Below are 72,089 nucleotides of genomic sequence, written 5' to 3' on the forward strand. Positions count from 1 at the left end.
GACACCATTGAAAAGCCAGTTTGGAATCAGAAAATTCTGTTTGCTTGACTTCCTCCACAGAAGCCTGGGTTGCTTCTATAGATGGCAACATCTAGAAAATGAGGCAGTTGTGGGTGCAGTACAGAGAGCCATGGGTCTGGATTCAGAAAGACCTAAGTTTAAATCCATTCACTCATTACCTCTGAGGTGACTTATAAGTCTGAGGTCCTTCAATACTCATTTGATCTTAACCCTCAGGTTCCTTAGAAGCAGTAGGCAACAGCTTCGGGGGTAACAAAGGGAACTTTCATCTTACTGTCACTCAATGCAAAGATATTTGTTACTTATCAGTGGAAAATTTCAAATATACATATATCTTTATAAGAATAAATAGTCAGTGCATTAAGCTAAATTTTGCAATGCTTTTTCTAAAGGTTCAGTTTATTTTTCCCACTTAAGTGGGATAGTTCCTCTTTCTCTGAAGAAGTTTCTTTTTTTCTAGCAGCTGCACACGTACAGTAATAGTGGCATTCATGACCACAAATGTCCGGCTGCAGAACAGGATTTCTAAGGCAATCTCATTTTGACAGGCAGGATGGCAGACATTAGTCCTACTCCAATAGAACACCAGGTTTAATAGTTGTCACACCCTAAAAATATCCTGTCATGCTTGCCCCTAAAATGCCCATACTTCCAATATTAGCAATGATATCAGAGCAACTTGCTTCAGGATGTCCCTGGCCCAATCACAAATCAAGTGACCTGGCTCATCCGATTTTTGTTATTTCCCAAAACTTGTAAATTTCTTGCTTTGAAAAAAAGATTTTATAGTAAAAAAGAAAAATTTGGCAACTGCTACACCATGTATTTGAAATATGAAAGTCATTACTAGTCAGATGATAGTAATTCAATGGAATTTATTTTTAAATTATGTTACAGAAAAAATGATTACTCATCTCCTTCGGCAGATTATTAATGGCATCTAAAACTTGGTGTAGAGTTACCCAGTATGGAGCAACTACAGTCAATTAAAGTGTAACAATCATTTATTTAGTGTTTACCACACGCCAGGCTTTTTTTCTAATTCTTAAAACTTACTCTAAAGAATTTTAAATGCTGCTTTCTGTAATATTCCAGGATGTTTAGATTTTGATTTCTCAGTTATTGCTTGAGCCACAGGGCTGCTATAAATAGTAAGACTGAACTCTTTCTCTTTAGAAGGCTCTTTTAGAGGAAAAATATTTCCCACTGCATATTCAATCCTTTTGGAACAACTTTGCTAAATCATAGCAGTTCGATTCATAACATATTAAATTCCAAATGACATCGGTTTGGCCCATTTCAAAGTAAATTTATCCAAGCACACTGACAAAATCAGACTACAATTGGTGGTGGTGGTCGGTGTCCTCCAACCTCTTATTGAATAATTAAAAAGACACTTCAGACAAAGGCAAAAGATATTTCATTATTATAATTTTAAGCCCGTTACCACATCAATTTTAATAACTCAACAGAGAAATGACCTCTCTAACAGCATTTTGCAATATTTTAGAAAAAATTTCACATAAGAGCATGAATTTAAAGGCATATTGTCCTAATTAAAAGAGAACGCACGTTTTTAATTATGTCTAATATTCTTCAGTACATAGTATTGAAAAACTAGAAATCTAAGAAACATCATGTTGGTTTGTTTCTGTTGTTTGTAAACATAACATCAAATTTCTTAAGTCCTCACAAATTTCAACTATTCAATTTGATAAAATTTTAACTTATTCTTTTTACAAATTATCATTGATATTATCTTTGGTATGTTATTTAATCCAAATCCTGATAACAATAGTCAACATTTATACATTGCTTACTATGTTAAGCACTTTAGAATTAGACTATTAATATTTTTAAGAAAGTTTTTAATTTTCAAAACATGCATAGATAGTTTTCAGCATTCACCCTTGCAAAATCTTGTGTTCCAAATTTTTCTGCCTCCCTCTCCTTATCCCTTCCTTTGGACAACAAGCAATCCAATATATGTTAAACATGTGCAATTCTTGTATACACATTTCTACAGTTATCATGCTACAAAAAAAGAATCAGATAAAAAAATGAGAAGGAAAACAAAACTCAAGCAAACAAGAAAAAGAGTGAAAGTACTATGTTGTGATCCATATTCAGTTCAACATCCATCAGAATTGATCATCGTACATTCTTGCTGTTGCCATGTACAACATTCTCTTGCTTCTACTTATTTCACTTAGTACCCATTCATGTAAGTCTCTCCAGGCCTCTCTCAATCATCCTGGTGATCTTTTTTTATAAAACAATAATATTCCATAACATTCTTATATCTTAAATTATTCAGCCATTTTCCAATGGATGGGTAAACTCAGGTTCCAGTTTCTTGTCAAACAAAAAAGGGTTGCTACAAATATTTTTACATACATAGGCCCTTTTCCCTCTTTTATGATCTCTTTGGGATACAGGCCCAGTAGAGATACTGAGGGATCAAAGGGTATGTACAGTTGGATAGCCCTTTGGGCATAGTTCCATATTTCTCTCCAGAATGGTTGGATCAGTTCACAACAATGTATTAATGTCCCAATTTTCCCAAATCCTAACATTCATCATTACCCTTTCCTGTCATTTTAACCCTAACCCATCAATAGTTCTTTGGGATTATTTTACTTCATTGTTTTGCTGAGAATAATTAAGTCATTCATAATTCATGGAACAGTATTGTTATTATGATGTACATTTTCCTGATTTGATTCACTTTACTATGCATCAGCTTGTAGAAGTCTTTCCAGGTTTTTCTGAAACCATGCGGCTTTTCATTTTTAATAGCAAATCAAATTTCATTGCAACCATATAGCACTATTTGTTTAGCCATTACCAATTGATGGGTATCTACTCATTTTTATTGGAAATTCTCTAATAAATCACACCCAAGAGAAGGTATTCCAAACCTCTTTCCTTCCCAGTCTTTCCACATATATCATTTACCACCCTGAGATGAGCTTATGAACTCCCAACCTTCATTTAAGGAGAAAGTTCCTCTCAGATATCTTTTAATTCCTGACCTGGTTCAATTACTTTGGGACTTTCTCAGATTCACTTCTCCATCCTGCCTTCACATTGTATACCTGCCCCACTGCCTCAATTTCTGTTTTTTTTTTTTCTCTTTCACCATTAGATTGCCAGTTCTTTGGGGCTAGAGACTGTTTATATTTATTCATATTTGTATGCCTAGCTTAGGCATAGTGCTTGACTCACACTAGCTATTTAAGGAATATTTATTGTTAATCACACCCAATACTCTCATTTGGATACCTGTGCTCTTATTATACTTTAAATTTTAAGATTCTTCAAGCTTAGCCCTTTCTGCTCCCAAATGCCTTTTACAACAACTTCACTAGTGGCTAATTCAAGATGTCTTACAATCAACATGTGTTAAACAGAACTCATTTTCTTTCTCTTTCTTTTCCCTATTCCTCTCAAAAGTCACACTTTCTTGCCAGTCTCTTAGGCTCACAAGCAAGGTGTTCTCCTTGAATCCTTTTTTTACCTCAACTTATTTATTTTCACCTCTGCAACATTTCTGAAATACATGCCCTTCTCTTCACTTGATGTTTCAACCTCTTGATGCAGACCACCATCACTCCATCCTTGGGCTATGCAATGGTCTGGTAATAGATTAGCCTGATTCATGGCTGTCCCACTCCAATACAGCAAAAAGTGTCCCAACTATGACACTTCCCTATTTAATAAATTCCAGTGATTCTTTACTACCTCCAGGATCAAATAAAAGATCCTCTTGCATTCACAGCTCTTCAAGAACTAGACAACACTTCTTACATCTTACTTCTTTTGGATCTGATGACATTTTTCCAGGAAGAAGATCCTCCTTCTCTTGGTTTCACTAAATTTCTCTTTCTGTCCTCCATAGGCAATATATCCCTCCTCCCTGTACCTTCGGGGTGATATTATAAGGAAATTAGAAGAACAAGAGATAGTTTACCTCTCAGATCTGTAGAGAAAGGAGGAATTTATAATCAAAAAAGAAATAGAGAACATTATGAAATGCAAAATGAATAGTTTTGATTACATTAAATTAAAAAGGGTTTGCACAAACAAAAGCAATGTGAGCCAAGATTAGAAAGTAAGCAGATGACAGGAAAAGATAATGATAAATGTGGAGGGGATATGAGAAAACTGGAACACCAATGAATTGTTGGTGTTAAGGAGAAAGTTCTTCTCAGACATCTTTTAATTCCTGACCTGGTTCAATTACTTTGGGATTTTCTCAGATTCACTTCTCCATTCTGCCTCACATTGGATACCTGCCTGTGAATTATTCTAACCATTCTGGAGAGCAATTTGGAACATGGCCAAAGGGCTATCAAACTGGGCCTATCCTTTGATCCAGCATTGTTGCTATTGGATCTGAGGCCTTTATCAGAAACACTGGATGTAAAAAGTTTTCCCTAGTTTTCTGCTTTCCCTCTTATTTTGGCTGCATTGGTTTTGTTTTTACAAAAACTTTTTAATTTAATGTAATCAAAATTATCCACTTTTCATTTCCTAATATTCTCTAGTTCTTCTTTAGCCATAAATTCCTTCCTTCTCCACAGATCTGACAGGCAAATTGTCCCTTGTTTTTCTACTTTGCTTATAGACTCACCCTTTATGATCCATCATGAATATTTCTTTCTTTCTTTCTTTCATCATGAATCTTTCTTTCTTTCTTATATATATATATATATATATATATATATATATATATATAAATAACTTTTTATTGACAGAACCCAGGCCAGGGGAATTTTTTACAACATTATCCCTTGCATTCACTTCTATTCTGATTTTTCCCCTCCCTCCCTCTACCCCCTCCCCCAGATGGCAAGCAGTCCTATACATATTAAATATGTCATAGTATATCCTGAATACAGAAGGTAGAAATAACTCAGGAAGAAAAACAAAAATGCGAACAGTTTACATTCATTTCCCAGTATTCTTTCTTTGGGTGTAGCTGCTTCTGTCCACCATTTATCAAATGAAACTGAGTTAGGTCTCTTTGTCGAAGATATCCACTTCCATCAGAATACACCCTCATACAGTATCATTGTTGAAGTGTATAATGATCTCCTGGTTCTGCTCATTTCACTCAGCACCAGTCCATGTAGGTCTCTCCAAGCCTCTCTGTATTCATCCTGTTGGTCATTTCTTACAGAACAATAATATTTCATAGCATTCATATACCACAATTTACCCCAACCATTCTCCAATTGATGGACATCCACTCAGTTTCCAGTTTCTAGGCACTACAAAGAGGGCTGCCACAAACATTTTGGCATATACAGGTCCCTTTTCCTTCTTTAGTATCTCTTTGGGGTATAAGCCCAATAGAAACACTGCTGGATCTAAGGGTATGCACATTTTGATAACTTTTTGGGCATAATTCCAGATTGCTCTCAAGAATGGTTGGATTCATTCACAAATCCACCAACAATGCATCAGTGTCCCTGTTTTCCCGCATCCCTTCCAACATTCATCATTATTTTTTCCTGTCATCTTAGCCAATCTGACAGGGGTGTAGTGGTATCTCAGAGTTGTCTTAATTTGCATTTCTCTGATCAATAGTGATTTGGAACACTCTTTCATATGAGTGGAAATAGTTTCAATTTCATTATCTGAACATTGTCTGTTCATATCCATTGACTATTTATCAATTGGAAAATAGCTTGATTTCTTATAACTTACAGTCAATTCTCTGTATCTTTTGGAAATGAGGCCTTTATCAAAACCTTTAACTGTGAAAATGTTTTCTCAGTTTGTTGCTTCCCTTCTAATCTTGTTTGCATTAGTTTTGTTTGTACAAAAACTTTTTAATTTGATGTAATCAAAATTTTCTATTTTGCGATCAATAATGGTCTCTAGTTCCTCTTTGGTCACAAATTTCTTCCTCCTCCACAAGTCTGAGAGGTAAACTATCCTATGCTCCTCTAATTTATCTATAACTTCATTCTTTATGCCTAAATCATGGCCCTATTTTGATCTTATCTTAGTATACGGTGTTAAGTGTGGGTCCATGCCTAATTTCTGCCATACTAATTTCCAGTTATCCCAGCAGTTTTTGTCAAATAATGAATTCTTATCCCAAAAGTTAGAATCTTTGGGTTTGTCAAACACTAGATTGCTATAGTTGACTAGTTGATCAAGACAAAATAATCTATTTCTTAGCCAATACCAAATGGTTTTGGTGACTGCTGCTTTATAATATAGTTTTAGATCAGGTACAGCTAGGCCACCTTCATTTGATTTTTTTTTTCATTAATTCCCTTGAGATTCTCAATCTTTTGTTCTTCCATATGAATTTTGTTATTTTTTCTAAATCATTAAAATACTTTCTTGGAAGTCTGATTGGTATAGCAGTAAATAAATAGATTAGTTTAGGGAGTATTGTCATCTTTATTATATTCACTCGGCCTATCCAAGAGCACTTAATATTTTTCCAATTATTTAAGTCTGACTTTATTTGTGTGGAAAGTTTTTTGTAATTTTGCTCATATAATTCCTGACTTTCCTTTGGTAGATAGATTCCCAAATATTTTATGCTGTCGACAGTTATTTTGAATGGAATTTCTCTTTGTATCTTCTGCTGTTGGATTTTGTTGATTATCATGAATATTTTAACCTTATCTTGGTATAAGGTATTAGCCAATGCTTAGTATCTATCACACTATTTTCCAGTTTTTTCAGCACTTTTTGTGAAATAGGGAATTCCAATCCCAGAAGCTGGGTCTTTGGGTTTATCAAACACTAGATTATTATAGTCATTGATTATTGTGTTTTGTGAACCTAACCTGTTTCACTGATCCCCATTTCTTAGCCAAATGGTTTTGGTGATTGAGACTATCTTTTATATTATCTATCTATCTAAATCAAAGAAGGTACTAACACTGCAGGGAAACCAAGAAAGTCTTGTACAAGAAGGGATTTTAGTTCAGACTTGCAGAAAGTCTTTGCCCATGAAACCAGGAGGCAGAGAAAAGGAGGAACAGTATTTTAGGCATGGGAATGGAATGCGGAGGCAACAGGGAAAATGCAGAGTCAGGAGATAGAGTCATGTTAGAGAAAGGATTGGGGAAGAATGTGTGAGAATATTGGAAAGGAATTAAGTTCCTGTAGGGAAAACAAATCCTCTTTGTCCCTCCAGATTGAATCCTGAATTATGACAAAGAAAAATAACTGAGGCAGGGAATGTTACCTCATGGACTCACTGGAGATAGCCTTCTAACTGGGAGTGAGTTCTCTGGGCCTCTTAGTGAAGTGAGAGATCTCTCATTATCTGATCTCAGAGAAAGCCACTATTCTGCACAGTGACTCAGAGTACTAGTTGCTTTCGTCTTTCCATTTATATTTAAGTATTCATTGAATATGTTTAACACACTCTGTCTATGGTTTCTGCGGTTCATCTGCAACAGTTCATACAAGAAGAAGGGGTACAAATTAGAGAAAAAAAGACAGAAGTTGAATGCAGGGGGCCAGTGTTTAATAAACTCAAGAACAAAAAGGGCAGGGGAAAAATTTCAACTTAAACAAGAACTGGGGAGAAAATTGGGAAGAAGTTTAGAAGAAATCAAGTTTAGGCTCCCATTCTCCACCTCTTGTTCCATTGAACTCAGAAGAGTGACTGGACCTCACCATTAAAGTCACCATTTAAAACCCAGAAGAAAGAAGATAAAGAAGGAAAGAGTGGCAGGAGGCAGTACTCTCACAAGTCTTACAAATAGAGAACATAATCCAGCCTGAATCCTGAGAGGGAATTCCAAAAAACCACAGTAGGGCATTGTTGCAAAGCAGACTAGTATAGAAGGAAAGAAAGAGAGAGAGGAAGAGGCAGAGGGAGAGAAGAGAGAGAAAGAGACAGAAAAAGATAGAAACAGAAAAATAGAGTGAGAAAGAGAGAGACAGACAAAGACAGAGAGCTAGAGAACAATAGAGAGAGAGACAGAGACAGAGAGACAAAGGGCTGTGGGCCCTGGGGAGGGAATCAAATCAGAATGGGCATTGCTTGAGCATTCCAACTTAGGAAGAGACTGTTTATCAGACCCCAAAGGGGTCCAAGAGTCAGTTGCAAAGGGCTTATGTGGAATTCGGTAACATGTGACAAATGGCAGCCCTATCACTTACTGCCAATCAGAGTGAAACATGCAACGCAGACAGAAGGGATATATGGCTAGGGGCGGCAGTTGCTAAGTGAGGGCTGAGTGCTGGGCCCCAGGCCAGGTGTTAAGCATAGAACAAATTCAGAAGAAAACAGCAGCTGTGTGACTTTCATGCCAGGAAAAGAGAGGGGTCCCCAGTCCACCTTCTAGCCCATACCGAGGCTGGCAAATGAACAGCCAGGGAAGGAGTCACAGTTGAAAGAGGACTCTGGAATTCCATTTCTTTTTCTTTTTTTTTCTAGCAGGAACAATTTAACTTTTTGACTTTGATTACCAAACCTTTTGGCTTAAAAAGAAATAGAAACTACATACACTTAAATTTTGCTTATCTAGAATCTAGAAAAAACTTACAAACTTGTCAGAGGAATCAACATCCAGCCAGCCCCAATTGTAAAAGTAAAACATATTTTACACACAAGAAGAAATTTTAAATATTCAACCTTCAGCAACATCATTGATCAGAATATCACTGTACCCTCATTTGGGGGACTTTTCCCAAGGTTTCCCTACATTTGCCAAATCATTAAGATTTTTCTTAATTAGAAAAAGAGATGTTTGTTTCATAAACACTTAAACCAGATATTATGAATTATTGGAAAAGCATTTTTTGAGCTCCTACTTCTACCAGGTGTCGTGTCATGCTTTCTATTGGGCATAATAACTATAGAAGGACTGGACATGGTTAAGGATACATATGGGAGAAGACAATACAACAGATTGTTCAGTAGCTGGGCAAACAGAAAGACTTACAAGTCCTGGGTCCTAAAAGACCTAAGCATGCCTAAAAGGGGCAGACTACATGGTCCAAGAAGGGTTCTTCTTTTTTTTTTTTTGTATTAATCTTTTTATATAGCTTTTTATTTAGAAGTTATTTGCATGGGTAATTTTATAGAATTGACAATTGCCAAACCTTTTGTTCCAATTTTTCCCCTCCTTCCCCCCATCTCCCCCAGATGGCAGGTTGACCAATACATGTTAAATATGTTAAAGTATAAATTAAATACAAAATAAGTATACATGTTTATATAGTTATTTTGCTGTACAAAAAGAATCGGACTTTGAAATAGTTTACAATTAGCCTATAAAGGAAATCAAAAATGCAGGTGGACAAAAATAGAGGGATTTGGAATTCTATGTAATGGTTCTAAGTCATCTCCCAGAGTTCTTTTACTGGGTATCTAGCTGGTTCAATTCATTCCTGCTCCATTGGAATCAATTTAGTTCATCACATTGCTGAAGATGGTCAGGTCCATCAGAATTGATCATCATGTAGTATTGTTGAAGTATATAATGATCTCCTGGTCCTGCTCATTTCACTCAGCATCAGTTCCTATAAGTCTCTCCAAGCCTTTCTGAAATCATCCTGCTGGTTTCTTACCGAACAATAATGTTCCATAATATTCATATACCACAATTTATTCAGCCATTCTCCAATTGATGGGCATCCACTCAGTTTCCAGTTTCTAGTTACTACAAAGAGGGCTGCCACAAACATTCCAAGAAGGGTTCTCTACGTTGTCACTAAGTCTGAGGACAGTGTTGGGTTCCTGATGTTTTGTCTCTTAGAATCAACACAGTTGTCTAGCTGACTTATGATGACTGAGTCCAAGAGTAATCTCATGAAACCACAGGTGGGGCAGGGGCACAGAGGTTTTACCATAGGATTTGCAAAGATCAGACAGGAAGCTAGGTCAGGAACACTGAAAGCTGCCCACCCCGAGCTGTTCCTGAGATGCGGGAGCATAGCAACCCTGAATACCGCCAAGAAAGCAACCATAGTATATTCCATCCAGAAGAGACTGGTCCTGACTTCAACTTCAAAGTTAGGATAGGGTCTATACAGATAGCAAACTAAAGAATCCCCCTGCTAAAGTTACTGCGGTGACAGGGCTGCTCAAGACAAGAGAAGTCTAAAGGAAAAGTGGAAACTGGAAAAGAACAAGCCAGAGTAAGAGAATTATGAATGTTTTTAGAAATGATGTGAGAACATTAGAGGAAGTAATAGGAAATGAAATGAGAAATGTGAGAGAAAGAATTCAAAAGGAAAATGCTGTGAGAGAGCATTTGGTTTAGAATCAGAGTGAGAACACACAAAGTTTCTTTAAGTCAAAGCTTTATTTTGTCAAAGCAGGCAGGCCAAATAGCATGGGTAACTAATTGGCTTTCAGGGTTAAGGGCAAGAGCATCTATAGAACACAAATCTGGCTCTGAACCATAGTTAGGAATGCTAAAATTACTATCGAAATGCAAAGTTGTTAGAAACAGTATCTTTTTAGATAGTAGCTGAGCCACAGAATCTCCTGAAAACAAATTGTGAAAACAGCAACATGGTTGCCTGGGTTTGAAGGACAGTTACTTGGGAAGTATTCCTTTTGTATCCTTAACAAGTTTAAACATACTTACACCAGGGATTTTAGAAAATGCTTATGTTATGTTTAACATGTATGGGACTGCCTGCCATCTAGCGGAGGGGGTGGAGGGAAGGAGGAGAAAAGTTGTAACAGAAGTGTTTGCAAGGGTCAATGTTGAAAAATTGCCCATGCATATGTTGTGTCAATAAAAAGCTATAATAAAAAAAGAAAAAGAAAATGCTTATGTTAGGATTTTCATAATCTAGCCTAGGAGTCAGAGTGAGGATGTCCCCTGCAGAATTATGGGTTGCCTAAGCAACAAACATATGGCAAAATATAATTGGCAAAGCCAAGCCATATGGCTTTGAAATGTTGACCAATATTACCATGAAATCAAAAGAGAAGAAAAATGTAAAGTTTCTCATATCAAAAAACTACAAATCTGGAAATCCAATGAAAGAGAGAGAATTTAAGAATCACTGGCCTATCTCAATAGATGACAGAAGATGGAATATGCTATCCACATCCCGAGAGAGATGAAGGATTCAGTGCACAATGAGACAGACTTTTTTTTCTCACATGGACAATGTGGGAAGATTGTCCCCCAATAGAAATGTCTGTGAAATCCCTCCACTATTTGTAATTGTCTCATCACCTATACCAATTTTAAAATCTTTCTAATTATTAGTGGTTCCAGATATGGATCATTTTGTTATATGGTTGTTGTTGATAACTTGAATTTCTGTCTATTCATAGTTTTTGACCAGAAATCTATCCGGTCTATTTAAATATATATATAGTTGGGGGTTACCTAACCCTAAATATATATATTTAAATATATAATACATATGCATATATCCATTTGTTAAATATCTTTTTAAAATATCTCCAAAGGATTCAAACATCCTTTAAATAAAGGAAATGAGAAATTTATTAGAGAAAGTTGGTGCAAATCATTTCTCCAGCTACTTGGTTCTCTTTTGCATTTTAGATACATTTGTTTCTTCATGTGATTTTAAAATCTACCAATTTGATCTTAGTGACACTTTGTTGACTACTGAACACAGGGTTGCTAGACTCATTTTCTTTTGTATATTAAACATATAATGTATACATTCTCTATTTCAGGACAAGATTTTTGGTGACTACCACTTTCAGCTGGTAGTCTCAGATTTGGCCCTGCTAAGGCCTCCTTCCTGGAACATTGGATGAGGCTTTGGAGAGAGACCCATGAAAGTACTTTTGATAAGAACATAGATTTAGAGTTGGAGGGGAGGGGCATAGAAGCTACTGAGTTCAAGATCCCCATTTTCAAGATGAGTAAACGGAGGCACACTGACATTGTTCCTCACCTAGAGTTACACAGCTGGAGAACATCTCAGATAGGATTTGAAACCAAATTTTCCCAATTCCAAACCTTGTTCCCTATTCATCACAACATAGTGATTTTACCCCAAATCTACTGAAAATCTGAATAAAACTATCTATAGCTTTTAGTTCACTGTTATTGTTATGAGATTTATAGTCCAAGAGGACAAAATGATAATAATTGCAGATTACATTTACAAGTGATTTAGTGCTTTTTTTTAAATTTAATTTTATTTAATAATAACTTTGTATTGACAGAATCCATGCCAGGATAATTTTTACACCACATTATCCCTTGCAATCAACAAGTGATTTAATGCTTGCAAAACACTTGATAGCTATTATCTCATTTAATCCTTTCATAACTCTGGGAAGCAGGTGCTATTACTATTATCTCTGTTCTACAAATGGGGAAACTCAGGCAAGAATAGATGAAGTGACTCATCTAGCATCACACAGCTAGTCAGTATCTGAGAAAGAATTTTTGCCCTGAAGTTTTGTAGACTCAGGGATGGCTCTCTTTCATGTGGTCACACCACAGCCTAAAATAATCATTACAAATAAATGTCCAATAGATACCAAAATATTGTTGCAAGACTTTTTGTGCAGCTAATATCATGAGTCAAAGCGAGTACCAATGAACTGGGGAGTGCTTGCAGAAGTTATGGTAAAATAATGTCACGACATATGAGAAAGGAATAATGAGAAACCTTGGGATGTCAGAGAAATGTTTAATCCAGTTTTAGGGTTTTCTGCATAGTATGAAATTTGTGATGTCTGTGCTGCAGGAAGATACCTTACTTCAATAATTGGATTCACAAATTTTATGTCCCACAAGATTTTTTCAATATGCACACAAATAGGACCTCCAGGTGAAAGCCTTCCCATAAATTTAGCTTTTATGGCTTTATTCCAAGGTGAATATTGGGAGGTCCACTGATCTCCCTCTGCCAGGGAAAGGTAGGTCCTCATTGAGCACATTAGTAAATCTTCTCTTCACTATGAATCTTTGATATAAAGGAAAGAGATGATCTTTACCTGAAGGCCATTGGATCCATATATAGGGTTTATTCCCAAGATGAATTTTCTGATAACTAATAGAGCTCTGTGCTCCATTTCTATAACATTCCTCATTCATTACAAGGATATTCTCTGACAGGGAATAAAGGATGACTTTAGCCTGAATGATTTTCTATATTGATTATATTAAGGAAATTTGTCCTCTAGTATGGGTTCTCTGATGTTTAGTAAGGGAAGAGCGTACATAAAAAGCTTTACCACAAACTACACATTCATAAGGTCTCTCTCCAGTGTGGATTCTCTGATGAAGAGTAAGATGGAAGCAACATATGAATCCCTTTCCACACTGATTACATTCATAAGGTTTCTCTCCAATGTGGATTTTCTGATGGTTACTAAGACTGTACTTCTGTGTAAAAGCCTTCCCACACTGTTTACATTCATAAGGTTTCTCTGCATTGTGGATTTTCTGGTGTTCAATAAATTTGTTACACTGTTGGAAATTTTTTCCACACTGATTACATTTATACGATTTTTCTCCAGTATGAATTTTCTGGTGTGCAGAAAATTTGTTGTATTGTCGGAAATATTTTCCACATGAACCACATTCAAAAGGTTTCTCTCCAGTGTGGATTCTCTGATGCTCAACAAGACTGGAGTTGTGTCTGAAATTCTTTCCACACTGACCACATTTATGTGGTTTCTTTCCATTGTGGATTCTTTCATGAAAAGCAAGATTAGATTTCTGTGAGAAAGTTTTTCCACATTTTTGACATTGATAAGGTTTCTCTCCGGTGTGGATTCTCTGATGTTTAGCAAGACCCGAGCTTCTTCTAAAAGTCTTTTCACATTGATGACATTGATAAGGTTTCTCTCCAGTATGGATTCTCTGATGGTCAGCAAATTTGTTGTATTGTCGGAAATTCTTTCCACACTGAACACATTCATATGGTTTCTCTCCAGTGTGACTTCTCTGATGTACAGCAAGACTGGAGCTACATCTGAAAGTGTTTCCACATTGATTACACTCATAAGGTTTCTCTCCAGTGTGGATTCTCTGATGTGTAGCTAAACCTGAGCTACTTTTATACCCCTTTCCACATTGATTACACTGATAATGCTTCTCTCCAGTGTGGACTCTTTGGTGTAGACCAAGTTTGGATTTGCATCTGAAAGCCTTTCCACAATGGTTACATTCACAAGGTTTCTCTCCAGTGTGAATTCTCTGATGTAGACTAAGACGGCATTCCTGAGTGAAAGTCTTTCTACAGTGATTACATTCATAAGGTTTCTCCTTGGTGTGGATTCGTTTATGTTCCACAAGACTGGAATGCTGTGTGAAAATCTTTCCACATTCATTACATTCAAAAGGTTTCTTCCCAGTATGAATTCTTTGATGTAGAGCAAGATGGCATCTGTGTCTAAAAATCTTTCCACGCTGATTACATTGATAAAGTTTCACTCCAGTGTGGATTCTCTGGTGTTCAGCAAGATTGGAGCTTTGTGTAACAGCCTTGTCACATTGATCACAGTTATAATGTTTGTTTTCATTATGGATTGTCTGATGTTTAGAAAGATTTGAACTCTGTGAGAAAGTCTTTCCACATTGATGACGCTGATAATGCTTCTCTATAGCGTGGATTCTCTGATGTAGAGCAAGTTTGGATTTGCATCTGAAAGTCTTTCCACATTCATGATGTTCACAAGGTTTTTCTCCAGTGTGGATTCTCTGATGTATAGTAAAATGGCATTCTTGTCTAAAAACCTTTTCATACGGATCACATTCATTTTTCTTCTTGGTGTGAATTCTCTGATGTTCAGCAAGACTGGTCTTCTGTATGAAAGTATTTCCACATTTGTGACATTCATGTGCTTTCTTTTCAATGTGAATTTTTTGATGATTAATAAGGGATAATTGTTGACTCAAGTCTTTTCCACAGTGATAATAATCATAAGGTTTTTCTCCTATGTGAATTCTGTGAAGCACAACACGTATTTGTCTCCTAGTGAAGTCATGGGGGCCATCACTTATGAAGCTTTGCTTGTGAGTTCCTTCCAAAGAAATGCTTAGTTTTGCAGGAGCCTCCTTCATTTCAGGTCTAATTTCTCCTTCTGCAAGAAATAATCAATAAGATACATATACACAGACATGAATATGTAATTATATCCTCTTACCTCCATTGGCAGAAAGTAAAACTAAGCCACATTCAATTTCCCTAGACTAAAAGAAAAGTATTCAAAGTTAAGTGGATAGAATCATTCATTTGAAAATGCCATCCACTCATATTAGCAGAATGACTTCATTTATAAAGAATTTCACATAAAATCCCTCTGGATCCTCATAACACATTTATGACATACGCAGGCTCAGAATTTTCATTCCATTCCAAGTCAGAACATTGACATAACAAACTCCCTGATCTTAGACTAAAATTCCTACCCTGTGACTAGGCATGCTCTGTCCATGGTATTAGATAGTTTTCTCCATTGATCTTCCTTTTATTTTTTCTTCTTTTTTATTATTATATGTTGACTCATTTTTTCCCTCTCCTTGGATCTTTCTATGCCCTAAAACATAAAAAAATTGAAATCTGGGGATTAATACCCCTAAAATGGGATCTAAGTGTTCAAATGAAAAGTCAACAATTCTGGCAAACTTCAATGTTGCTTTTTAAAAAGAAATTGCTATCACTACTGTCAATCTTAAGCAACCACCACTCTGATTAGTCAGCAGTTATTGACACTGGACAAGATCCTTCACCATCAACAAAATTATGGTTCCCTGAAGATTCAGATGATTATTAGCTTTTCATAACAATAAAGTATTTAAAAATTATGGACATAACACTTTTACTCACTCAGTAAAGTATGATATGTTATAAAACATAACTTTTATGTCCAATGGAAAACTAGAAAAAAAATTCATGTGGCTTTATTATTTCCTTTCCTGGGGGATGATTTGGAACTGAACCCACAATATCTCTGAGGTGTGCCTGTATTTTTATCATTTTTACTTTAATATTGACCATGTATTCCCCAATTCTGCCTTAAACAGTATTACACTCATTCTTTGTATTTACTTATGTCCCATTAAACTATCTTTCTTTCTTTCTTTCTTTCTTTCTTTCTTTCTTTCTTTTTTTTTTTTGCTAAGGCAATTGGCGTTAAGTGACTTGCCCAAAGTCACATAGCTAGGAAGTATTAAGTTTCTGAGGTCAGATTTGAACTCAGAACTTCCTGACTTCAGGGCTGGTGCTCTATCCACTGCGCCACCTTGCTGTCCCAAACTAAGTATCTTTCCATTCAAAAATATTCTTTTCTTTACATCAGCTAAGAGTGAGGTTCCTGATCTGTTGCCTCTTCTCAAACCACCTCCATGTTTGTAGGCCAGATTGGAAGCTCCCTAATAGAAGGGACTAACTTTTTCCTTCCTTTGTATCCCCATGGCTTAGCACAGTGCCTAGAAAACTGGATCTGTCTAATCCCATGCTTATTGACTGGCTGATAGGGCTCAAGGCTGACATTAGGCCCCAGACTCTGCCTCAATTGATGTAATCTTTCCTCTGTTCTAGTTGTTAGATACATCTGGTTTCAACCATGTTTCTGTCTTTTTCTTGCTCCACATCCTTTATACTAAGTAACCTTTATCTATTTTTAATCTTGATGGGACTTTACTAGACGCACAGTGAGAATCACAGAGATTTCTTCCTAGCTTCCTGAAGCAACAAAAACTATGGGATGCTTGGGAGTTTCTCTTCCATTTCCTCAGCACAGTGCTTATCACTTCAATAACTCTTCAAGAATGGGCTAAAGTTTGAGACTTAGAAATTGAGGAGAGATCCATTTTGATGATTTATGTAAAGCATAGCCCTAGACTAACTCCAAGTAAGGCAATAGCCCTTGTTACTGTATATTGCTGAAAGATTTAGAAAATCATGAAGCCAGCCTTCCTGGGTCCACTATAAATTTAGGCTACATAATCTCAGTGTGGCCCTTACTGTGGCAAAACTATGCTATGACATTTCTCTAATTGACTCCCCCAGGAAAGCTATGTGGCTCGGTGGATAGAATGCTTGGCCTAGGGTTAGGAAGATGCAAGTTTAAATCTGATGTCAGACACTTTCTAGCTTTGTGATTCTGGACATGTCACTTAAGCCTGTTGGCCTCAGTTTCCTCATCTGTAAAATGAGCTAGAAAAAGAAATGGCACACTGTTGGAATCTTTACAAACTGCTAACTCATTAGAATTGCTAGATTATTGATCTGACCTTACAAGAAGATGTTTTGGGCCAGAACCTGAAACAGGTACTAAGTAGAACTAATTGATACAATGCTTGTGTTCACACCTTTACTCATTGGAGTTCACAAGTATGGGAGATTCACAAAGTAAACTTTGTAACTTTGTGAATTCACACCTCTCTTGAAGCTCTTAGGGCCAGAGAGCACTATGGGAGAAAACCCATAATCCCTCTCTCTCGTATCCCACAATTCCTCTCCCTCGTATAAAAGAAACAGACAGAGGCTCTCGGACACATTTCAGCGGAATTATGCCAGAAGCCCTCTCTCCGAGGCAGTTAGCCTATCTGGTCCTTTCCATTCACCACTTTCTGGATCTCTCCACATCACCTACGATTATCTAAAGATAGTGGAGCTGCTCGCACTGGACACTGCTCTTCTGATGGGTTATAAAACCTGTCTGCTGGAGCCAGTGCATCTTTATCAAAGATTAAAAAATTAATGGTATAGAGAACTAAATTTAGAAGTTCTCTAGTATTACCCATGGCTCTAAGGAGTTAGCAGTTTGTAAAGATTCCAACAGCACACTACTGTAGTATCTTTGTGAAGAAAACCCCAAATGTGGTCATGAAGAGTCAGATAAGACTGAAATGACTGTACAACCACATCACTGACTGTCCCATTCACCACAGCAGCTTTTCCACATGTTATCATACTTCCCCAAGCCTCCCTTATTGCTTATCCTCACTCTCTAGCTGCAGTCACCTTCCCGGAAGAGAAATTTGCCTTATAGTTCATTGAAAAAAGAAGTCATACTAATGCATTGTTGGTGGAGTTGTGAACGAATCCAACCATTCTGGAGAGCAATCTGGAATTATGCCCAAAAAATTATCAAATTGTGCATACCCTTTGATCCAGCAGTGTTTCTATTGGGCTTATATCCCAAAGAAATACTAAAGAAGGGAAAGGGACCTGTATGTGCCAAAATGTTTGTAGCAGCCCTGTTTGTAGTGGCTAGAAACTGGAAAATGAATGGATGCCCATCAATTGGAGAATGGCTGGGTAAATTGTGGTATATGAATGTTATGGAATATTATTGTTCTGTAAGAAATGACCAGCAGGATGAATACAGAGAGGACTGGCGAGACTTACATGAACTGATGCTAAGTGAAATGAGCAGAACCAGGAGATCATTATACACTTCGACAACGATATTGTATGAGGACATATTTTGATGGAAGTGGATTTCTTTGACAAAGAGACCTGAGTTTCAATTGATAAATGACGGACAAAAGCAGCTACACCCAAAGAAAGAACACTGGGAAACGAATGTAAACTATCTGCATTTTTGTTTTTCTTCCCGGGTTATTTATACCTTCTGAATCCAATTCTCCCTAAGCAACAAGAGAACTGTTCGGTTCTGCAAACATATATTGTATCTAGGATATACTGCAACATATCCAACATATAAAGGACTGCTTGCCATCTAGGGGAGGGGGTGGAGGGAGGGAGGGGGGAAAAAAATCGGAACAGAAACGAGTGTCAATATAAAGTAATTATTAAATAAAAAAAAAAAAGAAAAAAGAAGTCATTTATTAGGAGATAGCTAATCCTCCTTCCTTCCCCAAATAGATACCTTCTTTTCTTTTTTGACCTCATTATTAAATGAAACAGTCCTTCTATTTACTAAAGCATTTCCATTTGTAAATTACCCCATTGCAGTACGCCATCTTTGAACACAGTATGCTGCCTCTTTAGCGTCCCCACTTTTCTACTCCTTTTCAGTTTCTTTCACACTAATGACTCCTTTCTTATTGCCATCCTCAAAACACTATAACTTGATCCCTTCAACCCCAAGAGATATTTTCCAATATCTCTCTTCCGTTTCATGGCTAAACAGCTGAAGATGTCCATTTACAAGCAATGACTCCAACCCCTTTCCTTTTCATTCTTTGAAATTCTCTGTACTCTGCCTTCCAGATTCATTGTTAAATGAAACTCATCTTTCCATAATTAACAAAATCCTCAAAATTGGTAAATCTAATGGCCATTTCTTCATCTTCAACTTTCTTGAGTTCTTTGAAGTCTTTGACATAATCACTCCATTTTCTCTGTCTGGGTTTTAGTGCCATCCTTTACTGGGTTTCCTTTTGTCATTATCCAAAACTAAACTCATTCTCTTCCCCCCTCTTTCCCCGGCCCTCCCATTTTTCTTCTTTAGTAATGCCCTCCAAGACATTCTCTCAATAGTGCAAGCTCACAAATGAAGTATCAGCACTCCTCACTGAGTCTTACACATTCATACACCTGACCATCATATTCAATCTGCTGTAAAATACTATGATTCCACCTTTGCAACATTTCTCCCATATGTCCCCTTTTCTCTCAAAAATTGTTCTTGATTTAGAACCCAAACATCTTATTCCTGAAGTATTACAAGAATCTGCTGGTTGATTTAGCTGCCTCGAGTCTCTCCACAGTTCATTCATTCCTTCACTCAATTGGCAAATTAGTCTTCCTAAAGTTCTTAACTGACCATGTCACTACCTACTAAACCATATGTGGCCCTCTAGCAAAAGAACCAAATATAAAATCCTCTCCAGGCCATTAAAGTACTTTATCATCTACCCCTCTCCTGATTTCCCAGTCTTCTTTCACCTTATTTCCTCTCCAAATATACTCTAACCCAGAGGTTTGGGTCTTTCTATTCTGTAAACAGGACACTCCATCTCCTAACTTCCTTACCATGTCCATACCTAGAATGCTCACCATTGTTTCCCTGAAGCCCCAACTAGAGTCCACCTTCCACAATAGGCCTTTTCTACTCTTTCTAAACTTTAGTGATTTCCCTCCATCAATTAGCTCCAATATGTCTCTTGAGAGTGGCTTTCTATATAGTGATTTACATTGGCCACTCACCACTATGTGAACTCCAGGAGAATAGGGAATGTTCCTTGAATCTCTTTATATCCCTGATGCTTAGCAGAGGATCCACAAAGTTGGCACTTAATAAATAATTATTCACTGACTTGAAGAAAGTCTAAGAAAGAGCTCAGATTGGAAAACTTAAGCCCAATTTGCACTTTCAGGAGAGTTCTATACTCCTAAATTCTGTCAGATGACTTTTTATAGGATCATAGATTTATTACCAGAAGGGAGCTAAGAAACCAGGGAGTCCAACTCCCTCATTTTACAGTTAGGGAAACTGAGGCTCAATAGGTTAATGACTTGCCCAGGAAACATGCAAAAAAGTGTTTGAAAAAGAACTCCAAATCAGGTCTTTCTGCCCCCAACACATAGCAGCCTCTTATACTCACAGCTCTGATATACTTGCTTTCACCTCCCTCACCTGAACAACTCCTTCTCAGGACTTCTTCCTCCAGCATCAGCAGTGCTTCCCTTTGTTCAAGATGAGAGAACACATCTTTTCTGGGAGTTGGCAGCCCTGCGAATGGAGAACCAAGGGTGAGGCTGGAAACACACTTGTAATTTAGTTCTCTGTAGCAAGGAAAGTATGCATACAAAGCTGCTCCATTTTGAGAAGCTCTCCATTATGTTCATATATATCTGGCTGTATCTTCCTATTTGTGTTTGTAATAGAAGAATCCAAACTAGGATGTGCAGCATTATCCTGTTCTGAGAAACTGCCATACTTCCTTGCCCCATTCTTTTGTGCTCCATTCTGGCAGAAATGCCTCACCTCAAATTGGGAAAAGGTCATTGTTCCAGGTCAGCCATGAGCCCTAACAAAGGGGACCCTGATGAATCAGTTTTTGCCCTGCCCCCTACCTCTGCCTCCTCATTAAAACCTATAAAAACTTTTTTTTTTCATTCAGGGAGTCTCAGCCACTGTGGGTGAGATTCTCCTGCTGCTAAATTCAAGGAACCTTAGTTAGTCCTAATTCTGATTCTTGGCCAGTCTGTTGTTCCTGCCATTGATGGGAGCATGCAAGTGAGAGCAGGGGGTGGTTCCCAGATCTCCTAAGGAGGACTCCATAGCATTTACTTTAGGGAGCTTTGGGGAGAACTGGGGAAGGTCAGGGAGCTGATTCGGAACCAGAAAACTCAGTCTTGGTGCCCCTTCTTCATGGAAGGAGGGACTCACTGTGGAGTTTCCATTACCCAGAATTAGAGACAGCTGGGAGTGCAGTGCCAAGGGCCCTGTGTCTGGGTCAGCAAGGCCAGGATTTCAATCTGGGCTCAGACACCAGCTGTGTGCTCCTGGCCAAGCCACTTAAACTGTCTGCTTCAGTTTTCTCAACTGTAAAATGAGGATAATGAGGTCACTTAATGGCCTAATGTGGTGAAGAAAGCACTTACTGGGGAATAGCCTGTGAATATTAATGCTTCTCATTCTTCTCATCCTTCCTGCTGTACCATCTGTGCTGGAGTTTGAGGGCAATGTAAAGGAAGACTGGGGACTAATGGGTTCTACTGGGCACAAAGAAGAGCTGGGATGTTTCTCAAAAAGAAATTTACTCCCAATACCGAGCCCAAACTAAAGAGGAAAGAGTTGCAAAGAGAAGTTGCAAGTTGAGCAATTTCCAAACTTTTCCAGATCAAAGTCATGTCCAAGTAAAGACTGGCTTAAAAAACTTGTGATATTAGTTCCACATCTGAGATGCTTCAGCCCTGATCTAATCTTTGACCTCAGGCTGCCTAGAATTGGGGAGAGATGGCTTCAGAAGCAACTGAGAGACCTCTGGCTTCTCTTCAACAATATACTGAAATTTTATAGGAAAACTGGATAGCAGGAGGATTCTGTCTCTGGGACCCAGGAAACCAGCCCTTTTCCCTTTTCAGAAATTGAGAAATGCTCCAAACCCAGCACAGCAGGGAACAAAGATATTCCTTTTGATCGCAGAAAAGTGCCCTTATCCACGAAGAGAAGGTTCTGGGCATTCTCTAGCATGACCTCCTTGTACAGCTCCTTCTGAGAAGGGTTCAAGAGGCCCCACTCCTCCGGGGTGAAGTCCACGTCCACATCCTGGAATGTCACCAGCTCCTAAACCACCAAAATACATTGGGCTTAGAGCTCAAAGACATTTCAGAATTCATCTAGGTCAACCTCATGGGCGGAAACTGAAACACAGAAAGAGAATTTACCCAGTGGCTGTACCTGTGATAAGGGTTACAGTCAAGACTTGAAGCCAAAGTCATTAAGAATCTAATGAAGACTGAGAAAAACAACTTATATGGTCAGTTGGAAGAAAGTAGAGAAATGTTTTATTATGGAATTTGGGAGGAAGCATGTGTTCTAAAGTGCTGCAGGAGGCTCTAGGGGAGGAAATGACAGAAGATAATGTGAAACTTCTTCATCAGAACTGAGAGATGTGATATGTTATTAAAGAATATTTACAGAGTCAGCTCAATAACGGAGTGTATAGAGCATCAGTCCCGAAGGCAAGAGAACCTGAGTCCAAATCCAGATCTACACACTTAATATTTCCTAGATGTTGATCCTGAGCAAGTCTAATTATCTTGCAAAAAAGAAAAGAAAGTTTGGTGCAAAGTTTGTAAAAAGCTGGCAAGTACAGTATATTGTTGGGGGTTGAGGGGTTTCTGTGATCACAGAAAATATTGGAAAGAAAAAGAAAATATCTAGTTTATTTCCTGAGAGGTAGAAATAAAATTTCATCTAGGTAAAACACGAAGAGAATCCTTACAAAGTGCTAATTTAGCATGGTACTTAGCAAATCCTCTAGCTCACTAATATATTTAAGTACTCATTGGAGTTCACATGTTTGGGAGATTTCAGGGTTTAATATGAGAAATCTGAATTCACTCCTCCCTTAATCCCTGCCTCCAGAAGGAGGAGTCAACCTTTGGGAGAGCATATATAAAGAGGCTCTTAGCTTCAGGTTAGTTAGTTTACTTCGGAACATTGCCAGGGGTCTGAGAGGAGCACTCTGGGTGGAAGCCCACAAGCCCTCTCTTGGAGGCAAGACAGATTCATTTCCAGCTTTCACCTTGGTACTGGCTGGAGGCTGAAGAAAGCAGAGGCAGAAGCAAAGGACAAAGACACAAGAGCTCTTAGAACCAAGGAGAGAGGGGGGGGGAGGGGGCCTCTAAGAAAACTAACCGGGCTATATTGAAGACAACAAAAGATCTGAACTTTTAACACCTGGCTGTATTTGAGTGATTATTACTTTTAACTGAAACTTAAGGCTGCCTCCAGAAAACCTCTCCAGGAAACCTGCTCCCAAAGAACCATTATATTATTTTAAAGAAGAAGATCACCACACTAAAGATATAGTAATTGTAATTTTGACCGACCTGAGTGCCATGAGACTTTTCAGCCAAGTGAGTTATCTATTGTTGCACTGAGGGCTTAAGGCAATTTTGGGTATGATGGTCACAGCCAAAACATCTGATGCCATTCTTTTATGATTGTTTTTATTTCTCAAAAACATATATTTCTTAATAATAATATTTAGATACATAGAAATATGAATAATTTTCATGGGAAAAGGAAATTTCCTTCATTCATTAAAGAAAACTCAATATTTTATTTCATTTCATTGGAAGTAATTGCCAGGTTCCTTAAGAGAAATAAAAGTTTTAAAGACACCCCTAGAATTCTGGAAACTTGGAAGAACAAAAACCACAGATTGAGTTAGGAGGTCTCCCATATGTGGGAGAGGGTGGTCAGATTTGAAAATATCCTGATATGTACAAGTGGTCATCTATACTTTCAGTCTGCTACATGTGTATTTGACTAATGTACTTGGAATTCAATACTCTTCCATTCCCATCAGAAGGTTTTAATTCACTTTATCAGGAATTCTAAAATGTGGGGGCAATTTTCCATCAGATGCATAAACTTTATTTTTTAATCTATTTTTGGTTTTTTTCTTTAAAACATCTAACTCATGTTTATTTTTAATCCATATTTCACTTTTATTCTGTTTTTTACTTTGAAAAAAATAAGGTATTTATTGACCTTTTACACTTTTAGAAATACCCAAGAATTTACCAATGTTTTTATTTTTCAACAGGGTCTCTTGAGTCACTCTTCTTCATTACACAGATCCAATTTATGGGTTCTCACTACAGAAAGGTAATCTAATTGATTCCCTAGTTCACACCCAACAGAAGTAATTCTACATCTCTTTTCTTTTCAAGCCTTCCAGATCCATCTATCATCATCTTCAGATCCTCTTAAACTTCCAAACACCTTTTAAAGAGAAAGCTCATCTCAAGTGTCTCATTTCTCTTCTGGATCAACTTTTTTGGGACTTCTTTGACTTTGTGGCCTACCATGCCTTTGAAGTGGGCCCTTTCTCATCACCCAGATCCCTTTTCCCATTCTTTGTGTATTATTTTCCTCTGCTAGACTGCCAGTTCCTTGAGAGTTAAGTGGGTTCTGCAAGCCATTAAGAGAAAGATTTTCCAATACAATGGAAAGGACATTGAAATATGCAAGACCATTCCAAATCTACTAGAATGTGCATTCCAATTGGAGTTCTGGATGTAGCTCGGAGGAACTTGTAAGTTCCTGCAAATGTAAGTTTAGCAATATGGGACAAAAAATGGATGAGGAATAAGAGTCTGAAATATTCTTAGAAAGTAAAGAAAGAAAGAATTGAAGAGCTTATTTGCTTCTCAAAACCATAAACAACAGAAATGCAGGAGGAGTGAATAATTACAAAGAACAAAGGTAACAGAATGAAAATAGGAAGACCAAAAAGTATACTAGGATTCAGGGATGAATGAGGAAATCTAAAGGTAACATTGAAGAGGAGGAGAGAGGATGTTATAGACAGAATCTTGTGACATCCTAACTGCAGGTAAATGCATCTTTTGTGGAGGAAGCTACTTGAAAGGGACAGAAAAAGAGGGGAAGAGAAGAGAGTGATATACCAAACTTTTATCAAGAATTAGTGATTTTCCATTCAATTTCACATATTTATTAAGCACCTATTACATGCCAGTCACTATATTTAACAATGGAGTGGTGCTGATTTATATTTTGCCACTGGACCCAGATGGCTTTGATGGGGAAAGTGGAGTAGGTTATCTTGCACAGCCTTGCCTGATTAAAACCAATTCACTTTCATGTCATGTCATCATCTCCCTGATATCATGGTCAGAATGAAGGACAAACAGCAACATAAAAGGCAAAAGATAGTCCCTGCCCTCAAAGAGTTTACAATCTAATTGGGGGGGGGGGAGAGACACAATATGCACATTACCATATAAAAATAAATTGTAAAGAACAAATAGGAAAGAATTAAAAAGAGGGAAACAATAGAACTGAGAGGTTAGGGAAAGCTTCCTATATAGAAAGTGGGATTTTAGTTGGAACTTAAGGAAGCCAGGAAAGTCAGTGGTCTGAATCAGGGGAGGAAAGTTTTCCAAGCATGGGGGAAAGCTATTGAAAATGCCCAGACTTGAGAGAGGCCAGCAGCACAGTGACACTGTATCAAAGATTACATGTGGGGAATAAGGTGTAAGATGAGGAGTCTGAAAAGCTAGGAGGGGGCTAAGTTATGATGGGCTTTAAATGATAAACAGAACATTCTATATTTGACCCTGGAGGCAATTGGGAGCCACTGGAGTTTATTGAGGAGAGGAGTGATATGATCAGAACTGCACCATACAAAATCACTCTAGTGAGTGAATGGAGAGTGGAGAATATCTAGTCATGGGCAGAGCCTTGAATGAGGTACATCTACCTGCAGGTCATCTTAATAGTCTAGATGTGAGCTGATATGGGCTTGTACCAAGTTGGAGGCAATGTTAGAAAAGAAAAGGGATGTATCATAGAGATGTGATGAAGGTGAACTTGACAGGCCATGGCACTACACCAGATTTATGGGGCAGAAATAGGGAGAGTCCAGGATGTCTCCTAGATCCTGAGGAGGATAGCATTGCCCTCTACAGTAATAGGAAAGTTAGGAGAGAAGGAGAGATTGGGGGAGAGTTGAGGAACTCATACTGAGTTTAATATATCCATTTGAAATGTCTCTAAGGAAATTAAAGATAGGAGATTGGCTGGGTCAATACTGAGGTAAGGACAGGTAAGGTAGATTGGAGAATCAAATGTAAGCTTATGAGATCACTATATAAAATAGTATAAAAGGAGAAGAGAAGAGAACTCAGGATAAAAGCACAGGAGATACTTATGGTCAGACTTAGGGTGTGCTCTGGAGAGGGATCTAGCGAAGTGGACAAAGAAGAAGCAGTTAGAGAAATAGGATGAAAACTAGGAAAGAGAGATGTCCCAGAAACATAGAGACAAGAAAATATTAAGGAGGAGAGAGGGATCAAAAGTGCTGATGCTGTAGAAAAACCAGTGAGAATGTAGATGGAGACCAAACCTTTATGGTCTCAGAAAAAGAAGGGCATAGATGGACTAAGTAGGGAGTAGGGAAAGAATGAGGAGAAAAGAAGGAAACCTCACTTTGGAGGGGGCAGGGGATCCCACAGATGACTTTTTATGGTTGAAGGGAGATAAGGACCTCCCACAGAGGCCTGAGAAATTTAATGATTGAAAAGTCTACTTTTGTTGAAAAGGAGTAGGGGAGAATCCTGGGGCAACTGGCACTTAGAGGACTAGCAGAGCATGTACATAGGAATGAGATTTCCAGGAAATGTAGGAGAAGGAAAAAGGTCAAGAAGAGTAGGTGTAGGTTAGTAGCATAAGTTGTTCTCTACCATGGAGGGATACTTGAATTAATGCACATTATTCTGAAAGCAAGACATAATGGAAAAGGGGATCCTGTGAGGTAAGCCCTACGAGGCAGTGCCAGAAAGCACCTAGAAGGTAGAGCTTAGAATGATTCCCTTGGAGACTTCAATATATGAACTATACAGGAAAAAACAAAGACCAGATGATTATATGGGTCTGTATTAGAAAATGAGAATTTAGATAAAACAAAAAGAAATGATGGCTAATGGAGAGTGAAAGGAGAGAAAAGATGAAAAAACAGAGAAGAGAAAGAAAGAAAAAGGCATAAAATTTGATGAAATTAAAACACTAATAAATAGGACTAGCTGAAAGAAAAGAGAGAAGGAGGAATCTACATGACTGGGAAGAAATAACAATATGACATAAAAGCAGCCACAATGAATAAGGTTTTTGGGAAAAGTAAAGTTAAAAGACTTATGACATCTTCTAAATAGAAGAGCAAAGGAAAATGCATTTTTTGTACATCAAGTGGAAGTACTATAAAAATTAACCATGGACTAGAGCACAGAGATACTGCAAACAAATGTAAAGAAGGCAGAAATTACCAATATGTCCTTTCATTCCATAATGAAATGAAAATGGAAATTGGTTCAGGCAAGACAAACCAAAGATACAACCCAAATGGAAGCTTAACAATGATGTGGCTTTTAATGATTGCATCAAAGAACAAATTATAGAAATAATAATTTTATAAAAAAGTTATCATAAAAAAAGCAACTTGTGAAAATTTTGAGGATCCTGATAAAGCAATCCCCAAGGGAAAACATATTCTTACATTCATACATTAAGAAGATAGAAAGAAGCATGATAATAGATTAATCAAATAAATATGCATTTTAATAAAATAGAAAATCAACAAATAAATCTCAAATAAGCCCAAAAGAAAAGGCATTTAAAATTAGGAGGGAAATAGATATATTGGAAAGCAAAAAACTCAAAGAAATGATAAATAAAAACAAAAGATGTTTCTTTTGAAAAAAACTAATAAAATTGTTAATCTCTTAGCCAATCTGATTAAAAAGAAGAGAAAATAAAATTAAATCTATAAAATGACAATTGAGCAAGGTGAAAAGACAGTAAAATCAGATGAAAGAAAACAGATGATCAGGATACATTGTACACAATTTTATGCCAATTAAATTGAGAACCAAAAGAAATAGAGGACCTCCAAAAATATAAAATACTCAAAAGTGTCAAAAGACCAGATCTGGAATAATGTGAATTCAAAAAAAGGAAATAGATCTAGATATAAAGGAACTATCAAAGCAGGGAAAACTCAGTTTTAGTAGACTTGTGGAAGCATTCTATTATTTGTAAAGAAGAGTTCATACTCATGGTTCCCAAATAATTTCCCCCCAAATAGAATACTCTACCAGAATCCCTTGATGAGACAAATATAGACTTAATACATATATGTGGAGAAAAAATACAGAAAATAAACAAAAACCAAATATTATTCATGAACACCGACTCAAAAATTTCGAACAAGATCCTATCATAATGATGACAGTGGATGAGCAAAACAATTTCAGGAAAACCCAGAGAGACATAGAGGAACTGATACAAAGTGAGGTGAACAGAATAAAGAGAAAATTGTATCCAGAAACTTAGATGATATAAGTACAGCACTTACATGATGAACAACTGTGAATGACAGCTATTGTCAGTAATGTCAGTGATAGTAAAGCTATGTCAGTAATGTCAATAATGATCCAAACAAATCAAAAAGACTCACAATTAAGAAGTGATGGCATCTGAAAACAGCTCGAAGCATAATATTTTTAAATTTCTTTTTTCTTGTTCAAGTTTGAGTTTTCTTGCACAAAATTCCTAATATGGAAGTGTTTTTATATTATTACATATGTATAATTTATATTAGATTGCTTACCATTTCAAGGAGGGAGCAGATGAGAAAAAAATTACTGAAAAAACTGGAAAGCAGTCAGGAAGTAAATTAGACCAACAACAACAACTTTATACTATACCCTATAATACATCCATAGGGATACTATTCTTGTTCAGTTGTGTCCAACTCTGACCTCATTTAGGATTTTCTTAACAAAGATAGTGGAGTAGTTTTCCATTTTCTTCTCCAGCTTATTTTACAGATGAGGAACTGAGGCAAACAGGGTGTGGTGATTTGACCAAGATTCCACAGCTAGTAAGTATCTGAAGCCAGATTTGAACTCAGGTCTCTCTGAGTCCAGTCCTGATACTGTGCTACCTAGCTGCTGTTTCTAGATGGAGATGTGACCTTAATATTAAAGATTATACTAAAGAGAAATAGATTGTGTAGCTTTCACAGGTATAGACAGGGAATGTATTCTTAGCCAAATAAAAGATAGAAAACTTTGATTACTTGATACTGAAAAACTTCTTCTGCATAGAAAACATTATACATCTGGGATTAGAAAGTAGTTAAATGAGGAATGGGAAACAAAAACTCAAACATGATATCAAATTTCTGTGATAAGGATTTAATGTCCAAGAAATATAAATAACGAATAAAATAACATAGTCATTTGTCAACAGCTAAATGGTCAAAGGATAGGAACAAAGAATTCTTAAAAGAACTGCTAAGTGTTCCCAACCATATGAAAAAATGCTCCAAACCATTAATAAGAGAAATGTAAACCAAAACAACACAGGTTTCATCCCATATTCTGCAAATTGATAAAATGAGAAAAAAATGGCAACAATCTTGAAAGGCTTGTGGGAAGTTGGACGCATTAATACTATACTGGTACAACTATGAAATGGATCTTGAAGATCTAAATTCAAATCCAGTCTTAGACATTTACTAGCTATGTGATCCTAGTAAATCATTAACTTCTTTGTCTCATAGGGTTGAGAAGATGGTCAAAAGTGGATTTGGGGGAGAATATAAGTCACTCCCCTGTCATAAGTCTTTGCCTTTAAGCCTCATGCCCCTTGACAAGCCTTTCCTTCAGTATGCTCCCCTTCAGTATACCCCCTTTGGAAAGCACAATTCCCAGGACTTATTTAGATTAGTTCCCAAAACTCAGCCCTTTCCCTAAGTCCTCTCTAACAAAAGAAGTACTAGGCCCTTAACAAATACTAATTAACGATTAAATAAAGAAGGTACTCTTTTCTTTGATCTGGTTCAAATAGCTCTACTAGGTATGCTTGGTACATTTGAAATTAGTCTTTTGTGGGGAAAGCAGCATTTTTATACCTTTTTCTGCTTATCAGCTCTATCTGGTCTCAGTTCAAACTATTTTGATTCTCTCTAGATTTCATAGCTCAGTAGAAGAGAATATTTACCTGTAGATACACATGTATAATACATGGTATTTATGGGATTAAAGGACATGGACATCCAGGCCTTACTATGACTCTTTCCAGTGGATACAGAAAGGGCAGGGGACCTGTCTGGCTGCATCATGGGCTACTCTATTCAGGCCATCACTAGCACGGACCTGGCAACTCTGGCACCAGGATCAAAAGAGATTAAATTTCTAAGGCTTGTGGCACACAGCAGACACTATAAAACCAGCCCCAAGCCCCCGTTCAGTCTTCTCACACCATACTCCTCTCCTCCTCCTCTCGGACCAGGGACACTGGCCTCCCTGCTGAGCCTTGACCAAGACCCTCCATCCCCTAACTCGGCCTTTCCAATGACTTCTATCATACTTGGAATGTCCTTCCCTTCACCTTCTGGCTTCCTTCATATCTCAGCTAAATCTCACTGAAAACAAGCTTCTCCTGGTCCCTGAAAGTGCTGGAACCTCCCTCTGAAGGTCTCCATCTACATTGTGGAGAGTTTGGTGGAAACAGCTGCTGACCATTGTCTCCCGCATTAGACCAGAAGCTCCTTGAGAGCAGAGAATGCTTTTCCCCTCCTTTGTATCCATAGAAATTTTGAACAGGTCCTGTCACAGAGGAGTCATGTTCTAAATGCTTATGGACTTGACCTAAGAAATGGCAAAGGAGAAGGATTCAGAGATACCTGGGAGCAGCCGTGTGACCTGAGGCGGCAGGAAATGGGCTGAACCTGGAGGACAATTTCAGTACCGTGAAGAATAAGGGCTGGGGAAGCTTCCAAGGTTCTGCTCCAGACAAGACTCAGGGTCAAGGGTTTCCAGGAAAGTCAGTGGCGAGGGAGTATGGCCACAGGACAGAGAGCGGGCTAGAAAGGGTGTGTGTGTGTGTGTGTGTGTGTGTGTACACTCAACATGCACAAAGAGAGCAGAGACATGATGCTTAGGTAACACAGGAATGAGTGAAGGGGCCATCCCTGGGCCTCAGGGATCATGAGAGAACAAAACAAACAAATGTGGGAGAGCAGCAATGGAGGTGGCTCGGTGGTGGTGGAAGGCAGTTAATGGATGGGGCGTTAAACTTCCAGTGCATCAGTTTAAAACAGCAGGAAGGGCAGGGCAGTGTTCTTGGGTCTACACTCAATTTCATGGCCATTTTTATAAAGAAAAGATCCAGAGGGACGGTATTGACAACTTCATAGACAACCCTCTCGGTCTATAGAAATGGCCTCTTGGGCTGATATTGGCTATCTCTGGGCACAGTACATTCACCTGGGCTGGGGGTCCATGGTTCCCAGGGGCCATTCCTTCGGACTCCAGGCTTCCTGTGTGGGCCAGGCCTTGGTCCTCTGCAGGCTGAAGTGGGGAGGGAGAAAGATTCTTATGGGGCTGATGTCTTTCCCTTCTCTTCCTGGGCAGCAGGCTGGCCTATGAGAATTTACAAAGTGAAGGCTCACAGGAGTTACAAAAGATCCTGGTCCTGCCCCCAGGGTTGGGACCTTAATCTTCACAGATGGGGCGAAGGGGAAGAGGCAGCAGGTAGAGTCAGGTTTGGAAAGGAAGGGGGTTGAAATAGGAAGATTACTTCTCTGTCTCCTACACCTTCTGTTCTATTCGATTTTGGATCCCAGATGGGATGAGACCAGTCAGAGCCTCAATGACCTGAGTTGGAGATCTCTCTCCTGTTGGTCCTCTACCCTCCCTGCATTCCCTCTTCCTACCTCATACCCATCCACCCATCTACCACTCCACACCCCCCCCCACATTATTTAGGCAACAGACTGCTTGATTAAGGGTGGGGGAGGTTGAGAGTGCAAGGGAAGCAGGGGGACTCTGGGATGGAGCCATGAGAAGCCTGAGAATGTGAAATAGAATCCAGTCTGGAACTCAGGACTGGGAAGGGGTTAGGAAAACAGGAGTTCTGGTGAAGGGGAGCCCAGGTAGGGTCTGGGAGGAAGATGTTCTGATCCAGCTCGTGGAGGTACATCAGGGACACAGGAGAAACAGAAAGCTCCAGATGGACATTGAGCCTGGGGAAGCTGCATAACCATGTCCCAAGGTCTACCTAGGAGCTGGGGAGGATGCCTAGAATCCTCCAGTAGAATTTAGGCGTGGCCTCCCTAAAGGGAGCCTGGGTAGAGGGATCCAGTGCTTGGGGTCTGATAGGGGAGCCCAAGAGCCAGAGGTGGGGTAGCGAGCAGGGGCAGATAAAGATGGGTGGAATTGGGGTGGGACTGAGAGAGCAGGAGCTTTGCTTTGCTTTGCTCCCTGCATCCAAAATTGGATAATGAGGGCAGGAAGACAGAACTCGTGGATCCTTCTAGAGAGCCCGGTCTGAAGGCAGAATCTTTAAGCAAAAGCTGAGGGTAGAGGGACAGGACACTTGGGTCCTAATGGGAAGACATAAATCAGGGGGTATGCTCTCCAGGAGGAGGCAGGCAGGCAGGGAAGCTGCTTCAGACCTACCTGGGATGCGCACCCACAGAGTTGGCTTCCAAAGGACAACATAATTTCAGCTCCAGTGAAGGCCGAGAAGTCTAGCGCTGAGGAAGGAAAAGTTCGATTCAGTAGCAAGGGCAAAAGGCAGAGTGATCGCAGTACTAAGTTCCTGTTTTCATCCAGCCCCTCTGGGAAGGTCCTCCCAGTCTCAAGAGCCCCACCCAGCCCAGTCCCTGAAGTCCCCAGCATGAGCCTTTCCTCCAGAAATACCTAGAATGGAACCTCAGGATGCTGCTCACCTCCCTTTCCCAACTCTGCCCTCCATCACATGAAATGCTTTGACCACTGGAATGACCCGCTTTCTATCTTGGACTCCTCCCAGACTTCCAAACTCCACTCCAGGGGCTCTTTTCCCACCTGGGCCACCATCCACCAGACTGGTCATCTCTGAGAGCTGCTTCTCCCCACTGCCTCCACCACTTGTTTTCTTTTTGGAGGAAGGATTGGGGAATTTAGGAATTGAGTAGGGGAGACTAAGAGGGAGGCAACCTGAAGATTTCCAGGAAAGCAGGTGATTTACAGCAAAAAGGAATCTAATTTAAAAATGGATTGTTGACAAAATGCAGTCAGTTTCATTAGCACATTTATCCTAATCTAGAATGTGGACTCATTTGAACTCAGATATCCTCTCGCTGGAAGATCACTGGGTTGTTTGATGAGTATAGATCTTAGTGCAAAATAGACTAAGAATTTGGCATTAAGGTAGCATGTTTAGGAGCTGTATGAGTAAAAATTAAATGTAACTGGATCAGAATTATACTATTTTATTCTTCAAATAAACAATCAGTTTAGGTGACCAAATGTATAAAAGAATAAAATATTTTTCTAAGATAATTCTAAGAAAATCATCTCAATTGATGCCATTTGACTGGCAATTTTGGATTTTGAAATCTGTAATATTGTTTTCTATTATGTTTTTTTTATATTGGCATTTTGGAGAAACCATTTTATAAAAAATAATATGAATTTGAAAGATGATTTCTAGAGGTTATGTAATGGTACCCTTAGAAAATGAACTCTTCTTTCAATCTGTATTCTGTGGAAGTATGAATTAGTGTATAAGAGAATATGATTATAATATTTTAAAACTGATTCCTTTGTAGTTGGGTACATTTTGCTTTAAAATGAATAATACTACTAATATTAACTTACTCTTTTGAGAAAAGTACAAAGGACCAAGTAAATAATCCATATTGCTAATAAGAAAGTTATTCATTCAGGTTTTTTCCCTGATTAAGGAGGTAAAACTTAATACAAAAAGAATTTAAAGGAATTTATGTCAGTGTAGCAACATACTGAGGAACTGATCAGTGCAGATCAGCAAGAGCTTTGAGACAGAACCAGTTTTTATTAATAACATTCATAATGAGATAAAAGACAATTTGGATAGTGTTGCACCAGTAAAATGGGATGAACTATTTCATCTTGGGATCAGGCCAATTGCCAGTTTATGAAGGTTAACAGGTACAAGCAGGTAGGGGATTAGTGACTTCCTATGTCATGAATAGCAGGTATAATAAAACTGAAAGACATGGTTTGGTCTCCCCTCAGCACTGACTGCGATATTGTGTGGAAAAGGTATATTTTATATATATACATATATATATTTGCAATTTTGTGAGATTTCTTTGTACTAATACATGGTCAATTTTTGTGAAGGTGTCATGTATAGCTAAAAAACAGATATACTCTTTCCTATTTCTTATCCAAATTTCTTCAGGAGATTATAATATCCAACTTTTCTAAATTCTATTTTTATCCTTAATTCTTTATTGATTGTATGGTTAGATTTATCCAAACCTGAAAGGTATAAATTGAGGACTCCTAAATTTACTAAAACAAAAGAAAAAATAAACTAGTGCAGTTGTACTGTTAATTTCTTCCTGTAAATAATTTAATTTTTGTTTCATGATTATACATGGTCTGCCAGTTGATAAATATATGTTTAGGTATTGATATTAATTCATTGTCTAAGGTACGTTTTAGCAAAATGTCATTTCTCTCTTTTAATTAGGGCTATTTTTTCTTTTGTTTTGTTTAAGATCATAATTGATACCCTGCCTTTAAAAAAGTTTTTTTTGGCTGAGGCATAATGCTTTTTACTCCAGTCCCCTATTTAAACTTTGTGGGTTAGTTTTTTTTTTTTTTTGAAATATGACTCTTATAAACAAAATATTGTTGGATTCTAGTCTCTAATCCATTTTGCTATCTTCTTCCATTTTCATAGGAGATTTCATCCCATTCACATCCACATTTATAACAGCTAACTGTGCTTTTCCCTCCATCTTATTCTTATCTATTTATCCTCCAAATTTTTGCCCTATCCCTTCTTCAAAAGTCTGTTTTACTTGTGATTACTAACGCTAAACACTCTGAATCTATCCTCTCTTACCTTACCCTTTTTTTAGTCCCCTTTTCTCCTACTTCTCTGTTAGGTAACATGAATTTCTCTATTTTTTCTTCCCACTTCTCCTATTGCAATCATCTTTCACATCCTTTCATTCTTTGGGCATCATCCCAACACATACATACCCCCTGTCTAACAAGACTTTTTCTAACCATTCTAATGATCATGAAGGTCTTGGGGAATACATGTATCATCTATCCTCCCCTATAGGCATATAAACACTTTGAACTTTTCAAGTCCTTTACAATTTCTCCCTCATATTTATATTTTATGATTTTGTATCTTGTGTCTGAATCATACATTTCCCATTCAGGTCTAGATTCTTTGGGAGTGCTTAAAAGTCCCCTATTTCATTATATATTTGTTTTGTTACACTCTAGGATTATACTAAAATTTCAGGGTAGGTTATTCTTGGAAGTAATCCTACATTCTTGACCTTCTTGAATATCATATTCCAAATTCTATGGTCTATAATAATAATGGCTACTAAATCTTATGTAATCCTGCTTATGGCTTCATGGTATTTGAATTCGTTCTTTCTAGGGACTTAACAGTACTTTTTCTTTGATCTAATATTGTCTATAATATTCCTGAGAGTTTTCATTTCTGGATTTCCTTCAGTTGGTGTTCTACAGATTTTTAATGTCTATTTTTGATTTAAGTTATTAAGATATTTGGAGAGTTTTGTTTTATAAGTTTTTAATATTGGATGTCTAGGTGTTCTCTGGATTATGGTTTTTGGTCAATTTAAAAATTCTTAAATTCTTAAAATTCTTAAAATATTTCTTTTTAATCTCTTTTCCAGATCTGTGCTTTTCCATATGAGATAGTTCATATTTTATTCTTTTTTATTTATTTGAATTTCTTTTATTGTTTCTAAATTTCTCAAAGAGTCATTAGCTTAAATATGACACATCCTATTTTGGACAAAGCATAGACATATATGTGCCTACAAAATGGAGAGATAAACATTCAATAGCTGGAAAGTAAAGTAGGTTCTGAGGGGAAAGTAATCTGTGATCACTGAAAATGGATCAAAGGACAAGAAAAAATTGAGTTTATTTCCTGAGAGGCTGAAATTAAGTCTTAGCAAGATAAAAAATAAAGAAGATCTAGAAGAGTTATGGATCACAATCTGGACTGGACTGAGTTGTGTGAGCCTGTTTCCAGTCAAGTGAAGGCCATGCCTACTGTTACAATGAGGATTTGAGGTAGTTCTAGATAGGACTTCTCAAAGGCAAAACATCTTATGCCTTTACTTTATGATTGCTTTCATTTGTCAATAGCATATATTTCTTTATTACAATATTTAGTCACATAGAAATAAGATTAATTATGGTGGAGAAAAAGACTTTATTGATTACAAAAATAATATTTTATTAACTTTGATTGATTTAGGGCTAATTCATGAGAAAGCTATTACTAGTTTCCTTAAAAGAAATAAATTATCTATATATCCCTCCAAAATTCTCAAAACTTGGGAGAAAAAGAAAAGAGAATGAATTAAGAGTCTGGCTGATGAATGACACATGGGAGAAGTTGGTGTTGATATCTGATATCTTGATCTTATTCATTTATTTTCTTTTTTGACATCAGAAAATGTGTGTGTCCAAAGTGCCAAGTATCTGATAGGCTTATACCTCATTATTTTCCATTTCCATATGAAAAAATTAACAGATTAAGAAGGTTTTATTGTTATTTCTTAGTGAATATTTCAAATATATGTATATCTTCAAAGGAATCAATAGTCACTGCATTAAACTAAATTTTGTTGTTTTTTTTTTAAAGATTAAATTTATTTTTTCCAGTATAAGTGGGTAAGTTCCTCTTTTCTTTAGGCCCTGGAAATAAGTTTCTTTTTCTAACAGCTGCAAAAACTCACATGTGCCATAACAGCAGCATTCCTAACCACAAATGTCTGGTTGCAAAACAAGATTTCTAAGGCAATCTCACTTTGACAGACAGAATAATAGATAATAATAATTTTCACACCCTAAAAACACCCTGTTATGCCTCCAAGTACCCATACTCCTAATGTTAGCAATGGTACCAAAGCACATTCAACTTGCTTCAGGAAGTATCTAGCCTAACCACAAGTCAAATGACCTGACTTGTCAGATTTTTGTTTTTTCCCAACATTTGTAAGTTTCTTGATATATGAAAAAAGATTGTGTAATAAAAGAGAAAAATTTGGCAACTACAAGATAATATATTTAAAGCATGAAACCATTAGTAGTCAGATGATTGAAATTTAGTGGAATTCATTTTTTGTATTTGTATATGATCTTTTGTGTGTAGATGATTGTGCACTCAATGCAGCCTCTGAAGCTAAGATGTAGCAAAGTATGGATCCATTCTCTGCAGCTTATGCTAATTTTAGCTTAACAATTAACCCAGAAAACCAGGTCTTTAATCAGTTGGAAAAATATAAAGTGCTTATGGGTAGGAGCAGCAAATATAATTTAAACTGACAATACTACCTAAATTAATCTACTTATTTAGTGTTATACCAATCAAACTCCCAAGAAATTATTTTACAGATCTAGAAAAAAACAGTAACAAAGTTCATCTGGAAGAACAAAAAGTCAAGAATTTCGACAGAATTAATGAAAAAATGCCAATGAAAGTGGCCTAGCTGTGCCAGATCTAAAACTATATTATAAAGCAGTGATCATCAAAACCATTTGAAACTGGCTAAGAAACAAACTAGTCAATCAGTGGAATAGATTAGGATCACAGGACAAGATAGGCAATTATTATAGCAATCTGTTGTTTGACAAAGCCAAAGACCCCAACTTTTGGGATAAGAACTCACAATTTGACAAAAACTTCTAGGAAAATGGGAAAATTGGAAATTATTATGGAAGAATATGAACAGTTTGAACTTTTCAAGTCCTTTACAATTTCTCCTCATATTTATATTTTATGATTTTGTATCTTGTGTCTGAATCACACATTTCCCATTCAGGTCTAGATTCTTTAGGAGTGTTTAAAAGTCCCCTATTTCATTATATACTTGTTTTGTTACACTCTAGGATTATACTAAAATTTCTTGACCCAAACCTAACACCGTATACCAACATAAGATCTAAATGGGTTCATGATTTAGACATAGTGATATTATAAGCAAATTAGAAGAACATAGGATAGTTTACCTCTCATATCTGTGGAGAAGGAAGGAATTTGTGCCCAAAAAACTAGAACTCATAATTGAACACCAGATACATAATTTTGATTATATTAAGTTAAAAAGTTTTTGTATAAACAAAACTAATGCAGACAAGATTGGAAGTGAAGCAATAAACTGGGAAAACATTTTTGCATCTAGAGGTTCTGATAAAGGCCTTATTTCTAAAATATATAGAGAATTGACTCAAATTTATAAGAATCCAAGCCATTCTTCAATTGATAAATGGTCAAAGGATATGAACAGACAATTTTCAGATGAAGAAATTAAAACTATTTCTCATCATGAGAAGGTGCTCTAAATCACTATTGATTAAAGAAATGCAAATTAAGACAACTCTGAGATACTACTACACTTCACAGATTGGCTAATATGACAGGAAAAGACAAGGATGAATATTGGAGGGGAAGTGGGAAAACTGGGACACTAATACGTTGTTGGTGGAGTTGTGAAAGGATGCAGCCATTCTGGAGAGCAATTTGGAACTATATTCAAAAAGTTATCAAACTCTGCATACTCTTTGATCCACTAGTGTTTCTACAGGACTTTTATCCCAAAGAGACCTTAAAGGAAGGAAAGGGACCCACATGTGCAAAAATATTTGTGGCAGCCCTTTTTGTAGTGGCAAGAAACTGGAAACTGAATGGATACCCATCAGTTGGAAAATGGTTGAATAAGTTATGGTATATGAATGTTATGGAATATTATTGTTCTATAAGAAATGATCAGGAGGATGATTTTAAAGAGGCTTGGAGAGACTTGTATGAACTGATGTGTAATGGGCCAGAACTCTGGGGAAATATACTTGAGGCAAGAAGGTGTTAACTCAGTGGATTTAATGAGACAATGTTTATCTAGTTTACATATTCTTACTACTTAGCATGGTAACATAATAGTTCTATAGTTGATGTAATTATAATAGAGTATTTAAACTGAGGACAAAATCAGCCACAGACATTCCATTTCTCACTATCCTGGTGGCTCTCCTCCCTTCTGCATTCCTCCGCTAAGGCCAAGGCCCATCTGAAGGTCCTCCAGAAAGCTAGCCCAACCACAGGCGAAGGAGACAGACTGTGAAGGAGACAATAAAAACTTTGGACCCTGACTATTCTCATGGTGATTATTCTGCTGAGACCAATGCTTGTCTGAAGGCCCTCCAGAAAACTAGACAGAACATTACACTGATGCTAAGCAAAATGAGCAGTATCAGGAAATTGTTTTACATGGCAACATCAATATTATAGGACAATCAGTTCTGAGAAGTGTGATTCTTTCAAACAATGAGATGATTGATGTCAGTTCCAATGATCTCTTGATGAAGAGAGCCATCTACACACAGAGAGAGGGCTGTGGGAACTGAGTGTGGATCACAACATAGCATTTTCACTCTTTTTGTTGATGTTTGCTTGCATTTTGTTTTCTTACTCATTTATTTTCTTTTTTGACATCTGAATTCTCTTGTGCAGTAAGAGAATTTATAAATATGTTTATACATATTGTATTTAACATATATTGTAATATATATAACATATATTGAATTGCTTGCCATCTAGGGGAGGGGATGGGGGAAGGAGGAGATAATCTGAAACACAAGGCTATGCAAGGGTCAATGTTGTCAAACTATCCATGTATGTTTTGAAAATAAAAAGCTTTATTAAAATTTTTTAAAAAAGAAAACCTAGGTCAGCCAGCCAGCACCACACTAGTCATATGTAGAATCATGAGTTACAACAAATGGAGAAGTTTTGAATGCTGTGGATAAGTTCACTTGCCTTGGCAGCATACTTTCCAGGGATGTCCATATTGATAGTGAGATTGGTACATGCATTGCCAGAGTTAGCTCAATGTTTGAAAGGCTGTGAAGGAAAGTGTGGTAGAGAAGAAGTATTAGAATGACTACCCATGGTTATATGTAAACTGGACAGTCTATTGTGGTGATTTTCTCTCTGGGTAGTTCTCTCTGGGAGAGAGCAGGTTTCTTGGGGAGGTTTTCTGGAAGCAGCCTTAGTTGCAGTTGAAAGTAATAATCACTCCAAAATGCAGACAGGTGCTGAAAATTCAAATATTTTATTGTGTCCTTCAATATAGCCCGGTTAGTTTTCTTAGAGGCCTCTCTCTCTCCTTGGTTCTAAGAGCTCTTGCAGTTGTCCTTTGCTTCTGCCTCTGCTTCCAGCCATCACCAAGGTAAAAGTTGTAATGAATCTTTCTTGCTTCCAAGAGAGGGCTTCTGGCTCTCCCAGAGTGCTCTGTGTCTGGCCCAGAGTGCTCCTCTCCAATCTAATTCAGCTGAATTCCTTTGACTGGCCTCACTGAAGCTCTGTTTATGCTCCTTCAAGACAGAAGGATTGTGGGATGTGAGAGAAAGGGATTATGGGTTTCTCCCATAGTGCTCCCTGGCCTTAAGAGCCAGGTGTGAATTCGGATATCTCACACTAAACCCTGAAATCTTCCAAACGTGTGAATTCCAATGAGTAAAGGTGTGAACACAAGCATTGCATCAATTAGTTCTACTTAGTACCTTGTTTCAGGTTCTGGCCAAAACATCTCCTTGTAAGATCAGATCAATAATCTATCAACTCTAATGAGTTAGCAGTTTATAAAGATTCCAACAGTCTATCAATACCATGCCAGGAAACTGAATGGCTGCCATTTGAATTGTCTTAGGAAGATTATGAAGATCACCTGTGATAAGGTACCAGACACTGAGATCCTTTCTTGAACTAATCTGCCAAGAGTTCAAAATCTATTTCAGAGAGTGCAACTCTGTTGGGCTGGTCACCTTGTTCAAATGCCAAATGTCCGCTTACCCAAAAAATTATTTTATGGAAAACTTGCACAGGGCAAGTGCTCACATGATACAAGGATCTGCTCAAGATCTCTCTTAAGGACTTTAAAATTGATTGCATGACATGAGAGACACTGGCCCAGGTTCACCCAGCAGGGAACGCCCTCATCAGAAAAGATTCTAGGCTCTATGAGCAAAGCAGAGTTGAATTAGCTCAGAAGAAACATGAGATGCACAAAGTTAGAGAATCCACCCCTAATGTTCACAAGGACTATTTGTGTCTGGCTTGTGGCAGAGTTTTCATAGCTCATGTAGTTCTAATCAGCCACAGAAGGATACTCTGTAACTCGACACTCATGTAGTGATGTCATTTTGGTCCTCTTTGAGAAATGGAGGACAGCAACCAGAGAACCTACTAATATTCTGTTATTAATTACTTTGCACAATTTTATCCTTCTAATGGAGGAATGAACAATACTAAGTATAAAAACTGTGTTTTAATTTTTGGTTTGTATCTGAGTTTCTTAGATATATCAATATAACAGCTGAATAAACTAAAATTATACATTTCCTGATCGAAAAGTTTCTAAATTTGATTTTCTGATAGTAGAAACATAATGTTTGAGAGAACTATCACTGACCTGATTATTGGCAAAGTAAATTATAAAGTGTCTTCAGACTAATTTTTACTTTAATATTTTAATATTTTATTTGCCCCCAGTTACATATAAAACATTTTTAACATTTGTTTTCAAAATTTTGAGTTTCAAATTTTCTCTCTTCTTTCCTCAACACCCTATCTTCCTTATTGACAAGACAATGTGTAGTTATGCAAAACATTTCCACAAGTCATGTTGTAAAGGGAAACATATATTGCCCCCCCCTCCAAAAAAAAAAACCCTCGAGAAAAATAAAGTTTTAAAAATAACATGCTTCCCCAATCTGTATTCAGCTGGAATCAATTCTTTCTCTGAGTATGGATGGTATTTTTCATCATATTCCATCAGAATAGTCTTGGATCATTGTATTGCTGAATACAGCAAAGCTGAAAATCTTATATTATTGCTGTTACTTGTACACAGTACATTATACTTTGCATGAGCTCATGAAAATTTTTCAGGTTTTTCTGTGAGCATCCTGTTCTCACTTCTTAACAGCACAATAATATTCTATCAAAAACACTTACCATAATTTATTTGATCATTCCCCAGTTGATGGAAATCCTCAAATGATAAATGACTAAAAGATATAAAATTTGCCCCCAATTATAAAAATCATGTACAACCTTTGATCTAATAATACCATTGCTATATATGAGTCCCAAAACAGTTTTTAAAAAGGAAAATGACCTACATGTATAAAAATATTTTATAGCAGCTCTTAGAGCAATGAGTAGGAAATTAAGGGAATGCCCTTCAATTGGGGAATGGCTAAATAAATTACAGTATGAGATTATGATGGAATATTATTGTTTTATAAGAAATGATGAACAAGATACTCTCAGAAATACCTGGAAATGTTAAGGGACAGGTCAATTCTCCGAGAGTCTCCACAGCTGTGGATCATAACATTGGAAGGAATTGCAGGGCAGCCTTTGCTGACACAAGTGTTTCGGACTAAGAATGAGATAAGTTGGAGGCAGAGGGAAGAGGAGAGAGGTCAGACAACGTAACAGCCTCTTAGTCAGAGAGGTCAGAGAACAGCAACTGCTTTTCAGTCTCCTTGTATCATCCTCTCACAAGAGGAGATCCATTCTGGGTTGGATCTCCAGCAGCCACTGTCAGGTGGTTCCTGTATACTCCAGCAGCTCTCCTATGTATTCCAACAGGAAAGTCCTCCATGAGCTCATGAAAAGTGAAATATATTGTGTGCAAAGTAAAAACAATATTGTGGGATGATCAGCTGTGAATAATTTTGCTATTTTCAGCAATAAAATGATCTTAAGAGTACTTTGAAGGAATTCTAATGAAAATGCTATCCAACCACAGAAAAAGAACTGATAGTGTCTAAATAGAGATTGAAGCATACTTTAAAAAAACTTTACTTTTATTGAGGATTTTTTTTGGAGGGGTAGGGGAAAGATCTGTGTTTTTTTCCATGACATGATTTTTATGAAAATGTTTTGCATAACTTGATATATGTCTTCTCGATTGTGGGAAGGGCACAAATAAAGGGAGAGAATTTGAAACTCAGTATTTTAAAAACAAATGTAAAAATTGTTTTACATGTAAATGGGGGAAATAAAAATATGAAAACATTTTTAAAATGCATCAAAATAAAAAAAAATACCGCCAGATCTCTTTAGAAATGGAAATAGAAAGACTACAACAATCATCTCTAGAAAAAGAGCCCCAAAATGAACATTCACAGGATTATCCTAGCCAAAAACCAAAGTTTTAAAATAAAAAAAAATTATCACAAGGCATATTGAGGGTCCAGAGGTCTGAGCACTGAGCTTGGACTCAGAGAGACTCATCTTCCTGAGTTCAAATCTGGCCTCATACACTTACTAACTGTATGACCCTGCACCAGTCATTAAACTTGTTTGCCACAGTTTCCTCATCTGTAAAATGAAGGAAAAAGAAATGGCAAACCAGGCCAGTAGCTTTGCCAAGAAAACATCCAATGGGACAAGGAAGAGTGGATAGGACTGAAATGATTGAAAAACAACAAAATCCTTAAAGATAAAATTTAAACAACAGAGGGCCACAGTCAGGATCACACATTATTTACTGGATACAATTACAAAGGATTAGAGACCTTGAAGCATTCCAGAAAGCAAAGGCTGTTGAGGAGAGTTAGGGAAAAGATCTCATATAATTGATGGAACATGGATGAATTTGATGAGAGAAGAATCTGACATTAGAACATCAATCTCATCTGACCTGGGTACAGGAAGGACTTACTCTCTCAGGAAAAAAAGGGAAGAAAGTCTCAAAATAAATATGGAAATCAAAGCAGAATCAATTCCCTCCAATACTTGTTATCTTCATCTTATCACCTTTGCCAATCTGAGAAGTTTCTAATTGTTATTGATTTGCATTAGTGAATATAGATTTGGAGTACTTTTCAATAAGATTGTTGATCATTTATATTTCTTTTTTGATAATTGTTTGCTCCTAGATTTGCCATAGAAATCACTAAGGGCCACCTCCAAATTTTCTTTTTTTTTTCTCTAAAAAAATTTAAATAATAGCTTTTTATTTTCAAAATACATGCAAAGATGGTTTTCAATATTCATTCTTGCAAAATCTTGTGTTCAAAATTTTTCCCTTCCTTTCCCCCATCCCCTCCCCTAGACAGCAAGTAACCCCATATATGTTAAACATGTGCAATTCTTCTATACATATTTCCATAATTATCATGTTGCAAAAGAAAAATCAGATACAAAAGGAAAAGAAATGAGGGGAAAAAAAAGCAAGCAAACAGCAAAAAGGTGAAAATACTATATTGTGATCCACATTCAATCTCCATAGTCTTTTTTATGGATGCAGATGGCTCTTGCCACCCCAAGTCCATTGAAATTGGCCGGAATCACTTCAGTGTTGAAAAGAGCCTCGTCTGTCAGAATTGATCATCACACAATTTTGTTGTTGCCAGGTACAATGGTTTCATTTTAAAGAGGAGTAAATTGAGGGAGAGAGAGGTTGTTCCTTGCCCAGAGTTAAATAGCTAGAGAGCATCTGAGGTATGATTTGAACCCATTTTCCTGATTCTAAACCCAGTGACTTGTCATTACAATATCCTGCCTTCCTCTGCATTGTTTTGACCATCCATTTCAATTATAAGAAAAGTGATTAAATTGTTCATACCTTTTAGCTAATTATTCTACTATGGGACTTATGATCCAAGGAATAATGATGATGACAATAACAATGATCTCTACCATTTAAATAGTGATTTCATGTTTGCAAATCACTTCATAGGTATTATCTCATTTCATCCTCACATCTATCTCTCAGGGTATTAGTATATATTGTTCATTTTGTTGACTAGATAGGAAGCTAAAAGCAAAAACTACTCAAATATCAGCAAGATGACTTGAAAAATTCTCCTCCCATTTCCCACCTAATTCAATTTGGAAGAAACCCTCTCATTGCATTCTGGTTATGAACCAAAATACAATTGGCACCCCAAGAGATAGAGAGCTGGGCCTGAAATCAAGAAGACCCGAGTTCCAGAACCACTTCAGAAACTTCTTAGCAATGTGACCCTGGGCAAATCACAGTGTGTCTGCTTCAGTCTCCTTATTTGTATACCAAATTTGTACTTCCTAGGATTCTTGTAAAGATCACATGAAACAATATTTCTAAGGTTTTGGGTATAAATGGGACACTATATAATTATTAGCTATTATCATCTGTTAGAATCCTTACAAAGTGATAATTTAGCATGGTACTTAGCAAATTTTCTAGCTCACTAATGTATTTAAGTACACATTGGAGTTCACACTTTTGGGAGATTCACAAGTCAGTTTTCAGTATGAGATTCACAAGTCAGACACCCACAATCCCACTCTCTCAGAGGAGAAGTCAACCTTTGTGTTCACACCTTTAAGAGATCATATATAAGAAGCTCTTGGAGCTTCAGTCAGTTAGTTAGTTTGGAAGATTGACAGAGAAGGGAGCATTCTGGGAGATACAGAAGCCCACTCTCGGAGGCGGAGTCAGAGTCATTCTATATTCCACCTTTGTGCTAGCCCGGGCTGAAGACAAACCTTTAGATCTGGAGATAGTCGGAGGGAGCTCTTAGAACTAAGGAGAGAGATAGGTCTCTATTAAAGCTAACCAGGCCCAAGGAAAGAGACAAGACTTGGAAGGAGAAAATAAACGTTTGGATTTTATCAGCTGGCTGCATTTGAGGTGATTATTACTTTGAACCAAAACTAAGGCTGCCTCCAGAAAACCTTCCCAAGAAACCTGCTCCCAGAGAACCATCATATTATAAAAAAGAAGAGAATACCACAATGATCATTTTGATTATTTTCCCAATTCTATTCTTCTGCAATTACTGTTCTCCTCTCTGTTTTTATTTGTTATATCCTTTTCAAATTTAATGTGATTCTATATCAAGACACTCTCTTTTTAAGCTATAATTTATTCTTTATTGAATGTTTCACCTATTTCTGTCCATATTGTTTTCCTCACTAGTCTATGAGCTCACTGAGAGCAGACAATGTCCTTTGCCATTCTTTCAACCCTCAGTGCTTAGCATTTAACATAGTAGTCATTTAATAAATACTTATTAACTTATAGAAGGTCTAGGAAAGAGTTTGGATTAGGTAGCCTAAACCCCCCAACCCCCCCTTTTTTTGATATTTTCTGGAAAATTCCATTACCTCAAATTCCAAACAATCATTTCTTATAGAATCACAGATTTGCCATTACAAGAGAAATTGAAGGGCATAGCATTCAACCCTTCTCATTTCACATATGGGGAAACTTAGGTACAGAGGTTCATTGACCTACCCAAGATCCTAAAAAGTATCTGAAAAAGAATTGCAAATCAGATTTTCCTGCCCTCACATCTAAAACTTCCCTTCCTGGGATTTTTAGTTACCATTTATGATGATAGCCTTTGTACACCTGCTTTTCCCTCACTCACCTAGATAGAAAAAGTTTCTTGGATCATCTCCCTCTGGACATCTATATTTCCCTTTCTCAAAATAGCGGTTAAATCTCCTCTGGGAACAAATGCCATGGTTTTCATGGCATTTGTCATTGGGAACTTTAATGGGGAATGAGAAGATCTTTTGGAAGCCAATTTAGAATCAGAAAATTATGTTTTCTCCATTTCCTTCAAAAAAAGGATGGACTGATTCCACAGATTTTATTGTCTAGAAAATAGGAGGCAGGTGATAGAGTAGTAAAGAGAGCTTTGGACTTGGATTCAGAAAGCTTTGAAATCAAATGTGGTTTCAGATACTTATTAGCTAAATGGCCCAATGGAATACTGAATAATTATAGGTGGAATAAAGTTGGAAAATATGTTACTATAAATTGCTTTTCCCTATGGAAACAGAGAAGTTATGTATTCTATCAGATATATGTGAGGATTTCTGGAGGAGAAAGAGAGATGATGTGAAATTTCTTTCTCCTCAGAACAGATATAAGACATGTGTAATAAACAAAATTCCATGAAGAGTTCGTAAGATGTTAGTAAGAACTGCATTTTCAGGTGTGTGTGTGTGTGTGTGTGTGTGTGTGTGTGTGTGTGTGTGTGTATGAAAGCTTCCTGTGATCACTGAAAAGAGAATAAAGAAAAATTTAAAAATCTAGTTTATTTCCAGAGTGGCTAAAATAAAGTCCTATCTGAATTAAGACATGAAAAGCACTCTTAACAAATCAGTTGCTTGGTTAGTTGTTCTTCGTTCTTGAAGATCACCAAAATGATATCACTATGTTAGAGTTGAGTTATAATGTGTCTGACTATGACTGTGACTGTGAACAATATGAGCTTGGAGTGCTCTGCCACAGGTTGGACACAAATAGTCACTGTAAACATTTGGGGTGGATCCTCTAACTTTGAACATCTCAGGTTTTGGGGGGCAAATTCTTCTTTGCTCATACTTCATAGCGACTTTTTTGAGAAGGGCATACCTATGCCAGTATCTCTTATGTTATAAAATCAGTTCCAAAGTTATTGAGAGACCTTGAGAGAATTCTTGAATTGCTTTTTCTGACCACCTTGTGAGCACTTGCCCTATGTGAGTTCTCCATAAAATAATTTTTTTTGGCAAATGTACATTTGGCATTCGAACAATATGGCCAGCCCAATAGAGTTGTGCTCTCTGCGATACAGTTAGAATGCTTGGCAGTTTAGTTTGGGAAAGGACCTGATCCCTTCTCCTGCCAGGTGATCATCAGAATGTTCCTAAGACAATTCAAAAGGAAAAGATTCAGTCTCCTGGCATGGCAATGGGATACTGTCTAGGTTTCACTGGAATACAAACATGAGATCAACATAATGGCTCTGTAGATCTTTAATTTAGTAGTCAATCTAATACCTCTCCTCTCCCACACTTTCCTTCAGAGCCTCTCAAACACTAAGCTAGCTCTGACGATGTATGTGTCAACCTCATTATTAGTGGGTATATCCCTTGAAGGTATACTGACAGGGTAAGTGAACTTATACACAGCATTCAAAATTTCTCCATTATAATTGATAGTTCCGCATATGAATGGTGTTATGTTGGCTGCTGGATGTATCTGTTTCTTGGTGTTAATTGTTAGGCCAAAATTAGCACGAGCACCAGAAAATTGATCCATCCTTTGTTGCATCTCAGCTTCAGAGCCTGCACTGAGCACCCAATCATCTGCAGATGAAAGATCCCGCACCAGCTCTCCCTCCACTTCAGTTTTGGCTTCTAGCCTTTTTGAGGTGAAGAATTTACCCTTAGTGTGGTAGCTGATTCTGATGCCATATTTGTCCTCATTGAAAGTGTTTGACAACATGGCTGAAAACATCATGCTCAAATACATGGGAGCAAGCACATGTCCTCGTTTCACTCCATTGGTGACTGGGAAAGCTCCAGAACATTGTCCATTGTCCAGAACTAGGGCAAGAGTGCTATCATGAAATTGATATACTATACTAATAAACTTATTTGGGCAACCCGATTTTGTCATAATTTTCCATGAGCCCTCAAGTATCAAAGGCCTTGCTCAGATCTACAAATGTTGTGTACAGACCTCTGTTTGGCTCCTGGAATTTCTCCTGGAGTTGTCAAGCAGCATGCTGACTGTTTCTTAGCCCTTTCTAAAGCCCTATTAGCTCTTAGGTGGATAACTTTCTTCCAGGTGTAGGATTAGTCTACTAGGAGGATTCTGGCAAGAATCTCTGAACTCCTGGAACATAACCTCCTCTTGCCATATAACCTGAGAGATTTCAGTCAGCTTTTGTATGAGAAATGGAACCCCCATCTTGTTATTCTCAGCTGGAATATAAGTGCAGGATTTGATAGCTGAGATGCACCATAGCTCTTTGGCCCATAAATCATCGTCAGTGTATCATAAAAACCCATTAAATTTTGACTATCAGCATGAAACTGAATTTTACCTACCTTTTTATTGAGCCCCAAATCCTGCATTTCTTTAAGTTTTGATTGTACTTTACTTTCTTTACCTTCTTAGAGTTAGATGAAATATCCTGCTGGTATACCCTATGGAGTTCTCATTTTTCACTTAGCAACTTCTGAATTTCCTCATCATTTTTGTCAAACCAGTCTTGATGTTTGTGAGTATTCTGACCCAGGTGAGCAAACAAGCTATACAACAAATCTCTGAAAACTGCCCACTGCTGCCAATTTACCCTCCAAGTTAACAATAAAGTGTTCCCTCTCAGAGAAGCACTCTAATCTGCTGACATTAATTCTTCTGGCAGTCTTTTGGCATTGGGGCCCCTGTTTTTGTTGAATGTAAATATTCAGCTTGGAGAAAATGAGTCAATCACTTAGCACTCTGCACCACATATTGCCTTGGTCACTCTCATATTCTGTCTGTTCCTTTTTCTTACAATCACCAGCTCTATTAAATGCCAATGTTTTATATAGGACTGCTTGCCATCTAGACGAGGGGCTGGAGGGAGGGAGGGGAAAAATCGGAACAGAAACGAGTGCAAGGGATAATGTTGTAAAAAAAATTACCCTGGCATGGATTCTGTCAATATAAAGTAATTATTAAATAAAAATTTAAAAAAATGCCAATGTTTGCTGGGAGGATGCAACCATGAAGTTTTATTGCATTTAGATAAACAGAAGACAGCATTGATGATGAACAGATCATGAGGTGGACAAGCCTTCAACAGTAAATGATCACTGATGATGTTGTTTCTCAAGGACTCCCTGCCATGTCTGATAGTCTGAGCCTACCCTAGCATTAAAGTGACCCAGTAGAATAAGCTCATTCTCTTCTGGCACTTTGATGATAAGGGTCTCCAGGTCTTCATTTTTCTTTGATTCATTAGAGTTCACCATGGTGAGAACATAGGCACTGATGACGGGAGCAAGGCATTTTCCTGCAAGTGACAATTGCATTGTCATGGGCTTGTCATGGGCTCTTTTTGGAAGGCATATGAGGTTGTTAACTGGATTAGTTATAATAGAAAATCTATACCAGCTTCTTGGTGCTTGCATTCACTGTGGGCACTCCAGAAACATGTGCATCCATCTCTATTTTTAGGAGGTGGGTCTTCATTTGCCATCCTTGTTTCTCTCAGAGCTGCTATTTGGATGTGATACCTGCTGAACTCTCTCACAAGAGCTGTTCATCTCCTGGATTTTGTGTTGTTTATAAGTGTACACACGTTCCATGTACTGATGGTGAGCAGAATCAACATTGCAAAATTTCTGTATATTTTTTAGTGTTTTGACCACAAGGTGGAATCCCCACTTCCAGCAGTAATCAGACCAAGGTTGGGTAAGCAGGCAATTTATTCTCTCTTCCAAGTCATCACTGTCCAGTGGCAGGGACAGGGTCAAGACTACTGATGCTGATTTGAGATACGGTGGATCACTTTGGTGTCTGCAATGCCTGACCAAGTTCTAAGCTTTCCACACCTGTTTCAACTGCCTTTTTGGCCACTGGAACAAATTGTTCTCATTTGCCCATTCCACCAGGGAAAGTCTTTACATGCTTGGCGTACCCCCCCCCCCCAACTCATCAATGAGTTTGAGACCCCATGGTTACCCTCAATCTGGTTTAGCCCAGCTGAACTCTCTTCTGCGACCAGCCAGCCAAGTGGAATATATTCTGGAATAGATCTCTCATCACTGGCCTTATATCTGACTCTTCTGAGAGAATGGGATTATGGGTTTTCTCCAATAGTGCTCTCTGGCCCTAAGAGCTTTAAGGGAGGTGTGAATTCACCAAGTTACAAAGTTTACTTTGTGAATCTGGCATACTTGTGAACTTCGATGAGTAAAGGTGTAAACACAAGCATTGTACTAATTAGTTCTACTTAGTACCTTGTATCAGGTTCTGGCCCAAAACATCTTCTTGTAAGATCAGATCAACTCTAATTAGTTAGCAGTTTGTAAAGATTCCAACATCTCCCCCTTTCTTTTGTTTTAGAACATAGGATGGTCATGACCTCCCTGACTTCTCAAGGAGGTGAGAACCCCCCAAAGAGGTGATCACGCCTTCCCTGACACCTCAGGAAGGGAGATGAAAACATCAAAGGAAATAGGAAGTCAAATCAGATTAGCGGGTTTCTGAAGGGGCTCACTTGAAACAGGTACACATAAATCCATGAATATGGGCCAGAACTTTGAAACAGATATTATACATAATTTACATAAGCACATAGCAATATAACACAGGCTAGTAGTAATGTAACAAATAACATGAATCATCCTGTGTGCCCATTATGCTTGCTATAGCTTTTTAGAGCCATAAGTGAGAGTTAGGTGGATGAGACGACACTAAAGGTGGAAAGCAGCTCTATAAAGGGTGCAGCAACCTCACACCAGAAAAGCTACACCCTACACCCCCAAGCACACTCTACATCCCTAAGAAATATTTATCATAATCTGGACTGAACCGAATAGCATAAAACTGGTTCTATCACAAAGGAAAATGAGCTGTCATTGTATTGAGGTCTTCAGGTGGTCTGGGCATCATGGATCATAAACAAAATATCTTATGCTATTGTTTTATGATTGTTTTCATTTGCTAATGGCATTTATTCATTAATTTTGATATTTAGTTACATAGAAATAAGAGTAAGAAGGAAAAAGGAGATTTCAATAAAGCAAAAAAAAAAAAAAGATTTTATAATTTAGACATAAAGGGTAATTCCATAAAGAAATTAAGAGAGTAAGGAATAGTTTACCTGTCAATCTATGGAGAAGGGAAAAATCTATGACCAAAAAAGAGATAGAGAGAATTATGAGATATAAAATGGATAGTTTTTATTTGATATTAAATTTGAAAGATCTTGCAGAAACAAAACCCATGCAACCAAAATTAGAAGGAAAGCAAATAGGGAAAGAATTTTTACAATGAGTGTCTCAAAGGCCTCATTTTTTCAAAAACAGAGAATTGTATTAAATTTATAAAAATATAAATCATTGCCTATTTGATAATATCCAAAATATATGAATAGGCAGTTTTCAGACAAAGAAACCAAAGCCATCTATAGTCATATCAAAAATCCTCTACCTTGATATTGATAAAGAATTGCAAATCAAAACAACTCTGAGGTACCATTTCAGATTGCCTAATATAACAGAAAAGGACAATGATAAATGTTGGAGAGGATGTGAGAAAATTGGGACACTTGCATTGTTGGTGGCATTGTGAACTGACCTAACCATTGATGAGAGCAGTTTGAAATTATGACTAAAGGACTATGAAACTGTGTATATCCTTTGATCCAGCAATACCAGTCCTAGGTCTGTATTCCAAAGAACTCATAAAAAAGGGACAAGGATCTATGTGTACAGGATATTTGTAGCAGCCCTTTTCTTAGTGGTAAAGAATTAGAAATCGAAACACAAGGGACTTTTGTTAAAGTCTAGGGTTTTTTTGTTTGTTTGTTTGTTTTGGTTTAGAGTTTGGGTTTTTTTTTGTTTTGTTTTGTTTTGTTTTTTGAGTTTTCATTTAAGAAATCCATTAATAAAAACTGCATAGAATAAAAAATAAACTGTTTAAGACTTATGATTAAAAATGCTTTCTACTTCCAGAGGAAGAAGTGATGGAGTCTGAATGCAAATTGAAGCATACTTTTTAAAAAACTTTGGTTTTTTTGTCTTTTTTCTTTTTTGGTCTGTTTTTTTCACAACATGATTAATATGGAAATGTGATTTGCATGCATGACTGCACATGTATAGCCTATATCAAACTGCTTGTCTTCTCAATGAGGGAAGAAGAAGAAAGAGGGAGAAAAAAATTGGAACTCAAAATTAAAAAAAAATGTTAAAATTATTTTTTGCATGTAATGGGGAGAGAAATAAAATATTAAATCAAGAATTTATTGTTGTTTAGTCATGTCCAAACCCATCTGGAGTTTTCTTGCCAAAAATACAGGTATAATTTGCCATTCTCTTTTTCAACACACTTTACAGATGAGGAAAACAGACAAATAGGATTAAGTGACTTTCCAGGGTCTCGGTATCAGGTCAGATTGGAATTCAGGAAGAGGGGTCTTCCTGATTCCAGGCTTGGTACTCTATCTACCTTGTCACCTTGCTGTCTGTAACATTAAGATCATTAAGAATACATTTCCTACTTCTGGAGCTAAGATAGCTAAGTCAGGAACTCCTAGGAGATCTCCCAAATTCCACTCCCTAAACAACTTGAAAAGTATTTCAGAATTGATTTAGGAGAGGGAAAGCAGCTTAGCAGCACAGCAGGAAAGATCCAGTGGGAGGGGTGCAAGGTTAAAGAGCAGCAGCATGCCTCACAAGGTATGAGTGTGGAGGAGCCCTGTAGAGATGCTCTGAGTCTCAGGGCAAGCCACCAGCTTAGGTCCCACCTTCCTACCAATCAGTAGCCCCAAAAGCAAACTGGTCTGTGAAGAACAAGGTCTTACCCCAGCATCCCCATCCCTAGCCAAGCCATCAACAAGGCCTTGCCCCATTGCTGTCTAATAGTGAAGTCCCACCCTAATAGCAACAGATTGGTTAACCTTACTGTATCTTTTATGGTTTTGCTTTCTTGTTTCTGTCTTTAAAAAGCAAAATTTTTTTATGTTTCCTTTGAGTCTTGTTATTGAAATTCACATTTTAAAATTCACCTCTGATCTTTTAATTAGGAATACTTGAAAGCTCTCTATTTCATTAGTAACCTATTTTGTAACCCTAAAGGATCACATTCTGGGTATGTGATTCTTGTTTGTTTTTTAAGGTTAGCCATAAGATCCCTTGCCCAGGGTGAGCCAGGAGAGAGGTCCTGTTTCCGTAGAAACTCAGCCTCAAGGCCCCACCCTTGGAACAAACCAGCAGCAAAACTTCATGCCCAGGGGAGGCCAACAGGCCCTCCTCCCTAGTACAAGTTAGCAGGGAGGCCCCCCTTCCACCGCAAGCCAGCAGCTAGGCTCTGAAGCTCAATGAAAGCCAGCAGTGAAACCCTAAACTACAGTACAAAAAACCTGGGACAGTGCAGGATTAGTGCATAAAAACACCAAATCACCAAATAGGCAGAAAAGATGAATTTTTTAAAAAGCAAAAATAAAAACTAAAAGAACTTGGCTATAGAAAGTTATGGTGACAGGGAGGGTTAAGGCAAAAAGTTAGAGGAGGGGAACAGTGTTAAAATGGCTACCTGTGAAGCCTCAAAGAAAAATGGAATTTGGTCTCAGGTCCAAAAAAGAACACCTGGAAGTGCTTTAAAAGAATTTTTAAAAAGCAAATTCGAGAAGTAGAAGAAAAATTGGGAAAAGAAATGATATCAATGCAAGAGAATCATGAAAAAAAGAGTCAAAATATAGAACATATACACCTACATATATATGCAAAAAAAAATTCAAGAAAAAAAAAAAAAACCTCTTTAAAAATAGAATTAGCCAAATGAAAAAAGAAGCTTAAAAGTTCACAGAAGAAAAAAAATTCATTAAAAATTAGAATTGGGCAACTTTTCATTGATAATTTCTTAAAGGCTTCTTTAAAAAAAAAAATCATGGCTTTAAGGTAGTCCAATGAATCTTCAGTTATCTCTACTGGACCTATTCTATAGATCAGTTATTTTTCCAATGAGAAATTCCATATTTTCTTCGATTTTTTCTTTTAATTTTGTTTCCTTTTTAATCATATTTTATGTCTTCTTTAAGAAATTATCAAGGAGAGTGATAGTAGTAGCCGGGGCAGCAGCAGCAGGGCTGGCTGGACGCTGTGGTCTGCAGGCAGAGGCAGTGGCGATGGCAAAACGCTGCTAAACATGCTGGGGCCTATTGGCTGTGAGTCTTTGGCCTGGGCTAGTCCATACAGCCCAGCTGCCTTGCCAGTATGACCTGCTCATTCTACTTGCTATCCCCAGCAAAGTGTTTGACATGACTAAAGGCAGCAAGTTCTGAGGGCCCATGGGATCATATGGAATATTTGCTGGGAGAGATGCCTCCAGAGGACTAGCCACATTCACCCTAGATAAAGAGGCGCTCAAAGATGAACACGGTGATCTCTGAGACTTGAATGCTGTACAGATTGAAAGCATTAGAGAGTGGGAAATGCATGTGATTATGTTGGCAAACTCCTAAAACCAGGGGAGGAAACATCAGAATATACAGATAAAGAAGATCCCAAGGGTCATAATAAACAGGATTGAACTTTGTAAACAGTCAAAGCCAGGGGCCTCCAGAACTGCCACCTCTTTTAATTCCCTTTTGCAGAATGTCCTGCACCTTTGGTTTTAGTTCATCTGCTGCAAGAAAAAAACAAAACAAAACATTCAACAGATTTTCTACTAGAAAATGTGCAGTCTTGCTATGGAGCTTTGACTGCTAGACATTATTCATCTGCCAAACATTTGTCGGAGTCGTTTGTGGCATCCAGTGGGGCTGTGGCACTGAAGAGATTGGCTGGGGATTCTAGAAGGTAGAGAAAACCACCCAGCTGCTCCTTTTTGATGAATCATGGACACTCAGTAGTATTTGCTACTCTGGAAATGTGCCAGGCTCTCTCTCTTTTTTATGTGCTGTATTTTTGTTTCAGCCTTGAGGAAAAACTCTTGTGTACATCCATCCAGTTGGAGTTAGTTGGCCTACTGAAACATGAAAATGTGAATTTCCAAACTTTTGTCATAGAGATGTTACTAGCTCTGGCAAAAACAAACAAACGAATGAATGAATGAATGAATGAATGAGAACAACACTTCAGTCTTAAGAAACCTTGGCAGAATAGAAGGGAGAGATCAGGTTATCCTTTTCCCAGGTGGATTTATATCAAAACAAATTTCCCAGCCTGATGCATCCCGAAGCCAGACTTTGCCACTTTCTTCAAATCAGTATGAATTGTGCTGTGTTTCATTCAAGGTAGACTTGGATTGTTTTAAGGAGAACCCCATTTATGATATGAGAAGTCACTACAAGCAGCATTGAGACTGAAGTTGAGAATATTGTATTGACTGGAAACCTTGATGTCATTCTGTGTGCATAAAATGTAAAAGGGATATTCAGTGTCACTGCCATATCTGTTAATGTATATGAACTTAATTAATTAGCATTGCAATGGCCAAATATATCATCCATAATCTCTTTAAAAACAAAACAAAACAAAAAGGACCCTCGCTATTTCTCCTCCCAGGCAGCTGACTAACCATGGGAAGTCAGCCCTTGCATCTCCTGATGGTGTGAGTGTGCAGGGGGTTGTGTTGCTGGATGTCTGCAGGTATGTCTGTCTCAGTGAGAGTGCATGTGTGCGTGTGTGTCTATGTGTGTATGCACACGTGTATGTATGTGTGAGAGAGGCCTCAGAAGGAGCTGCTTCTGCAAATGTAAATACAAATGTCCTTTTAATAAAGCATGTACAATAAATAAACAAACAAACAAAAAAGAAATTATCAAGGAAAAGTGTCCAGATATAGAACCAGAGAGCAAAATAGAACTTGAAAGACTCCATAGATCACCACCTGAAAGATACCCAAAATGAAAACTCCCAGAAACATTGTAGCCAAATTCCAGAGCTTCCAAATTAAGGAAAAAATACTGCAAGCAGCCAAAAATAAACATCATGGGGCTAGAATGACACAGGATTTGGCAGCTTCTATATTAAAGAACTGAAGGTCTTGGAATATGATATTCTGGAAAGCAAAGGAGTCAGGATTACAACCAAGAAGCACATACTCAGCAAAACTAAATATAATCCTTTAGTGTTACAAAATAGATTAAAGAAATGGAGGACTTTCCAGTACTCCTAAATAAAAGACTACAAGTTAATAGAAAAATTTGATCTTAAATTACAAGACTCAAGGGAAGCATAAACAATTTTTTAAAGACAGAAACAAAAAAGCAAAACCATAAGAGATTCAATAAGGTTAGACTGTTTATATTTTTATGTGTAAGCTAATATTTGTAACTTTTAAGAATTTTATTGCTATAAGGGCAATTAGAAGTATACAAAGCTAGGGTGTATCGATACAATGTGACTTTGGTAGGATGATCTTCCTTCCCTGAAAGAAAACAAAATAAAAGAGTGAAAAAGAAGATTGCACTGGGAAAAGGAGAGGAAAGAGAGAATAGGGTAAAATATCTTACATGAAAGGGAAAGGAAAGAGCCATTAAAATGGGGGTTTGGAGATGGTGGACAAAACTTGAATCTTATTATCATCAGAAATTTCACAAAGAGGAAATAATAATATACACACTCAATGAGATACAGAAATCTACCATACCCTCCAAGAGAGTAAAAAGGGATGGGGAAGAGAGAAGGAAGGGGTAGAGGGAGGAGGAAGGGGAATGATTGATAGAATCTTATGAGGAAGGACAGGGTGAAGATAAGAGAAAGAGAAGGATAAACAAGGGAAAACAGCATAGAGGGAAATATACAGTTATAATTATAAATGTGAATGAGATGAACTTGAATGGGTCAAATTTGATATTTCATCAAAGGGAATTATAAATTCATCAAGCTATAGGATCAGGTTCCTATTTTCCCTGCCTTTCCCTCCAGACAGACAATTGCCAGGATATGGGTGGATGGAACAGTTCTGGGAATGTATAGAAAAAACTGACCTAGCCCTTATCTACCCAGCCCATACGCTGACTACACATATCTCAGGATCAGCAAAAGATATGTTTTTGTTTAAATTCAAATTTATGTGTTGTTTCCCTGTTTTTCACTGATCTAGCATCTGTATTCCCAGTCAATGTCAGATTGTTTTAATGATTGATACTTCCCAATATAATTTTTTAATTTTTTTTGCACTTAAAATGTAAAACCACATTCTCAGCCAATGAGGATGAGCTGGGGGGGGGGGGCGAGGGGGTGAAAGTGGGGCCAAAAGATCATATGAATTGTTAGCCCACAGCCATGTTTGTCTTTGGTCTAAGAAAGATGGCCAAATAATATACTTTTATTAATAACATGCTGGCCTTATTAATAAAATTATTAAGTTACCCAGAAATGGTATCTTTCAAATCTTTTAAATCACTGCACAATATAATCTATAATTTGATGAAGCTATTGTCTTAATAAGTTTTTATATTTGCAGATCCTTCAGCATTTTCTAAATAAACTATCATTTCATTAGCAAATATGGATTTTTTTCTCGTCTGCATATTTTCATACCTTTGATTTTTTTCCTTATTTCCCTTTTTAATATTTCTGGGGGGAAAATCAATAATAGAGTGAAGAATTAGCTTCTTTGGTTTACTCTGTATTTCCTGAATTTTTTTTTTAGTGTACCCTCATATGATGCTTGCTTTTGGTGTAAGATAGATACTTTTTTCTAACATTAAAAAGATCCTTCTGATAAAGGTGCAGCTTATAGGAGAAATACAGCAGCAATCTGAGGCTCCCAGACCTTAGAAATGCTATTGTTCTAACAATCTGTCAATGATCCTAAAGTCTCCTGGCTTTAGGAGTACTATAGTCCTAGTACTAGAAACTTTCCTGTCTGCCAGATAACAGACTGTTGGTCAGTAATAACAGGATTTCTGAGATAAATGCTGAAGTGCATACCAGGTCACTCCTCAGTTATACCTCTGGCCCTTAAAATCAGTAAAGCAGGGACACAAGAAGCAGATCTCTCTGTCTTTTACTATAAATCTATCTTCTTTTTCTTGATTCTTTGCTAAATCCTTTTGGAATTTAGCCCACTTAAATTGTTACAATTACAATAAACTTTGTCTTGATTGGAAATGGGTTTAAGCATGCAAATTCTTTTGAGACACCTCTTGACAATGGTTTGTGACCCCAACATTTTGGGGTCTCTTTTGAACTTCAACATTTGGCTGTATGGGGAGAGTCTGGCTTCTCCTGGCTTCATCCCCTATTTGTAAAGGCAAGCCCGCATTTTTCTCCCTTAAATAAGTAGCTGGGACACGCCAAGGAACTTGAAGAAGGCTTGTCTGGGTCATCTTGAGCTCCATGTTCAATATAATTTCCTTGACTGGGAACACTCAGACATGATCAGCAAACTAATCTTTGCTGCTTTTTCATTCTCTCTGGGATGCCACAGAAGGAGGCCACGTGCTGCAGGATAACTTTTGGCAAAGAACAAATCTTTGCCACATTTTTTTTGCCCTCATCTTTTACAGCATAGTTAGAATGTTGGAAAAGATTTCTTAACATTCTTGACTCCCACTTTAAAAGAGAAAAAAGCCTGACTTTTCCCTGTGGACCCCAGCTCTGGCCAAGCAGGGGCTACAGAAATAAAGTTAGCTAATTTAAAATAGAGAACGGCTAAAATAGCATCTTAGCAGATTCTCAAGGTTTTGAGAGTAATGATTAAGACATTTGGCAACTGGTCAATTTAAGATCGCAAGAAAAATTCCTGAAACATTGGGGATAATTCTAAGAATTTATCCCATTCTGAGAGAAGGGAATGAAAAAGAGCAACTTTTTGCTATCCCTTCTTGACTCCCATCATGTCCAGAATTCCCTTCTGCTCCATTTGGGAAAGTATCCAGAAGATACTAAGGAACCCTCTCCACAACCCTGATCACTCAGTATGCTCCACTTCCAGGATCCTGAGTGTATCTCAGTTATGGGGACTGCTAACAAGATCAATATAGCCCAAATCCCTCTGTTTGCTAATTCCTCTCATCTCAGATCAGATTAAGAAAAGAGAAGGCTGAAAAATTGCAGGAAAACTCAAATTATGCTTCACCTGTAGACATAAGGGAAGCAGCAACAGCTATGGGGTCCACAAACCTTGCCCAATCACCTCCCCAGCTCAGTGGGGGAGTGGGGATGAAGGGGGAGTCAGGCCCTAAGGTCAGCATTCTCTGAGCACCTGGCTACCATCAAAGAGAGTTCCTGGCACCAGCCACCCAGCCTTCAGCAGGTTCTGCCTGCAAAGAATCTGGGTGCCCCTGGCAATGCCCAGCACAGCAGCGTGAGGTGAGAAAGCCAGTCAGCTTCTGTATTTGGTAAGCCCACCATTCCTTGTTTCAGTTGCAGAAATGCATTAGCTATGTAATTTATGTCAAATTATTTTATCTCTGTCCAGTTTTCTGATTTGTAAAGAGAAATAATAATGATTGCTATCATGAAAATCACATGTTGCAAAAGTGCTTAGCATAAAACAAATGCTATATGAATGTTAACTTCATTATTGGATATAGTTGCTTTATATTTGATAATTTTACATGAGTTTTTAGATGTGATCAACATATAATACCAAAGTTGAGATAACTGATTTCTATGTGTGTGTAAGGTAATTTGGAAGCAAATTCAACTAAATTAGTGTTAGGATTATATTTTAAAGAAGAGAACACTACAAATTAAGGCTTCCCCAGGACTAGGAGGATAATGCATAGAGGAAAAAGAGTCTTTTTCTCTTTCTTCTCTCTTCCCTCCTTCCCTGACTGCAGCAGGGATACATGAATGAAGGTGAGAGGGAGAGAAAGAAAGTTCAGTGAAATTTATTATTTGAGATATAACAGTAAAAGCAGTTTTAAAGGAGCCCTAATCAAAGCCCACTAAAGGATCTTTTAAATAGGGCCAGTTCACTGTCCCTCAGACTGTTGGAGGGCCGGACTATAGTAAAAACAAAAACTTTGTTTTGTGGGTCTTTAAATAAAGAAACTTCATAGCCTTGGGTGGGAGATAAATGTCCTCAGCTACTGCATCTGGCCCTCCAGTATTTTGAGGCAGTAGTTTGAGGACCCCTGATAAGAGTTTGGAAATATTAAGAAAACAGAAAAGCAATTCACTGCTACTTTAAAAACTCTGGCAACAAACAACCAGTTTTTGAGGTATCAGAGTCAGACTTCTGAGGGACCTGTCAGTAAAAACTGGCATTTAACCCTTTCCTGAGTCACTCTAGTTTGTGTGAATTGGAAAATAACCAAATGGCATTCAGTTTGTTTAGAACATTTAATCAGAATTTAGGGAATCTTATAAACTAGTCAGTAACTTCTAACATGGTGTGTATGTTAAATTTGGAAATTTAATTGTAAATTATATGAGAACCTTATTCATTTTTGTGATAGATTCTGTTCTATCTCAATTTTATGAATTGTCTTGTTTTGTATCTAAATCAAAAGGGAAACCTATTTAAGGGAATAGAAACACTTCCTGAGAACTTTCAAAGCTTCAACAGGTTGGGAATAGAATAAACTAAACAACTAAAAGGTGGAAAGCTTATTTAGTCCATTTTATAATGTTTTGTAAATATAATTTAGGGAATTAAGTTTTTTCACATTTTGCTAGAAAATTAAGAGGAAATTACAGCTAATATTTTTGGCTAGTAGAGAAATTCTAAAAATGTTAACTAAGTTATTTGGAGTTATTATCATCATGTTAAACTTTTAGGTTAAACCTAAAATTGGAATAAGAGGGATAAGGTGAAAGCTTTATCAATTCATGTTCAAGTATAAAAGTGTGCAGCACCTTTTCCCCCTTCCCAGAGTGGAGTTACCAAACAGCCCATGACAACACTAAGAATAGTTGGGGTGGGCAACAGCAGGCTCAGCACCTTCCCTAGGGTCTTTATCAACTTCCCTTCATTTGTAAGCTTGCCAGTTTTCTTGAAACTATCAGAGTAAGCCAGGTCGTCAGCCCTAAGAAATGAGGATTTTCAGCTCATATAGCTCCTAAACAAGGAATGTGTTTAATAAGAATTTATAAGCTTATTTAATAATTAATTCTTTGCACCAAGATGAGTTTAAATATATAAAACATTTTAAACAAAATCTCCTATGTATGCAAGTCCTGGTAAACTTTTAAAAATACATATCTAGCCCTAAGTTGTGATTAGTAGAATTTGCTATTAGAGATAAAATCTCTTGGGACTATAACTGTATTCCTTTGAGTTTTTAATTTAGGTATAATTGCCTGATAGATCATTAAGTCAGTAACCCATCATTTGAGAAAAATGCCATATTATTCAAAGGGATGCCTTCCTGAACTGTCATAGGTAGAAAGTCTTGTCTGGGCAAGAGCTGGGAGGATAACCTTAGCCTCTACTCCAGATGGGAGTCTTCTGACTCAATTTTCCAGTTCTGTTTCTTTGTTTCCCATTTGATTATTCCTGAGTCTGGTTATGAAGGGAAATTGCTACTGCTTTTCAAACAGAGCAATGCTTTCTCCTGTCATATATGTGTTCTCAGGCTGAAGCCTGAAGGACCTGTTTTGATGTTATTATAATCATGTCCCTGCTTTTTCCTCTTATAAAAAATTTCTATAATCAGAGCCAGTGGTCAATAGAAGCCAGGAGCCCAGTACGAGTGTCCCAGAAAACACAATGGTTTTCTGCATCAGATCTTAAAGATACTTTATTTTGCATACCATTGCATAAAGATACAAAATTTCTTTCTGCCCTTGAAGGGGCAAATCCATGGGAACACAACCACCTCCAATTACCATGGACAGTTCTACCTCAGGGCTTTCATAACAGCCTCCATATATTTGGACATGGCCCAGTAAGTAAATGATATCTTGATTTGCAGCTTGAGGCTTCTCTGGTTAAAGCCATGAAAATCCTTAACTTCTTGGCTCCTCAGGGCTATAAAGTTTGTTTATGGTCCACATAGCCTCTCAGTCTGTTAAATATTTGGGCCATGAATTAACTCCCAACTCCCATTGGCCCACAGGGGAGAGGAGAGCAGACAATCTTATTGCTCTTTGAATTTGCTTCAAAGAAATAATTTTGTACTTTCCTGGGTCATAGTGGATTTTCTAGGCTTCTCAAAGAAACTTGATGTCTTTGGAGTGATTCCCCACCAAAATAGAGCATCTTTGCTCTCACCAGAGTTTTAGAATTAGGGAAGAAATGAGAGTAAACATCTATCCTGACTCCAAATATGCTTTTTCTGTTTTGCATGCTCATGGAGTTATATGAAAAGAAATGTCAGGAACCCCTATACTAACTCCACTTTTGTTTATTTTATTTTATTTTTTTTTTGCTCATTTTTGGCTCATATGTTTTTTATTTTCTTGTGAGAGTTGTTGTGAAGTCCAGGATAGCTCCCTGGAGGCCTCAAGAACAACCAGAGTCAGGATAAGCAAAAGTCCTTGGTCTTCAGGGGGAGAAGTAAAGGAGACTGACACAATTGCCAGGAGTTTTGCCAAGGATCTAGAGTTCAGAATCTCCACACTTTTCCCCTCTCTGTCCTGTGGCCAAGTGAAATCTGGCTCCTCAGACTCCACCCTTCAATTCCTCCTATGATTATCTGTATACACCAAAAGATCGAGCCAGCACAGAATAGTGAGAAGGACCATTTTTCCAAACATATGCTAATAGAGTTATTGTCTAACAGGTAATTAGCCTTAAGTGCTTGGTTGTCTGATTCAAGAACACCTTTTAGGAGTTTCAGCCGTTTATAAGTTGTTTCTTCCAGACTCCTGAGCCATGAAATTCCAACTACTTGGCCAACCTGAAATTAACTGATACCTGACTCTGACATTTAGCAACAAATGATTGTCAAGGCATGTGTTTTCCCTTCTCAATATGGACCCCATGGGCTGGGCCCTCTCTGCCCTTTGTCAGCCTAAAGCAGTTCCAGAAGATTAAAGTTCTGTCCCTTTGTCCCAAATGAATTTGAGAGGGGAATCATCATTCGCCTCGGCAGCTCCTAGGAGAAATATAGCAGTAATCCTGAGGCCCCCAGACCTTAGTAGTGCTATTATTCAAACAATCTGTCAATGATCCTAAAGTCTCCTGGCTTTAGGAGTACTAAAATGCAGTATAAAATTAGCATATCAGTGACATGAAGAACCAGATCTCTTTGTCTTTTCCTATAAATTTATCTTCTTGCTCCTGGTTCTCTGCTAAATTCTTTTGGAACTTAGCCTGCTTCAATTGGTGTTACAATTACGATAAACTTTGCCCTTTGACTTGGAGATGGGTTCAAGCCTGCAAATTCTTTTGAGATATTTTGTGACAATGATCTGTGACTAACTTTTGGGGCTCTTTTTTCAAACTCACCACTTCTATGTCTGTACTTTGAAGTGCTTTTCTTCATGAATGAGTATTGGACTTTTTTGAAGGCATTTTCTGAATCTGTGGACATAATCAAAGTTTGGGGTATTTTTAGAATATCTAGACATGTACATCAAGGCCCTCCAGCTTTTTGGCTCCTTTGCTTCCTCTTCCAATAGGAAGGACAGCTTCTTTTAAAAGCTTGGGGAATAATTCTCTTGTCCTAGAACTCATATGGGTCATATCTGTAGGAGGACCCTGGGGATGAGAAAGGAACACCATAAGTGATGGGAGAAGGGAGGTAAAATTTCTTCCTCCCTCCTACTTCCAAGAGGTGAACACAATTAGGAAAGTCTCCAGCACCTTGAAGAAGTATCAATGGACTTACTTTCTTGACTGCAATCAGAGAAAGAGGTTGATTTTTGATGAAGGATAGGGTAGATATCAACAGCTATTTAATATCCTGTGACTACTTCAATTGCTATCAGATTATGGGTGGAAACAAATTTCTCCCTTTATGTTTACGGGAGAGAAAAACTACCTCTAATCTTGTTTTTTTTCCTAGGGCTCTTTGCTATAAACAAACAAACAAAAAAAAAAGGAAAACAAACAAAAAACAAGCAACCCCCTCCCTCCTTGGTTCTAGTGACCAAGATGGGAAGGAGGTCCCTGGATGGGAGTTTCCCTCCCACTTTCCCAAGCCCACCCTCACTCCACCTTAAATTAGACAAAGAAATGGAAATCTCTGGAAGAGTATGTCTCCTCCTGTGGTGATCTTCTTCTTTTAAAATAAGTAGAATAGTTCTCTTTGGGGGAGAGAAGGCAGGTTTCTCGGGGAGGTTTTCTTGAAGGCAGCCTTAGTATCAGTTCAGATCAATAATTACCCCAAATGCAGCCAGCTGGTAAAAATACAAACATTTATTTTTTCCTTTCAAGTCTTGTCTCTTTCCTTGGGCCCGAATAGCTAGATTCTTAGAGGTCTACCTCTCTGCTTGGTTCCAAGAGCTCCCTCCGAATGTCTCCAAATCCAAAGGTTTTGTCCTTCAGCCTCTGCCTCTGCTTTCTTCAGCCTCCAGCCAGCACAAAGATGGAATGAATGTCTCGTCTCCTTCACTTGGGGCTCAGCTAGCTTTCTGGCAAGTCTTTCAGACCAGCTTGGTCTCAGTGGGGGAAGTGCAGGAGCCCAGCCACCACAGAAAGCCTTCTCAATCTCCCGCTCAACTCTCAACTTGTAGCTTCTTTCTCTCAAAACTCTTCTTCCACTACCAGCCAGCCAAGTGGAAAATATTCGAATGAATCATTCTTCACTGGTTTATATATTACTCTTCTGAGAGAATGAGATTATGGGCTTTCTCCCATAGTGTTCTCTGGCCCTAAGAGCTTCAAGGGAAGTGTGAATTCAGATATCTCATACTAAACCCTGAAATTTCCCAAACGTGTGAACTCCAGTGAGTAAAGGTGCAAACACAAGCATTGTATTAATTAGTTCTACTTAGTACCTTGTTTCAGGTTCTGGCCCAAAACATCTTCTTGTAAGAGCAGATCAATAATCTGTCAACTCTAATGAGATAGCAGTTTGTAAAGATTCCAACATCCTCCCTCCCTGGGCTTTGTACTTGAGCTTGAACAGAGATGAATTCACGCCTTCTTCTGGGGATATCCTGCCTGTCTGGAGGAGGAGCCTGGGCTTGGGACAGCTGAGGTATAAATTCAGAGGCAACCAATGGCTAGAAGATAGTGGTCCAGTGGAGCAACAGCCCAACAGAACCTCTGGCGGCATCTTGGCAAAGGAGCTGAGCATCAAGCTGCATTCCAGTGGAAGAGCAGAACTTCTAACATCAGTCCAGTGGAGGGTGTCAGGCAGTAGCCCAGTGGAAAGCTAAGGTTCATTGGGCAGAAAAAGCTAATGGAGAACCCTAGCAACACAGGCAATGACAGTAAGTCCCCTCTCTTGAGGGAGAATTTCTTTATTAATTTTGAATTGCTTTGCATTGAACTTTTTCTAGATTGTTCTTGGTTATTTAAATTTAAATTTTGTCTTTCCCTTAGAATGGAAACTCCCAAAAGGCAGGGACTGTTTCAATTAATCATTCCATAAGCTTTTATTAAGCACTGATTGTGTTCTGACACTGAAAATTAAAGAGCATGAAACATTCCCTAGAAATTTCAACATAACACATAGACAAAGTTTCAACATAAAAATATGTAGAGCAACTATATAAAGCTAATAACTGTATGATTCTTCTGGAAGGAGAGCTCAGGCAATGGGGTAAATCAGGAAAGATGCAGAAGATAGTGTTTGATCTGTTTTGCAAAGAAAAAGAGGGATTCTATAAGGCAGAAGTAAGGAGGGAATGCATTGCAAGCACAGAGCCAGTTCAGAGCAAAGGCATGAAGATGGGAGATGGATTTCTTCTATGAAAAATAGCCAGTTGGACTACATCAAAGAATTGCAATGGAAAGGTAGATTGGGGTCAGGCTGTGAATGGATTTAAAAACTAAAGGAAGTTGATCATATATTTGTCTTAGACCAGTGGGAAATCACATGGTCAGAACTATGTTTCAGGAAAATTGTCATGGGCCAGGACTCTGAAACAAGGATTCTTACAAGGTGTCAAGTCAGTGGAATTGATAAACACAATGGTTATCTACCATTAGCATGGTGCTTAATAGTTCTCTAGTTCAGTACATGTACTTAGTACTTAATATATTTCTACAAGAGTCAAACCTATGATGATGTAATTCATTTCATGTCCTGAGAGTGCTTACAAAACAGTGTCCATCCATACACTGATGTGGGAAACTGGGGAATGTGTAGCTAATATCCCAGTCACTAACACAGGTAGACAATGTGTGATTTATCAACCACGAGAAGGAGTAGCATCAGGTTTACTGATACAGATTCCTAATAAGCAATCTGGTAATAGTTGCCCAGATTCTGACTCTAAGCCACAAAATCCAGGAATATACTGGACAACAGCTGTGACAGCTGACAGACTTATGCTCATTATCTATATAAGTGGTATACCATTAGAAGGATTGGTAGACACAGGTGCAGATAGTACAGTCATTACAGGTGCCAACTGGCCCAGTCATCGGCCAAATATTAAAACAGACACCTACATGTCTGCGTAGGCGGATCAATAGCAGCTGAAGTTAGTGCTGCCCCTATGAGATGGACATTTGAAGAGGAAACAGGAGTTTTTACTTCTTTTATAGTTGAAAAAATCCCCATCATCTGTGGAGAAAAGACATTTTATAACAGCTGGGATTACAAATGAGTACTTCAGTTTTTTAGGCTGCTGTTGAAGACCTGCCAACACTCTGACCTGTTCTATTCAATGGAAAACTGATACACCAGTGTGGGTAGAACAGTGGCCCTTAATAAATGATAAAACTCAGGCTTCAGTAGATATGGTGCAAGAACAACTTGACCAAGGATACTTACAACCTTCTCTAAGTCCTTGGAATTCCCCTGTATTTGTTGTAAGAAAAAAATCTGGAAAATGGAGGATGTTGACTGATTTAAGAAAGGCAAATGATGTCAATAAAAAGTTATTATAATAAAAAAAATTTAAAAAGTTAAATTTAAAAAAAAAAGAAAGGTAAATGAACAGATGGAAACTATGGGGACTCTTCAGCCTAGACTTCCATCTCCTACTCAACTGCCTAGAGAATGGCCTCTTTGGGTTATAGACATTAAGGATTGTTTCTTTTCTATCCCTCTAGATAAGGAGGATATGAAAAAAATTGCCTTTTTAGTGCCCAGTGTTAATTTATTTAACTGAGCCTTAGAAAAGATATGAATGGACAGTTTTGCCACAGGGAATGAAAACCAGCCCTACTATGTGTCAAATGTATGTTGCTGCTGCTCTTACTCCAGTAAGAAAAGCATTTCCAAAAGTAATGTTATTACATTATGTGGATGATATATTGGGATGTGCACCTGAGGAATAAATGTTAGAAGCATGTCTACAAAAGACCATAGAAACACTAAGGAACTACAAATTGTACATAGCTCCAGAAAAAATTCAAAGACATGCTCCTTTTCAATATTTAGGATATGAACTATACCCTAAGGTGCTTACAATACAAAAACTGTCCTTAAGAACAGAGAAGCTAAACACCTTAAATGACTTTCAGAAATTGATAGGAAATATCCAATGGCTTTATCCAATGTGGTTGAAAGAGTGACTCAAAAACCCTTGGAAATATCAGTTTTTGCTACACAAGAGGCACTCACAGCAGTTCTTCATCAAGAAGACAGTGTGATAGAGTGGGTGAACCTCCCTGCACAATCAGAACAAAGCCTTACTCCTTACCCAGTGCTTATGGCTAGAATTTTATTAAAGGCCATTAAGCAAGCAGTACAATTATCTGGGAAAAGATCTGATAAGATATACACCTTTTATACTAATACACAAATTAATGTGTGCTGTGAAACCCATCCCAGAGTGGCAGATTTTACTGGCCACAGCTCCAAATTTTACACACAGGTCTCCATTAAAGATAACCTGGCTATTACATTGGAGCTGCTTGCACTGGACACTGCCCTTCTGTTGGATTAAAAAAATCTATATTCTCCCCAGTTGTAATCCTTTTCTCTGATCTGATTGTTTTTTGGCTGATTGATTATATCAGAGTATTGAAGTTCTAAAAACTCTTTGGGTGTAAACTCGGCTGCCATCAGAAAATTACTTGGGCTTTAACGTGGAAGAAGGATTGGAATGCAAGAGATCTGAGGCGGGGACACCAATTAAGAGGCTATTGTACTAGTCTAGCTAAGCTAATAAGGTAACTGAGACTTTGCACTGGGTTTTGCTTTAGTTTGTATTTCTCAGAGTTTAGCACCTCATAAGTTTAATATATTCTTGTTGATTGATTGATTAATGATGATTTATTGACTGGGAAACTCCCTCATGGAATGGGCATAACCCACTTGATCTCTGCCACTCTGAGATCTCATTCAATAGGTCTTTAGTCCTTGTTTTCTGCATGAACTTGAAGCACTTAGAAACACTGCCACACCCCATAGAAATCTAGTGTTTTGTTTGTACTTACCTGGTACTGGCCTGATTGTGGATCTTTGTTGTTTGAAATCTTTCTTTTAAGGATTTTGTTCTCATTCAGCCATTTCAGTCTTATATGACTCTTCCTTACCCCATTTACTATTTTTTTTATCATATATGCTGGATTGCTTTGCTATTTCATTTTCTAACTCATTTTATGGATGAGGAAACTGAGGCAGACAGAAGTTAAGCCCAGACTTACATGACTAGTAGCTATCTGAAGTTATATTTAAACTCAGATATTCTGACTCTCTACCCAGATCTTTATTAGCTGTGCTACCTAAATGTCCTCCTTGTTGGATTTATCAGTTTAGGGGCAATAGGGAGCCACTGAAGAGATGGTGGCCAAGGGATCATAGTGAAACTTATCTTTGGAATGTAACTTGGTCAACTATATACAGGTTGGATCGGAAAAGGAAGGGAGGAGACCAATTAGGAGGGTATGGATACTCCAGGAAGCAGTGACCAGTGCTACAATTTCAATGATGGCCTGATGGTTGGAAAGAAGGCCAAAGAGATTGTAAAAGATCTGGGAACTGGAGCACTAATATTTTATTTTAATCTCTTTAAGACTTGAAGACTAAGACTGAAACCATGGAGGTAACATCAATGAACAACATTCCAGGAGATGAATCATCCAAGAAGGTGATAGTTGAAAGGCAAGGTCTTTGCTATTCCCTTGATCAGGAATCAGAAGATCAAAGAAACTTGGAAAAGAGGCAGCAGGGAGAGCAAGAGAAAGAATTGAGAGATGCAGTTAACCACCAGCAAAAGCTTACAAGAAATAAGATTTATGAATGTGTTGAGTGTAGGAAAGGCTTTACCCGTTGCTCAGCATTGATGAAGCACCAGATGATTCACACTGGAGAGAAACCTCATAAATGTAATTATTGTGGTAAAGCCTTCAATCAAATGTCAAATCTTACTGTACATAAGAGAATTCATACTGGAGAAAAGCCTTATGAATGTCAGGAATGTGGGAAAGGCTTTAGAACCTCTTCAAATCTTAAAGTTCATATGAGGATTCATTCAAGAGAGAAGCCTTATTCTTGTAACGAATGTGGAAAATACTTCCGAGAAAGCTCCATACTTATTCAGCACCATTAGATTCACACTGGAAAAAAGCCTTACCATTGTAATGAAGGTAGGAAAATGTTCCATCAAAATTCATACCTTACTGTCCATCAGAGGATTCACAAGGAAAAGAAGCCTTATAAATGTGAAGAATGTGGGCAAGAGTTCCGAATCTCTTCACAGCTTATTGTACATCAGAGAATTCACACTGGAAAGGAGCCTTTTAAATGCAATGAATGGGGAAAGTCTTCACTCAAAGATCAAGACTTACTCTGCACAATATGATTCACAATGGAGAGAAGCCTTATGAATATAATGAGTGTAGGAAAATCTTCTCTAACACATCAAACTTTATTAAACATCAGAAGATTCATACTGGGGAAAAAAATGTGATAAATGTGGTAATTGTGGGAAAGTAGTCAGTGAAGGTTCAAACCATGTGTATTAATACATGATTCATGCCATAGACAAGCCTTAGAACATGTCAAGAATGTGATAAATTATCTCAGATTTTCAGCCTTACTGCACTTTAGAGTATTTGTATTATAAACTGTATATATGTATAGATAGATAGATGGATAGATAGTCGGATAAGGTTTCCTACCTCTTCAGACCTTCTTCTATTTTAGAATATTCCTATTGAAGAATAATCTTAAACTTGTAACAAATGTGACATAATGTTTGGACAATACGGAATCCTCGTCAAACATCACAAAATTCATATCAGATGAAATTCACAGAAAGTCAATAAATAAGGGGAAAATGTAGAGGGCCACAGACAGTGGGGAAACTTCAGCCCAGAAGGAACCTGCTGCCAATGTCTGGTTCAGCTCTCATCTTCCCTTGGGGACTTCTCAATCTTCCTGAGAAATCAGGGGGGCATGACAACATGTTCTACTTGAAGCAGAGATACTTACAGTAAAGAGGCATTTACATAATAATAGCAGGGTGCTTATAGTTAGCCCATGTTCAATGTGCTATGTGATGTAATGGTACTTAGCACATGCTCAGTGTGCTGTAGTGATGTAATTGTGTTTAGTATGTGATGTAAGGTATTTAAGGCTGAGAGAACTTGAAATAAATAGATTCCCACATTTGACCATCCACTTGAGTCTCGCCTCATCATTCCTCCTTTAAGCCCAAGGACTCTGGCTGACACCGAGATCTTCCAGAGAGCTAGTCTGGACATTAAATTTGGCATCCCAATGTGGAGCCTACTACAGGAAAATCCTTTCATATTAAATCAATAATAAGAAAAAACCTTACATCTCATTTATAATTGTTTCTTTCATGTAATGTAAGCATTTTGATGGGTTGGTTTTTGATCTACTCTGTAACTCATTTTTTGAAATGGGAATTCAGACCATTCATGCTTATTTTTATAAATAATAAATTTTACTTCTAATAATTTTTTAAATTGTTAACTTAACTGGTTTCAAAGAAATGTGATTCTGCAAAATGCTACTTTGTGCCCCAGGTCATGAGGAAGGATTGGAGGGAAGAAAAGGGAATATACCTTTATACAGTGCCTTTCATTATCTCCATTTTGCAGTTGAGAGAACAGAGACAAGCAGGGGTTAAGTGACTAATCCAGGGTCATCTAGCTAGTTGTATGTAAAGCCATATTGGAAACTAAGACTTTCTGTTCTGGACCAAACACTCTTTCTACTCCAACAGCTAGTTATCTCTTGGAAGGAAGCTTTTTTGGCCTTGACAAATATGGATGAGTTATGCAAGCCCACAGGTTATATGTGACCTATGCAAATGAGTAATTGATCTTACACAATTTGCTAGGTGCAAATGATTCAGTTCAACCTGAAAGAGTTTCTCCTTTTCTAAGGTGTGAATGTCTATTAGCAAATAAATATTTAGCTAATGTGATTAGCCAGATGAACTG

General features: G+C 37.6%; 1 protein-coding gene across 1 annotated transcript; it reads right to left on the reverse strand.

The window, feature by feature from the left end:
* Positions 1–12,638: 12,638 nt before the first annotated feature.
* Positions 12,639–21,958, reverse strand: LOC127556890 (zinc finger protein 883-like). The gene is made up of 2 exons (XM_051990393.1): positions 20,528–21,958; positions 12,639–15,055 (listed from the first exon to the last, which is right to left on the reverse strand). The coding sequence occupies exons 1-2, from the start codon at positions 20,562–20,564 to the stop codon at positions 13,125–13,127; spliced, it is 1,968 nt and encodes a 655-aa protein (XP_051846353.1). The 5' UTR covers positions 20,565–21,958; the 3' UTR covers positions 12,639–13,124.
* Between the last annotated feature and the right edge of the window lie 50,131 nt (positions 21,959–72,089).

This window comes from Antechinus flavipes, chromosome 3 (genome assembly GCF_016432865.1).
Source record: "Antechinus flavipes isolate AdamAnt ecotype Samford, QLD, Australia chromosome 3, AdamAnt_v2, whole genome shotgun sequence".
In the NCBI taxonomy this organism is placed as follows: Eukaryota; Metazoa; Chordata; class Mammalia; order Dasyuromorphia; family Dasyuridae; genus Antechinus; species Antechinus flavipes.

What these genes read in the sequence shown, in the direction of transcription:
- LOC127556890 (XM_051990393.1), bottom strand. Translation starts at nt 20,564, where the DNA reads ATGCTGGAGGAAGAAGTCCTGAGAAGGAGTTGTTCAG. An exon ending in CCTGAGAAGGAGTTGTTCAG is followed by an intron (nt 15,056 to 20,527) that starts GTGAGGGAGGTG and finishes TATTTCTTGCAG; the next exon opens with AAGGAGAAATTAGACCTGAA.